The following is a 60,948-nucleotide window of genomic DNA, read 5'->3' as shown; positions in this document are numbered from 1 at the left end:
CAAAGGTTTATGAACTACTGCTTTAATCCAATGTGAAAAAGCAAATTGAGGGTGAAAAAAAAAGTATCATTTGTGATTATTTACTTGAGATGGTCTGCTCTTCGAGCTTCAATGGATTTCACAGTTTAAGAAAGGAAGGAAGTAGAATTAGACAACTCATAACTTTGGTCTGGCAGTGCAATCTCTGATGGAGCTGAAATGGTGAGACAATTATTCAATTCGTCAACTGGCAGAAGATGAATAAGCAACTACTCTGACAATTGACTATTTCATTTTTCTTTTTTACAATTCTCTGTTTATTCGTCTAAAAGTAGATTCAACCAAGATTGGACTCTTGGTCGGACAAAAGACGACATTTTAAGACGTCATCTTGGACTCTGGGATAGCGTGAGAAATAATTAATTGATAAATCGAGAAAATCATCACATTCATCAACACTGGAAATAAGTATCAGCTGCACCCACAGTTACGTATGTTCAGCCTAATGTCTCATCTTTATAGTCTTTGACAGATCAAGGGAGTTGTCATTTTAACGTGTACATGCGCATAGGGATACGTCTGTCTGTGTGTGTGTGTGTGTGTGTGTGTGTGTATGTGTGTGTGTGTGTTTACCTAAGGAAGTCGGATATGTAGGTATACACTATTTCGCCTAAGGAAAATTGTCAGAGGATATCAGCATGTGTAGAATTGTAATCCCGTCTGGCAGTGCGATGAATTATTCATTCAACACATTTTATTGACTAAAATCCATCTTTCGCTCTGACTCCTTCAAAGTCAAATTATCTCCGAGTCTCACAGTCGTATTAACATGACACTGATAGCTTGACTCATGCGGAATAATACAGTATTCCCATAAATAAACCTGCAGAAAACATCTGAGTACGGCTTGTTTGTTTGTGTCGTTCCCTCGCTAGCTTGATGAATCAACAGCTTTTCAGAATGTTGAATACTGTTGATTGGTGCCAGTTATTCCAGAGAGTCATATTTTTTACTGAAGCAAAGGTTTTAATGTGTGTTTGTGTGTGTGTATGTGTCTTACTTCCTTACTTCATCAAAATGCCACAGTGTGTGTCAAATTAAGCTTCTTTATATTTTTCCTTTCATTTGCTTTAAGGACGCAACCGTTATGATGTGAATTCAGCCAACCTGTGAGTCCTTGATTTGATGAGTATCTTAACGACTCCTCTTTCCAACATCAATCCTTCATTAGCCTGAAACCCAAGAGGTGAGCGTGCCCTTTTAAGACTTTATATATTTTAACTGCTACTGTGCGCTCGCAGCGAGGCAACGTCCCACCGCTATTTTTTAAAGATGTCCTAAATCGTTTAGACTGTTTGGACTTAGAAATCAACTTGAAACTTTGAGGGCAGGGACCCACTCTGCACTCTGTTCATGGAGAATATTTAAGAGGGAAGCAGTTATGTTTTGTTTGCATACTTTTAGACATTAAGTGACAGCTAAATGGCGCAAATGCCTTCGGACGTTTGAGTATTTTGTGTTCCGAAAGTCAGCCCCTGACTGATTGAAATCACATCATGAGGATTTGCTTTTTACGTGTAAACAACTCAGTTTGTTGTCGTTCTGTCTAATCATATTTCGTAATCATGCCATTATTCATTCGCTATTTAGCCGATCAGCTTGTTTATTAACCGAGTACGACTTCTGGTTGTAGAAAAAGCTAGAACAGCATTGGATCACCTATCCACCGTCTCGTTCGTCATCTATATGTGTGCTCATTAAGGTCATGCTGAAGAGTCGGATCCAGTAAAGCTGGTGTGTGAGGCACATGAGATCTGTGATTCATTCCCAGAGATCTAGTCATGTTTGGAGATCGGTTGCAGATCCATCGATCAGGAGACGAGAAGAAACGTAATGGAGGAGGAGGAGGAGGAGGAAGAAGAAGAGGAAGAGGAGGAGGAGGAAGAAGAGGAGGAGGAGGAGGGCAGCCACAAAGCATTGGTTGACAAAGCTCAACCAACTACAATGCAGAATAAGGAGAGGAAGAGGTCTAAAAGGCATGTAAACGCATGCACCTGCACACAGCACTGGACTAATTGAGTGAGTCAACGTAAGCGGACGAGGACAGATTTAACCAAAGTAACGGAGAATCTTTAAATGGTTCCTGCTGCTATTAAGAAATCGCCCTCGAGTGAGAAGTCTCTGTTGCTCAAAAGCGCTGTTGAGAGACGTGATAATGCGTGAAATCGTGAGATATAATATATATATAGAGAGAAAATGGATAAAGATCAAAGGCATGGTCTGATAAACAACCAATTAGTCACAGCAGGGTGAAGAAAGGTTTAGCAGCACAAGCAAATGTGGTGGAAAATATAAAAAACACTCTTCGCAGAGAAGCTGCTGATTAAAGTTCATGCACAATACATTGCCATCAGTCTCATGCAGACATTCAAATGCACACACACACACACATGCACGCTAGATTAGCTGTACTCTTGTACACACACACACACACACGTTCAGTGCACACACAGCTGTCCATGCATCTGCATACACTCAGTTGCGGAGAAGAAGTGGGTGCTGTATTCATTCACTACTCACCTAATTAACTCTTTTCTGTAACACATAATTTATAGACTGTAGTGGAGATGTTTTACAGAGGAGCAGAGTTGAGACACAAAAGCAAAGACAGAGCAAAATGAGTGGTCCTTCATATTCCTTCAAGTCGACATCCCACTCTCAGAACAACCAAAGAAAGAGGTGTTTATCAAGCCCCCTGGTCAGTCCATAAGAGAGAAGGCGGAAGGAGACTAAAGTGGCTGATGTGAGGCCTATATGCTACTGGGCGAAATGTTTTCACCTTAGTGCACAGGTAGGTGTCCAAGGATATACAGGCTAAAAACGTACAGTCTAGAGAGGGTACCGCTTTCACACAGCGCTCCCAAAAAGGTGTGGCAGTGAGAAGAAGAGACGAGGCATCAAACACAACGTAAAGAAAGCAGGGGGATGTGACAGATGAGAGGAGGGAGGTCTTGATGAGATGGGGATATTAAGTTCTATCTATTTGTATCTGTCGATCAGTCTGTCTCTATCTCACAACCTGCACACCGGCGATTACAACTCGAAATCCACCGAAAGGCGTGTTACCCACTTAATCCACTGTTCAACGTCCAACTAATGCCAATAGGTCTCTCTTGTCCGACAGAGGATGAGAATGGAAACGAGTGGAAAGGGGCAGAGCTTCAGGGATGAAAAACGGACAGTTCTGGGTGAAAAACAATCGATGCGAGGGGATAGAAAATTGAAAAGGTGCAACAACAAGAATACACGAAAAATATTTTGATGATAGTAAGGAGTGTTTTTAAGGTTTTAGCATTGTGTGTGTGTGTGTGTGTGTGTGTGTGTGTGTGTGTGTGTGTGTGTGTGTGTGTGTGTGTGTGTGTGTGTGTGTGTGTGTGTGTGTGTGTGTGTGTGTGTGTGTGTGTGTGTGTGTGTGTGTGTTGGGAGGGTTATATGAGAACTGATAGCTGTTGATGGACTGGCAAAAAAAACATGAAGCGTGTATCATTTAGTTCAGACGAAATGTTCCAAATTCGAGCCAAACACAAAAAGACGGCAAAGTGCCAAGAAATGAATCTCATCCTCCCTCAGGACTGAACTTAATTTTTTCTTCCCTTGTTCATTGACAACAGGTAGCAAAACAAATTGATATGTTTGTCAAATGAAAAAAAATGACACATGGAAAAAAAGATTTGTCACAGACAACGATTAAAAATGGGCGCACTTTGCCACGATGACAAGAACAGATGAGGAGGAGAGTGTGAAGACGGTGCGAGACCAGACCGATGTGGACCCACTGAGCACTGTTGTTTTAGGCATAGTTTAGTGTGCGAGCACATGTGTGTGTTGATGTGTGTTTTATGTATACGTAAAGCACACACAAATACACACAGACAGACAGATGGACAGACACTAAACGATAGTTAACCTACCTAGAGTAACATTTAAGAATCCCGCACGGGTGTGATGCAAAGAAAATGGGTGTGGAGGGACCAAAAGAGAAGGAAAAGGGGGAAAAAAGAGTCATTCATGAGGAGTTTCTTTTTAGTTGTCTTTGAAAAAAAAAATGAAAAAAAATTCATCCAAGTTCATATAACATCAGAGTTCAGAGACAGAAAGAGGCGTAGGATGGGGAATGATGAACTGATGGCGGCAGCTAGAAATGAAATGACAAGAAGGGACTGACAGGTATGGTATGGTTTGGTGAAAAGCAGGGAAAGAGTGGAGAGAAAGGAAGGAAAGGAAGGACAAAAATTCAAACAAAACTCCTCCCTCCTTCCTCTTTTCTCTCACTCATAAATAGAGGAAATTGTACACCAGGTAGATGGAGAAATAGATGAGGAGGCAAGTGACGGAGAGAGAGACTATATGAAAAGATGAAGCACCTCCCAGCACGGCGATGAGGAATAAGAAAAATACAAAACGAAAGAAAAAATTGAATACTCCAAAGCCTTCCGTTTTTGCCCTGTTTAGTGAGGTGAGGGGGGGCGGGGATTGTCAGTTATATATCCCCCCTCTCTCTGCAACTGGTCAGTCTTCTTTTATCTTCTGTCCTCCTCAAAGCAAGGTGCCACCTTCCCCCTTCAGATGAGCTGTAACCCTTTGCCAAGACAGCTGTTAGACATGGCACTCAAGGCTGGCTGCACGGCGGGGTGCTGCTACCCAGAGATACAGAGAGTGGAGCCGAAAACACACCTCTGGCTGGCAAAGAGCGCAGAGCACAACTCAAACTGCACTCACTCGCTCTCCTCCCCCTCTTCTAGAGAGAGAGAGAGAGAGAGAGAGAGAGAGAGAGATGTGGAGGTGGGTCCCTCTATAGGATTGTGAATTAGAGAGATGCTACAGTAAATGACGGCTGTTGCAACAATTGTCAAGAATATTGTTTCTAAGAAAGCAATGGCTCCCTCTGTTGTCACACTGTGCTCACAGATGAAAATAACATAAGTCAACTATGAGGTTTAATTGGAGATTATCAATTAAAGGATAACACTTCTGCAAACAATATTTCTTTTCCTAAAAGGCAATATTAAAAGTGTTGATGACATATTATGTCACTGCAATGAATCCTGCTATGTTTTGTACAGAGAATGGGTGTATTTAAGCTCATATCAGCACAAAAGTGACTCAACTTTAACAACCTGGTTCATATTGTAGATACAGAACACTTAAAGTTCAGAAAAAAATAACAAAAAAGAAATAAAGTACCCGCTAATGGTGGAGAAAATGTAAAGCAAACGTTCAGTGACCTCAAATCTTTGAAATGAACCCCCCACCCGCTAAGAAACATGATCATACACCTCAGGATCAAAGTCCACCAAGCACACGTAGACTGAATCATTGGGTGAATTCCCATGACTCACATATATCCCTGCAAAGTTAAAGAGTTGGTCCACGGTTCCACGAGCAGGACAGAATCTGCATTGCTACTCCTGAATCTAAAGTTCGACCCATAAGCCAGTGCGTCCTTTTACCAGCACCGTGGCATACACTTCCCTTTGATCAGCAGTGCAAAAGCCCAATTGATTGGAGCACACCCTGCATTAACCTATGCCTACCCTTTACAAATCATTTGACGGTTTGTCAGAACCAAACTGAGTTATTGCTTCAAGAAGCAAAAAAAAGCTGTGGTCCGTCTGGACTCCTGTCTCTTGCTTGAAGAGTCCCCAGATCTATCCACACCCAAACGACCTCCTTCGGCTGGATGCCTTCTGTCACATTTTGTGTCCACCAGTAAGTCCTTAGGTTTGGTGTCATTGTAGGGACAGAACGCCTTCTAGGTACAACTCATCGCAGCCTCTTGTGCAACTGACGCTTTGAATAAGACCCACTTGGATTTCGTAACCCCTCCTGGAATGCAAGAAAAATTACCTCCAGAGTTGGAGTTTGAAGACTTAGGGGGTCTGACACCTGACGACTGTCCCGGATTCCTGAACCAGTGTCGGGCATCCTGAACTCCTGCCCTTGTCGTCTTCCAGTGCTGATAACCAGCGGATCCAGGTATGTCTCTCCAACATCAACCACTCCAGAGCATGGTTGCACCTTCAGTCGTCCAGTTGGCCTATCTCCCTCGCTTCCCAGTTGCCGCTGCTTTATTGCAATCAGCTCGATCCGATGTACTTCAACTCTTCAATAACTGGAACTGAACTTCTCTGATTCCTACTAGCTCAGATCCCCCCCGGTCTTCGACAGGTCCCTCAAATTGCCTCGAACCCTGAGAATCTGAGTCTGTCTCTGAATCTGTCTTTCTAGTACAATCTCACCACTTCACAATCTCCCCGAGCCTAATCTTCCCCAAGAATCCCTGAAGCAGGTACAGTTTCTCCTGTGGTTTCAATGGGGCTGCGTGGTTTAGCTTCGTCGACCCCCCCCCTGAGCTAGTCCTGCCTGAGCGGTTCCACCTATTTCTCGTCCCTCCTGGCGATCCGCCTCCCGATATTTAACGCCTTTAAATACTGGGATACAATATTGTTGCTCCAGCACCACCATCACACCAAACGATCAATCGTCAATCTGCGCTTAAAGCTCCCCCAAACAAGGAGGCCCATTGACCCTCTACCAGCGCCACCATCTGGGCTACCTTTGGTTTTTAAAAGGATCACATGACCTGTTGGCCATGAACACATGTATTTGCTGTGCACATTCATGACACTGACACAAATGGTCCTTTGGATTTCGGTGACACAATGACAATATCTGACTGCCCTGTTACACCTATACTTGAATAAATCAGTAGAATGCTGACTGCAGATCTGTTTGTTGAGGTAAATTACAATCAAGTACAATATTGACTATTAAAGTAAAGGGCTATCTGGGTATTTGGCACTAAATCGAGGGCTGCAGGTTTGCTTGAGTTCATGCTTACCGATGTACTTGGATTCTCCTCTGCTTCTGTCGATGAAGCGAATGAGAAATGCACTATTATGCTCGACACCGACGTCCTCTTGTGGTCTGTGTGCGGTACATTTTAAGAGAACTGCAGTTAAAACGGGCAACCTGCAGAGTTTCATTGAAGAACCTCTCACCAAATCATATTGTGTATTGTTGTTGAAACACGTAAAGTGCTCAAAAAACATTTGCAAAGATGATTTTTAAAGTAGTGTAAATGTAGCATTGCATAGAAAAAACGCTCCATGGACCCTTTTACAGCTGACGACATCAAAATATACGTGCTTTTGTAACAGAGGTGGCGTTTTGCCGACTTAGCAAGCTTTTAACATTGAATTCAAACTGTAACCAGCTTCAAGATGTGCGTTTGTTGCACGTTCGGTTGTCAGAATCGATATTTCAATGATTTAAGTTCAACAGAATTCCAACACAAAGCCTGTCCGTGGTTGCTCGTAGTAACTTCAGTAAATGGTTAGATAACAAAGATCATTATCACAGATAATAAACAGACGAGTATGTATTTAAAATCGATTGATGGCTTTTTACAAGGAAGCCTACATGTTCCATTGGTGTTTACAACAGCTGCCGTCAATCGATGTAATGACCACAGATAGCAACTATATAGTGACTTGTATGCACATAATGTCTTGTTGGTGTGATGTTACACACTAGTTATCTCAGCCAAATACAAAGTCAAAGTCTTTAGGTTGCATTTGAGATCTTTGGCGGTTAACGAACAAACTTTAAAAGTGTTGATACCAGATTCCTGAGTAGACCAAAGCTGCAGCAGAGTACAAAGTGCTGTACCTACATTTAGAAACATCAAATATCTGTATGCTGTTATCAAGAGCGCCAATGTGGGCTCTGTGTTATTCAAGGTGCTAGATTGCTAGTGTCTGTACTTGCGGTGAAAAGCTATGAACCATAAAACAGAAGATGAAATTTGTCACAAAATGAATACGCCAAGACTTTAAAATAACCTTTTTATTGTGTTTGACAAAGTCTGGTTGCCAGACAAAACTTACAAAAGTTATCATTCAGTTTCTACCACATATTTATACGTTTCTGTGCAATTCTGATTTTACACCGATGAGCCTGTCCCCTGTTCTGAAGTAAAGCCAAAGACATCCGGGTCAGAGTAACAAGAGACGACCAGATAAATATCTGACTTGGTTGAGGGGCAAAGTAATCCAATTATATACAACAGCTTGAGTCACAAAAAATACAACACGAACATTAACCAGACAGAACCAACCATTTGACGCTCTTCGATTTTCCAACTCATTCAAAAGTCCAGTTGTTATGCAGAAAAATATTTACAGATACTGTAGGAGTTCAATGCACAATACTCGAGTTTCTAACACAAAAAAGTAAAGGTCACAAACTTTCAAATGCAAAAAAATTGGTTGGCCGCTCCTTAGCTGTTCAGCTGGAGCTGGAATTGATGACATTTGTGCACTGTGGTTCACAGAAGGAGCCAAAGCGCCCGTGAATGTCTTTGGCTCGAACGGCGAAATGATACGTGGATCCGGACTGGAACTGGGTCAGCGTACAGGCCATGGGCAGAGGAAGGGCGTTCACCTCCCCGATCTTCTTCCAGTGCTGCTGCGCGGTGCTGCTGTTCGAGTTGTCTTGATGGAAGGCATAGAGGTGATAGCTTTCTACGGCCGCACAGGTGCGGTCGGTCTCTGTGACGCACCAGGACAGCACTATGCCCGTCTGACTCGGCACCAGCTTCAGCTGAGGCTGCTGAGGAGGCGAGGACCGCTCGGCCTCGGGGGGGAGTCGCGACGGTACGGGCGCAGCGGGGAGGGGGGGCAGCACCATGCTGGAGCTCCGGGTCGGCGTACTAGTGGCTATGGGGCGGGGTTTCATCTGAGAATCCTAAAAAAAAAAGGAAAGACAAAAATTGTTGTCATGAGCTGTTCCTCGAGCAAAATTGGCTAAAAATAATTATGATTACTAAACATAAAAAGCCCAGAGATCATGAATATTGAAAAAAGGGTCTGGGACGGCTCATATGCTGAGATAAACAAATTCCAAACAGCTTTGAATTGAAGCTTTTAAAGTAAAAAATAAATAAAAATATCAATCATATGCAAATAACAATCACACAAAACCTACCAGATAAGTTATGGAATTTCAAAATCCCATTTGTGCAGGACATGTAAAATGCAGTTCTTAACCCTCACCTGTGTGGGGCGGTGGTGGACCGTCAACTGAGGATTGCTGGACGCGCTCTGAATGCTTTGCGGGGACGACCTGGGTGCCACACCTGAGGGCAGAGCACATGACAAGAATTACACACACATACACTCTGTGTTTTACATCTGAAATACACACGTTATCACTTTAATTTTGCGATTAAATTTTTTTTTAAATGTAGAACTACTTAACAGTTTGATCATAATAGTGCCCAATAGCCAGAAAGAAGTGTGGAGCGCTGGTTTATGCGTTTGTCACAATATCACATGTAATCATGCCCTCAGTATGATGTGGTCTTACTGTTGGGAATGCTGATGACTGGGGTCGGTCGCTGGGTGGGTGAGGGAGCCGTGACGGTGGCGCTCTTCACTCCCGTCACTGGAGAACATGGAAGTAGAACATAATCAGACTACTTTGCATGACAGTGTGTGAAATAAAAAACTAATTTATTGTAATTTATTGCAAGAGGTGTCCATCACCCTTACCTTGTACGTCATCATCGTCCTCAGTGAGATCGATGACGGAGCCTTTGGGTCGTCCCCCTGGAGCAGCTGCTTTGGATAGAGTGGATCCTGTAGCTTGATTGTCTGAGAAAAAAAAAGGATAAATGTTGAGATAATTTAGAGATAAAAAAAAAAACCCCAGTAACTTTTGACTATTCTTTTGGCAGAACAAAGACAAGAGATGGATCAGGCAACACAAGTTACCGGTGACATGACACACACATGCGGCACAGACAGGCCAACTGCTGTTTAAACAAAAATAAAACACATAAGTGTCTTACATAACAAGGAAAGCCAAGAGTCCTTACATCCCGTCCTGACATGTCTGGGACTCCCCGAATGAACTACAAGTGTTAAATACCACGAAAGAAAACAGCCTTGGTAATCAAAGTACCACCGCACCTGTCTTTGATGTCAGAGACATCCCCTGTGGCGGTCCTGGAGCGGTGGAGCCTGTTGCTGCAGGTCCAGAGGTTGCAGGCGAAGAGGCTGAGGACAGAGCTCCCGCTACAGACACGGACTGAGCCGGCATCCTGGCCGTGGTCACGGATACCCCCGCGTTGGGTGTAGTTATCCCCCCAGCGCCGCCCTGGTACACAGCACGGGCGAGAGAGATCTGGGCGGGGGACATCTGGCAGGCCTGGAGCGCCTGGACGGTGGCGACGACCGGCGCCGAGGTGGTCATGGCGGGGGCAGGCTTGAGTATAAACGTGGCGGTGGAAGTAGTGGTTTTGGCCTTGCAGAGCGAGCCGGCCGCGGACAGCGAGGAGACGGGGAGGTTGACCAGAGTTCCTGCCTGGCCATTGGTCATCGATAGCGGCAGCTGGATGAGGAGCGGCTGGCCCCCCGCCATCAAGCTGCCCCCGCCGGTCGCCTTCAGCAGCAGCGTGCCCATGGGGCTCTGAGTGGTGATGCCGGTGGCCAAGTTGGAGCTGGCGTTAGACGTGGTGGTGATCAGCTGGAGGATGGGGGCATGTGACACCATGGCGGTGGAGGTGGGCATATGGGCCAGACTTGAGACCGGAGCTGACAGGCCTGGATTTACTGAGCAGAGGAAAAGAAAGGAGAAATGTTTCAGGATGTGACACTGAGATTTTGTGCTCCTTTTACTCATCTGCTCCTGATCACTTTAAGTCAACTAAAGGGTGCAAAAACCAGGAGCAGATTACTCGCCATCATATCCTTGCATTGTGGTATTGCTAGCATGCAAACAGCTATTGCAGCACTATAAAGCAGATACATTCAACCACACAATCATGCCCCAAGCACACTTAAAGGATCCGGCTGGCAGATTTTGTCTCTCGGTGTAAATAAGTCCCACACCAAAACAAACAATGCTTTAGTCTATTTTCGAAAAGTTTTCTAAACGTAAACTTTTTGCAACCAATACTAAAACAAGAGTAAACAGTGATGGAGGCTGATTCTGGATGCTAGGGAGTATTTACGGTAGTAGTAGCAACGCTTATGTCGAACTAAGGCCCCTCCGTGTTCGGTTAAAAAGGAAATACTTGCTCGTAGGATCAAGTCATTGTTGGTTTTGGTCTTTTGAAACATTCTTTGCACTGTGGAAGGAAACTACCACATCCAGACTGAACCACATGGAGAACATGCAAAGTCCACGCGAGAAGAATCAGAGCCACGATTCAAATTGTTTTTGAATGAAAACATTTCTGGGAGGTGACACTGCTAACCATTGTGGCTCCGGTTAATCCAATCATAAAAGGAAAATACAAACACAACATCCAGCATAAAGGAAATCCTGCTACTTACCAAGTGTGCTGGACGAAGAAACACTTGCTGCAATCTGCTTTATCTCCATGGAAGTACGGACTGGCCTGTTCAGAAAGATTGCTTATGCTTAGAGATGTTTTCATCCATTTAAAAGGAAGACGAGAGAATGTGGTACGAGGATTTAATTTTATTCAATTTGGTACATCATAGACGTCATATTTGAACAACTTCTGGGGAGATTCCAACTAATAATTGAACTAAATATCTGACTTTCCATTAAAGCATTCATCAGTATGGACTGCAAGTACAGTTTTCAAGTGTGATGCCGAGGAATATGCCTTTTTCAATTTGAAATAAATTTGGATCAACGCTGACGAAAAATCTCAATGCAATGATCATTTCAATGATGCATAATGACAATTGTCCCAGTGTGCTTCTGTTCCTCATAACAACGCAGAATTTCTGCTGCCATGTTCGCAAAAGAATTCCGGCCTCCTCTTCACTCGCAGTATTTCATTGATGACGTCGCGGATCTCTCTCCAGCCTTCACAGGACATCAGAGGGAACCTGCGGTCTATGTACATTCTCATTGTCCTCCTCAGGTTGGCAGGCAGAGCCTCCTTACCCAGTAATCCCACATAATTGACCTTCACCACCCAGTCGCAGTAGACGTCGTATGGGACGAGGTAGCGGAATAAATATGAAGCGTAGCGGTCGGATCTGGGACTCCCTGAGCTCCTCTTGCAGTTGTGGTACAGCCCTTTCTCCAAGTCGGTTGTGATTGGGCGCAGTTTAACGTCCGCCCGGCATTTGCCTTCGTTATATTCGGTCAGCTTTTTCGCCATGGCAATGTGAGGCGACATATCTTTGTCCTCCTCCTCCTTCTTGACAGACAGTGCGGGAGTCTTACTGACAGAGGGCGCCACTCGCTCTCTGTGCACCTCCGGCTGCGGCGCTACCGTCTGCCGACGGAGCACGCTGTTGGGAGGAGAGGTGCAGTTTTAACCTCACTCTGCACTGCCTGAGGAAACGGCTTCACATTGTAGAACGTCACAAGACTCAAGACCTGGACCCGCGCAGGGGGTTACTTTGCAGGTGCGAAACACAGACTGACGCGCGTGTGTGTGTTTGTTTGTTTATTCCAAACCAGTCTTAAGAACTATTTGGAAGGCAAAGAGTTTTTTTTTGTTTTTTTTAAAGTTGATCCCGACAACCCGAACAGGGGACTTGGAATCTTGGGTTCCCAAAACGGTATGGATTTGGAGGATGTAGGGATTCGTTATTGTGAGTTCAGTCTCTGGGGACTACAGATAGCAGCCTGGGACAATGTCAACTACTCTCGCTGTGAACGGCTCCGTGTGGAGTACGGGCTTCAGTCCGGTATTGTCACGTTCATACAAAGGCCAAATTATATTCACACAAAATACCAAAGTGCACAGACTGCTGTAAGATTCAAAGATAACATTTTTCAACACATCTATGCTGGGAATTTTGATTCATCTAAACATTTCGTCAGAGGGATGAAATGGTTATGAGCTGGCACTGAGATTTAAAAATAAAAAAATCACTTCCAATAAAAGAACCTCATTTCTAAATTCACAAGTTAACACATATGTAGTATGGCTGACAATGACTTGGAGGAGAAATAGCTCTGTGCACACTTACCGTTGAACTTGAGGGCTGTTTGGGGGCTTGGCGGCAGCAGCAGCAGCGGCGGCAGCAGTAGCGGCGGCGGCTACGGCAGCAGCAGTAACGGCAGCAAGGGACTGCGGAAATCCAGACAGCTTCAGACACAATCGCTTCCATACCAGGTGCAAAGGATTTTAGCGTGCAACAAAATGAAAAACATCTCTTACCTCCTGTTGCCTTTTGTACTCTGACGCCTGATTGGCCTCTCCAAACTTCTTTGTTAGGCGGTTTATCCTGGCCTAAACAAACGGGCGGAGAGAGAAAGAGAAAGAAGTGAATTCTAGCGGCTCCGTACCTACATAGTACTAATCAGGAACAAAGGGAGCATCTGTGAGTGGGACCGTCTACTTACTTGGAGTGTGAGGATGGCGTTTTGCCGTTTATTGGTACCCTCAAGCTTGTCTACTCTGTCCTTCAGCTCTTGGAAATGTTTGTCAAAATTGGTCAGCTCCAGGGCCCTCAGCCGTTCATCAACCATCTGTTGCACAATCTGAGAAGGAACGTAAAAAAAGGTTAAAGTCATGAAAGACCCATTGGCATCAAAGCAGAGTTGAGTTAGCGCAGACTTTAGCATTGATGCATGTACGAACTTTTTCAAGTTTGTGGGGATCGCCGGCTTTGGCGGTAAATTTAAATTCCAGTTGCGCCTCCAGCTCCTGGCGCTCCACCTTGGGCCTCTTCCCCTCTCTTTTTATGGGTTGTCCGTCTTTTTCGAAACCCTCTGATAAAGTGCGCTTCAGTCCCGACGTGGAGCCCTTCTCCTCCTGCACTACTTGGGAAACAAAAGACAAACGCAGACTAGTACCTTGTATGCATAAAATGCTCGCTGGCACTGTTCTGTGGAGGCTCGGTCTGCGTCACTCTCTGCTGAAGCAGGATAAGAACACAACATGCAAAACAGATTTCATAAACAACACTAAGAGATGTCAAGGATTCCTTGTGTTTTACTACATGTCTCACTATATTACTTGAAAATCTTTGGAGATCCAAGTCCAATTCTGTTTAAACTGAATCATTGGATGTGGAAGCAATGAAAAACCGGGCCTCTATCAGAAACTACGGTCCCGCGAAATAAACTCGACTATGACTATGTTTTGGGTGATTCTTTCACAGCAAAGAGAACAAGTCATGTTAAATATGTTAATATTTTAAGTATGTAATTAAAAGTACTTTCTCAAATGATGAAAATCCCCAACAACCTGCCCTCAGAATATTATAATTTATGAATATTACACACAAATGCATCAATTTTATGTCAAAACGGAATTGAAACTGATTCAGCCTTACAAGTTCTGGTGCCCTGGTCTGTGCGCGGTCTGGCCTGTATTTAAAATAAAACCAAGGTACCGTTTCTGGCTGCAAAGTGCCAGCACCTCTGCCGTCCTTATGTTCTTACACTGCGCAATACTTGCTGTTAAATAGAACATGATGGTGTTTGTAATACCTCTACCATTCGATCGGCTTCCGCTGTAGAATCTTAAAGCGAGGCTCGATATTAAAAGTCACAGGAAGTAAGTCACAAGTCTGTGTGACATCACTGAAGACTACAAATCTATGACAGACAGCCTTTTTTGACAGAGTGTGAGTGTGGAGTTTAAAAGGTCACAGCAGGGAGGCTCTAACAAAGAGACATTGTTTGAGTATGAAATGGCATCTCATGAACATGTAATACACCCTATAATTACAAGCAGAGTCGCTGTAGTAAAATTCCATAGCCTCCCATTTCCGGTCTACGTTGGCTCAACTAGAGAACAGAAACCAAAAGCTCTGCTTCAATATAATATTGAATGACGTATCGAATATCTCTGCTTTTGGTTAATTTCCTTTGGTTCTCACTCTCTCATACCTGTATTAGATGGTGGAGTGGAAGATGGCCGAGATGTCTTTTTTGTTTGTCCAACTAAAGACTTTTTCTTTTTGGTCGAGTCCACCTCCATCTTTTCCTCACCGATTGATCCTTTCTTCACACCCTCTTCTTTTATGTCCTCTTTGATTCCCTTGTCTTGTTTCGCATCCTTAGAAGAGGACGCTGGATGAGACGAGGAAGGAGAAGGAACAGCGGAATCGGAAATGGTAGATTTGAGGCAAAAGGGCTTCCGATCTTTTATTTTGACTGTGGAGGCCGCGGGGTCTTTGGCCTTCGTAGTGCCACTATCAGTATCCATTGGTTCTGTGCAGCCAGACCCCGGAGCGGGGACGGGCGAACATGGAGCCGAACCTTTGACAGAATTCTTGGACAAATCCACATCTGGGTCCTCTTTTGTAGTCTGGTCCTCCTGGGGAAGAACATAATGAACCATTGATTAATTAATCTACACTTCAACATTAACTCAGGATAAAGTCTGGTGTGACAAGCTATTTCCTAAGAAAGTCTGGGCATTCACCTCTTTCTTTTCCGTCTTTCGGGTCACCTCAGAGTCTTTTTCCTGGTTTTCCTTGGATTCTGTTGATGCTGGTGTAACGGACTCCTTTGATGAAGACACCGGTGAGCCTTTCTTCTCCTTCACCTCCTCCTCCTCGCCCTCCATCTTTCTCAGTTCAAAGTTCAGAGAGTGGAATGGCGACGTGGGAGGAGTTTCTTCCTTCGCTTTTGGATTTTCCGAAGAGGCCGGGGACGGGGACAGATTGAGGGACAGGAAAGGAGCCGGGGAGGCGGGGGACGCATCCCCGGAGTTTGAGTCCGAGGCGTTGTTCTGCTCCTTGTCCCCCGCTTTTGGTTCGTCCTCTCTGTGCGTGCCGTTCACTAGAGACGGTGGCGGCGACGGGTCGGACACACCCGAAGCGGCACTCAACAAAGTGCTGTGAAGACACTCCAGTTGCTGTCGGTCGCTGATCTTCATGGTTTTCCTGGCCCGGAAAATCTTCTTCTTCTCCTCGGTCACAACAACTTCCATTGCTGCCTGTGCAGGAGAGATCAGATGTTATCAAAGGGCTGGATGAATGTGGTGAAAAATCAACACAGACCCCTTCGTGTTTGCTGTAAAACCACAGTCTGTCCCACTTATGAGCCTGCCCTGGACTTTACGCACTGCATGGTACAGGAAAGGCTGCAGGGTTTCAGATCAAACACTAGAGGTCACTGTGGAGCCCCGTGGCTTTCCTGTTTGTTCTTTTCCAGAGGGTTCTTCATTCACAGAGATCTGCAAAACCAAACTGGTCGGTTCCCCGACAGCCGGATTCTTGACTAAAATTCGACAAGCTAAAATTAGACAGATCCTCACTGCCCGATCACACATGGATGTATCTGTCCAACAGGGACATCAGTCAAGCTGCAGCTCAGTAAGCCAGGTAGGCTTTTTCCATGTCCCTCAGAAAAACTCTCAACTGCTCGGACAATTTCCACTTTCCTTAATTTCCTGATTAAACTATGGACTTCATGTTTACCAAAGCCCCGATCCCGAGAACAGAAAGGACATTGAAGTTAACAGCAGCAACCAAACCTTCCTCCCATCCCCCGCGATCCTATTGGTTCAGGCCTCCGCGAATCAGAACGGGCAAGTCAATGCTGTGTTGGCAGCAGTAGGGAGGTTATGCAAAACCTGGAGGATTTTTTTAACGTACTTAGCTCTGATTGTTGTAGTGTTTAGGCTAGTTGTCTAATTTCACATGCATTCACCTCATGTGTATTCAATTTGACATGCATACGTGTGTTTGAGGATTTAAACTTCTTTTGATGAGTCAAAAATAATTTGAAACGCATTAAAGCTGTGTGCTGCAGTAAAATTCTCATTTTACATTCAGCAGCAAACAAGAAATGTGCTCTGATATTAAATAACATGCGACGCACACACTTAGATTACACAGATTATCTACGGATAACTCACCTTCAACCCGAGAGGATCTTGCTCATTGATTTACCACAGAATCCTTCGACAACCTGAGGGAGAAAGAGATTAGAAATTTAGCAAACTCTATATTACCGCTTCAAACTAGGAGGACGACATCAACTTTGTATTAAATCCACAGAGCATGGAAGTGGAAGTGTAACCCTAAATGTAGCTCCTCTGAATGAAGTGGTCTGTCTCCTGAAACTGAGCACTCGGCACCAAAAGTAGACATTTATTTGTGGGGTCGCTACGACTTTCATCAAACTGGAGGAACAATTATGTTGAGGACAAGTAAGTACATTCACATTTATTCAAACTTCATGGACCACCCTTGTGGACACAAAAGGCTGGTATATATATATATATATATATATTTTATTTTTTTATACGGTGACGTGATTCCTGAGAATGTTGAGACATCTGAACGTTACTCCAGTTTTACTTTTCTTTGCCAACAAATCTTAAGAACAGGATACTTCCTAATACTAAAGTCGATGCACAAAAGCTGACTCATGAATTATTTGCAGGCTAAGAGAACCAAATTAGAGACGTGACACTGTAACCAATCGCACGAAGAAAATTAAAACCAGGGAGAATGTTTTTGCCAGAACAACGGACAGAGAGGGGAACCACAAGAAAGCGCCTTTCATACACGTTCCCAACCTGCGTCTTAGTGAGGATGAGCTCAAGAATGTGCGGCCACAAGGGATTCCTTTATTCCTGAGATCAATCAGTCTGTCGACTCACCTAATGTCAAAACACAACGCAGACGTACTGAAATGGTAGGTACTGTATGTGGTCGAATCAGTCGGTTTCAGAACGCAAAGCCAGCCATCATTCAAGTAGCTGATCTGCTGGGAGCAACGAGCTGTTTCACTTCTCCACTGTGAGGCTGGTTAGCTTCACCGTTGCTGCATTGCCGGCCTGCTAGACTGCAGCCGACAGAGCCACCTGAACGGCTCCTTTTTTGAATTTAGCTATGTGCATTTTGCCACTTGGCAGGTTGACACATGTGCAGGGAAAAAGTGCACTTCACTAAGGGCACCGATCCCGACTTACTGTGGGCCTACAGCTTAAACTGTACATGCACAACTCCTACTCTGCTTCCATGCCAGCAACCATGCTGCCTGCAATGATAATAAACTCCTGAAGAAGAACTGCTTCCAATGCAGCACAATAAATAAACAAATGATGACAAATAAAAACATAAAGAGCGGTGGAAGTTGCGAGCACGGTGACCAGTACCTCACATTACAATGTTATTGCACACTGCGCAGAGCACGAGATCCCCCTCCCCCACCCTACGGCCTCATTCACTGCGCCTGGATTCAGTCAGCAACTCAAAATGGCCGTCAGCTCTGCTCTTTGCTGCCAGGCTGGGCTCTCGGTAGCTAGCTGATCTAGAGTCTCGATCAGAGATATTCGGTTGCAGCACCACCACCCTGCTGAAGATCACTGTTCTGTTCAGCATGATGCTTCAGAATATATAGAAGTCATTATATGAGCCGCAGTAAAACATTATTCAAATGTTTATTTCTCCATTTGTCCAACTCCTATAACACATGCTATAGCTAATCCTCAGCCGTGACCGTGTTAATGTACAGCCTGTTAGGGTTTATACATTAACCATAAAAGCACTGTGGTAAGTATAAGAACTCCTTTTTTAAGCCCATATTTAGAAATAGGGCTTCTCCCTTAGTGAGTGCACGGCTGAACCGGATTCCTACATGATGCCGTGTGAAGCAAGTCACGCTTGTTTCCTGATACAAAACATTAAATACACTTCTACGGTGACTCTGGATTTTCTTTTCTTTTTAAAAATGATGCAGCTCCGGTCAAATTTATCACACGCAAGGACTGCGTTGAACTGGAGTAAACAATTCAACACGCTCCCATTTCAATGCACAGCAAGAGAGGGCTTGCACAAACTCCAGCACCTTTTAAACATTCATTTCAAAATCTTGATATTGTTATGAGACTAGATTGAGTTTGTTGCTGTGTCTTTGATAACTAGGGTACCAAACATGAGAAGGGATTTTTCAAATATGCCTTCCTGTGAGGCTGGAGGCATCAACAACAGCAGACATGGAGAGATGTCCACCGTCTCTCTCTCTCTCTGGGTTTTGACAGCTGCTGTCCTCTCAACAGAACTTTTCCACTGCAACTCACTGTTGCAACATCAGGTGATGGGCCACCGAGCTGCTGGTCAAACGTCACAAAGTGTTAACCCGGCATTCAAGTCTCTCTTTACTCCAAATAAGCACTCCTCAAAGCTTGAGCCACTGTGACACCAAGCAAACAACAAACATGGCTTTCCTTCCAAACAGTGAACAGGAACATCAAACAACCTCTCAAAATCCCAAGACGGAACCATATGTAAACCGTATGCCATCTTGCTAAACGTGATTCAAAGCTGTATAGAAGAAGATGGGAAAGTCTGGGATACCGAACATGAACACGCATGTGCAACATGCCAAAAAATGTTGGACTCCCCAGAACGGCACCCAGACTCTGATACGTGCCTTTTAATGAGGAATCCTTTATCTCTGATGCCAGTTATTGCTCGGTACATCCCTGGTTGACAAACTTGACTGGTGCACATGAAAGCACTTTTTTCTGACATGCGGCTACCGATCCATTTCCAAACCGTTGTTTATTGTATCCCGCTGGGCTCGGGCTACTCCAGCTTTCAAAAACGCGTCAATGAGCTCCATTAAAAACAGTGGAACCTATTCCTCAACACACTGAACTGTATGCGAGTTAACCGCGTTAAAGCGTCAGCAACAGGAGCCACGAGTAGGGCCGCTTTAGGCTAAAAACGTAATGATTCAAGCACCATTTTTAGCAGACGCACTATGACTCTAACATGAATACTTCAAGGATACAAACACAACATCACATGACCCACCATGGGACCCTATTAAAAAAATGTATATACACTTCTATCTGAACAACTGCGATCTCTTGCTGCGTAAATAAAAAAAATTAATGGTCACCTTAACGATTGTGATTGTTAGCGCTAAATCACACGACTACAAATGTGCCGGCAGTGCTATGAATATATACATGTACAGTCACTTGTGTGACTGGTCACAGCACACGACTCAACTTCCGTTACTGAGGCCAAAGATGTGCACGCAACCAGGAACAAACGGTGTATGCATGGGCCTGGTGTCGCGCACGCTGTGGCAGGGACAAACATGTCTCTCCCGATGTCGGCTATATTAGTGACAATTTACAGCAAACTCCCCGACATCGGAAGAATGTCAGCAAGTCATGTTTCCTGTCAAAAAACAACAACACGACAAACAAACAAACAACAATCCAAAAATTTGACCTTCTTCAACTAGCATAGCACTCTCTACAAGTATCAAGAGCTAACCGCGAGCAGAGTGTGAAGCTGCAATGACAAACACAGAGTTAGATTTAACATGACAGAGAGAAATGTGAAACATGCTTTAAAAACAAAGACATAGCAACCTTTAGCAGCATGTGTGGGATTGAGGCCTTCCACGTATTTGTTGATTGTGGCAGCAGGCTGAGGCCAGCATGAGAACATAAAAGAAAGGAGGGGCTCACTTTGGACTAGACCATCTTGTTACTTGCAGGGGTATGTACTAGAAAGGGTGAGGCCTATATGAGCCTATAATGGATATTCATTGAACCCTTTAAAAAAGGGAAAGTCAGGTCAAAGCTCCTGACACAGCAGTCTGTAATAATGCATCTAATGAATCACAAAAAAAGAAGATATTTTCCCCCTGATGACTAAATCAAGTGCATGGTATATTTGCAGGTACTACAAATACAAATCAGATCTTGTGTCTACAATACTTTAAGGTGCAGCATGGTGATTGTCATTACCAACACTAGCTAGCAGCGCACAGCAGACAGAGGGGAAGTACAGACTGTTGCTTAGCAACACCCATCCCCCAACTCTAGCACAAACTAGTCCACAGTATGGAAATCTACAGCCAGCCCGGACTAAACCATTCTGACAAAGGGCAGGGGGGGGGGGGACTCTCCTTACTAAAATAACACCATAAGCAAAGAAAAGAAAGCCAAGCCCAACAGTGTTACACAGAAAAACTACTGGAGATTAGTACTCTGAGTGTGTAGCAGGTTAAACAATAAAACTGTGTTTAAGATGGCTTCTGGTGCTACAACAGTTTATTTTCACAATAGTCAAACAAAAGACAAAAATAGGAAACCCTGACACAGCGATAAATTTGCCCGTTTCAGTGAAATGCATATTGCCTCTGAATCTTTGATAGATTTTGTCTGAACTGCATTCATATGACGACATAGTCACTCGAGGTAGTACGAGCATGTTCGCCTCAGCCAAATACCATCCCTCCAATGACCCAGAGCTTACACAGGATGTAATGTGATCTCACAGATCCACTCTCTTATAGATCATGCTAAAGGCTACCGAGATTCTGCTGTTAAACAGCAGAGATGAAAAGAAAACTGATGAGCAATCTAAACATCAGTAAATGATGCGTTTCACAGAAGCTGGATTATCAGGCCTTGATGGGATACACTGCACAGTTAGCATTATATTAGTTAAACACTATCGACCAATTATTAGTTGAACCCCGTTTGTTATAAACCCTAGAAATGCTCAGGATAGGTAGATAGATAGATAGCTATATATATATAGATCTAGATCTATATATAGATATATATATAGTAACAATGCTATACCAAACAGTAAAACCTCTCAGTATATGTGCCAAACAATAACCGGTAAAGCACATTCAAAACAATTGAAGCCACTTTTGCATGACAATGCAGCACAACGTGCACTTAAGTCAGGGCCTAGCTAGCCGCGCACAGCCAGCGCTAAATTACACACCCACAGCACTCAACCCAGAGGCAGCTGCACCCACCCTCCCCCATCTCTCTCTCTATCCCACACACACACGCACACACACAGACTCTCTCTCTCTCTCTCTCTCTCTCTCTCTCTCTCTCTCTCTCTCTCTCTCTCTCTCTCTCTCTCTCACTCCTTCTTCTTTCCCTCGCTCTCAGCCTCTCCAAGACAAACATGGACTGAACCATTCTGACGTGAGGGGATGAGTGGGGGTGGGGCATTGAAAAACAAAAGAGGAATAAGGATCAAGTATTCAAGTAATCGAACAAAGTGCAGTTGAAGATTTGCTAAATGAGGCCAAGGAGTTACATTTTCACGCAATTTTGATGCCAAAAAGTGAATCACTACCGCTGTTTTTTTTTTTTTAGCTTATTGTTTTACGTAATGTCTTTAAACAACTTGATATAAGCCAAATAAGTATGTTTCCTCTGAAACATGAATAAAACTACTTCTCATGGTTGACTACAACTACGGCATCGGAGATTGAAAGATCATCTCAGTAATATCTACTGTAGTATTTTTGTTGTAAATCATTTTTCATTTACAAGCAAGAAATATCGCTTTATAGCCACACATATAGCTAGCTGCGCACAGCTAACAAATGAGAGCACAGCTTGACACAGTAAGCAGCCTCTAACTGCCCGGCCTCTCCCACAGCAGGGAGGACTGAACCATTCCAACACGGGGGTGCTTCTTTACTCAAGAGGAACAAAGAACACCTGCCTGAAAAGGGAGAAATTGACTTGGTTGGTTGTCACTTGTTTTTTCTTCACATAATAGTTTTAAAGTAATTTCCAGTTTTGTCTTTGAGACTCAAAACAGAGGAAATGCACTGTTGGAGTAGCAGAAGTAGTAATGTGTCATTCATTCATTACAATGACCTGCCATTTGAAACCTTCTGTCCTACATCAAAAGCCCTGATGTGAGAGCAAACAAAACCTGCGTTCTTCGACCGGGCACCTTTCTGCTACTGCAGAAACACAAAATGGCCACCAGCGCTGCGCTGCGAGCAGCATGCTGAACACAGGCTTCAGCAGGTCCTATTACAAACCCCGCCTCCTAAAAAAAAAAAAAAAAAAAAAAAAGCACAGTATCTGCAGAAATCTCCATACTCATTCATGGCTCTTGAGGGGAAACTGAAGAAAAGAGCAAATGAGATTTAATGACTTTAGTCATTATGATCACCTCTATATCCTGGTTTAGCGTTTCACTGTTATGCAACACCCTAAACCATGGCTGAAGAGCTAAACCGATGAGTTCCCACTTTGTCACCTCTCATAGTTCTGAGTTGTAGTGCTAAATGTTTTATGAACCTGGGTCTAGATAACAGGGTAATAAAATAATTATTTTTCTCCTCCGGGCTGCAGTTGGTGCTTCAACCGATATGCCAGTAAAGCTCACACTTTGCTGTCTCCAACCGTCAGTCACAGAGGATGTAAAAAAATAACAAAATAAGTGTAAACAATACAATTTTACATTTTCTATGGAGGCTAAACACTGAGTAGAAAAAAAAGATGTCAGCCAGTGAGAGCAGAGTCTGCATTCCAACATTACTGCGCGCTGTCTTCCCCTCCCCCCAACCTCGCTGCCTGCATCTGGATTCACTGAAACTCAAAATGGCCACCTGGTCTGCTGTGCGCAGCCACACAGAGCCCTCTGAGCCTGCTGTATCGAGCACAACATCTTGTCCTGTTGCGACAGCAGCACCATGCCATTTTAAAGTCATTCCTGTGTGCAGACCTCTCACTGGCACATAACATTTCAGCTGTGGAATATTTAGATAAATGAAACAAAAAGCTAATTTCGCACCTTTCTACACAAGGTAGCCAGTTAAGAGGCTCTCACACCAATCTGGGCTTCGCTCTATTCCAACTCATACAGTATCACATTCACTTACTGTGTGTGCTGTTAAATTGCTGTTTGCATTGCCTATTTGGAGCATCAAATCCCTTTTATTATTATTTCTGTAACACTGACTTATTGTACATCAACTGTTCAGGCCGTTACTCATAAACCGGTCACACCAGTCTCCATTGATATCCCCTTTATGACTGATTACAACCTGAACCTCCTGGTTACAAGCAGACGCAGTGATTGTGTAATCAAGAAATGGTTCATTTTTTTTCTGGGAAATGTAGTTTACGATCACAGTCGAGACACCCGCGAGTCAGGTGGACACGGCCTCTCAGCCGATGCATGCCCAGGAGAGGCTCCAGGGTGAGGTATAGAAAGTGTGCTGATAGATGGATGCACTCACAGGTGAAGTCCCACAATGAGTATGACTGATTAATTTAAAACCGTTAGCCTAAATGAATGAGTATATACGGTGATGAAATCGTAGTTTTCAGGACTATACATAAAAAGATACTAATAGTTTGATTTCGGAGAGAAACGTGAACCGTTACAGGATTTTAACTGTGATTCTAAATATGCCGAGTGTCAATAATGCAGGCTGGACCTGTAGCATATTCATCAACAATCGCCACACACAAACAAACAAAGTTAACTGCCTGGTAAAAAATAAATATTAATCATACATTTGAATATCCTGGTGAAGTAGAATCGCTTCCATTTCATTAGCTCACAATGCACTTCATATTAATGTCACTCGTGGCCTGCAGAGAAACCTACGATTGCTGCTATTCGACAAGCAGGAAACCAGAGTACATTCCTTCATGTATGCTTACCGTATTTGTTTCCCGTTTTCAATCCATCCAAAGAGGGGCATCTTTCCTTCAAATGTTAAACTAGTTTCAAATACTGTTTCCTGCATATCGGTGACAATTTTGATTCCAATAAAAGACGCACCAATTAATCCTAGAAGCTAAATAAATCGGTTGCATATACGTAAGACTCTGTGACATCTCTCAGTGTTTTAGGTTCAGAAATGACAAATGGACAGAATGTAAACATTCCAAACGATTACGACCAAAGGACAGGTATTTATGAAACAAGATTAACCTGTTCAGCAAAAATGCAACAGCACTGCTCTTTAGACCTCAACATTGTATGCGTGATTTAGTTTTTTTTTCTTTTTTTTTCAATAAGTGGAGACTAGCAAGAGCTGTGGAAGAAGGAAAAGAGGGAAGAAAAATAGGATGGGGGAGGGGCAAACCAGGTGAATCGAGAAAGCACATGGTGATTATTCTGTAGCGCTGCTGAGGAAGGCTCCTGTCATGGCTACACTAAAGAGCCAATACATGTTAATGGGCTTACCACAGAATAAACAAAAAAAACACCAGGCTCAAAATAAAAGTAACCCAGGTTCCCTGAAGACATAATAATAAAAATACTTTTGGTGAATTGCAGATCTGAAGTATATGCATGCAGTTTCTCCCTCTCTTTTTCTGGTAAAACTCTGAAGACCTAAAGACAATCTGTAGAGTAACTACAAGTAAAATGACATCCCATAAGCTATAGCTAGCGCCACGCAGTCAGAGCTGAAGTCCACAGCCTTTACACAGAGCGCCAACTCCCCTCCCCCACACCAGCAGTCGGCTCCAGTCTGGAGTGTTACAGCAAAGCACGGACTAAACCATTGCAGCAGAAGGGTGTTCTCACCAACGAGGGAGGGAGCTGGAGAGGTGAATGACAAATGCAAAGCTCCCCAAACGATTCAAATATAGTGTTTAGACGTCTAGGACTAAATTAGCCGATGTGGAACAGGAAAGCACTCTTGGTGAAGTCTAGTTCTAACAGTCACTGAGCCAAGTGATTTGAATCAGTCAACAAGCTAGCTACTCCCCACTTTCCCCATCCCCACTCTTTTCCCTTTGATAGATAGCTTGCGGTGAATGCTACAACACAAAATGGCTGCTGCTGCTGCTGTGTACCCAGCCACAGCAAAAACAAATCCCTTTAATCACAAACACTGCTGACTTTGTCTGGACCATGTTACTCTGTTTAGTTGTTTTTTTAAATAATAATACTGCTGCTGCTTGTCTCCCTGCTGTTTTGAGCTGTTGAGGAGTAACAAACTGTGTTCTTGTATTTTATATTTAACCTGTAATGTTAATTTTTACCGACTTATCTTACATCTCTGTGTATTGTGGAATTACTGTGTTCTACATAATAACAAACAATAATCATGAGTTATTTAAACAAATATGAAGTTTTAGACATTCATAAAAACAACTTCAATGTGACCGTTCAGTTACATTTGTGATCTTTCTTGTGGCCGCTACGTTAACATTTGTACACTAGTTAGCTTCAAGTCGGCAATCATTTTAGACTCCACTGACAAACCCAATCCAAAACATTGGAATTCGTTTAACTGTATTTGCTCTCCTCTTGCTCCGCGCATCACGTTTTTCCAGTGCGTTTTCTTTCAGACGCCCATAAAACATTTCAGGGTCAGGCGCGGAGTCGCAGCGCTCGTCAATGTCACACTTGGCCCAGTCAGCCATTCCAATCGAGCAAGAGGCGGGCTTTACTACTTTCCCACGACTTCCTGTTTTGATGCCAATATATGTGGTAGGAATGGACAAAGGTTGATGTAGGCTGTTTTTAATTACAACGCACGATATAATGTTCCCCATCTTCCTCATTCAACAGCAGAGCAACCACAGCAGCTCTATGTCTGCATTGTATCGATTTTTCCTGGTTAATTACATTTAGTCGCGTGGCTGCTCACGCACCCCTGCTCCACGAGCTCATCAGCCGTTTCACCCGACTCGCTTTGCCAAGTAAGGTTAGTGTATGATCGGCTAGAGCTACACATTTTAAAAGTGGCTTGCAACACATGTAAAAGCAATGCTATTGGCCATTATTTGTTATGACCGACAGTCAAAGTTCCCCAAATTATGACCAATAACCATCAATAAAAAGTAACGTACACACATATGCGGCCACGTGCCAACGTTGCTAGCTGGCGATTTTTAAATGCATTTTTGAAGTACATTTTTGCACGTAAGGCGGGTGCATTCATTCATTGATATGTGCAATGTGTAGAGTAGGGCTGGACCCGACTAGTCGACTATTCGGATATTCGTCCGTTAGCATTCGCTAATTCGAGTGAGTGGAGTGCAGCAGTCACACACCACCGTAGTACCGCTGGAGGGGCACCAAGGCCCGAGGCTGAGCAGAGTCTACATCCACTCCCCGACAGCGTTCTTCCGCTACCAGTCCGCTAGTTAATCGATCACAGATGACGTCGCTCTCTCGGATTAGTGCCTTGCTTGTAGTTCTCTAGGAGTTGATGCTGAGGCACCGCCTGAACAAAATGGAGCTTGTGTTCCTCCTAGGGATGTGCGCGATTAGTAAAACTAGTCGATTAAATGTTGCTTCCCTTGCTAGTCGGCACCAGAAATAATACTCGGTTGAACATTTACATATACCGTACTTTTCGGAATATAAGCCGATACTTTTTACCCCACGCTTTGAGGCGTCAGCTTATAGTCCGGTGCGATTTATATACGGATTTTTCCGTAGCTTTCCTCCGCCAACACATTTAACATGAATATTGTAATGTTCCACTTACGAGTCGGAGACAGGGTCCTTGCAAGGGGTTTATTCACAGAAACCGTCGCTCTTATTGCCGAGCAACTCCCTCGAACATTATCCGTAAAGTGTGTTTTCCACAACAACAACCACAACTTCCGGTTCCGGTCTAACACAACATTTACTAGCTCCCGACACAAAACAGTTGCTACCAGCAACTACCAGCAACCCCTCTGCTACCAGCTGTTACTGACAGGGTCGCTACAATATGGATGAAGTACCTTTGACCTACCTCTCACTAGGACTGTTAACAAAAAAGGTTGAACGGAAAGATGCTTTTAACAGTACATGTCCGACTCGCTAGCTTCTAAGCTAATTTTAACATTACCGCCAATGGGGAAATGCTAACCGCGATTAGCATTAGCGAATATATAATATATCTTCGTACATCTTTTCATGCAGACATACATTACAGACTAAGGTCTCTCAAGGCTACCAAACGAAAAGCAATGAGGCAATAACTGTTGTTGCTCATAGCTCTGAATAGCTGTTGTGCTAGCAGCAACTGGCCAAGCCAGTTAGCCGTAAATGCTATTCAGAGCTACGAGCAACGTAGACACGCTGCATGAGAAGAGCAACTTTTTCTCAAGTCTGCCAGTGGATCCTAACAGCGTGGAGCTGTGTGAAAGAATCCACCATCACCAACGGGTTCCGAAAGGCTGGACTGCTGCGAGATGAGGACAGCGCAAGCTCAGGGGCGGGAGCAAAGTGACACTGAGGGTGCAGACGTAAGACTGACTGAGTGCAACGAAACAATTCTGAGGCTGTTTAATTCCGACACTGAAGAAGAGGACTTCAATGGTTTTAGTGCACAGGAGGACGATGGCGACAGCGATCAATAGCGATCCTGTGTCGATCCAGCCACTTTCCGGCTCGGATCAGAGGGATTACCGGTACCGTAAGCCACTTCCCGGCTTGGACCTGTGCGGAGCACGTGAAGACGCCTCAAAGTTGACTTATTACTGTTTTTTTCCAGTTTTTCACAGTTCTACAAAACTTGTTCAAGAGTTTTTTTGTGTGCGTGTTTTTGAGAGAGAGAAAAATATCATCTTGGTTTGCAATATAACTCTGCTGTCCTGAGGCTGCATTTGGGTCCTTGAACACACCACATCATGAACCGGTAGGTATGTCTGTATGAAGCATGAAAAGATATATGTTACAAAGGTGGATACAAAGATATATTATATTCTCTAATGCTAATCGCTAATGCTAATCGCGGGTCGCATTTCGGCTTATAGTCCGATGTGGCTTATATAAGGAACTAGAAAATGCATTTCCTGCTGAAAATGCATTGGAATGCTGAAATGAATCTCAAAAACATTGCTGAAAATAGATATCCAATTTTAAAAAAATTGCAAAAAGCTGAATAATTCAAAACGTTGAAAGATTACAAATATGAAGTTATATCACCCCTCTCCTGAAAGAGCTGAACATTTTGATATTCGAACAGTTTCTGTAGCTTAAAAGAATTCCAGCAGTAGTGATATTTGTTGTAGTAGTAGTAGAAGTATTATTCGCAGTATAAGTATGAGTAGCATTTGAATAAGTACTAGTTGTAGCAGGAGTGATATTTGTAGTAGCAGTAGTAGTAGAAGTTGTCGTCGAAGTATTTGTAATTAGAAGAAGTAGTAGAAGTAGTAGTATCAGCAGTCGTACTAACAGCTGTAGTAGTATTAGTACTGGTTATTAGTACTGGTAGTAGCAGGAATAGCAGTATTAGCAGTTGTGGTATCAGTAATAATAGTAGTGGTAGTGGTAGTAATAGCAGTAGTGGTAGTAATAATATTTATGGTAGCAGTAATAGCAGTAACAGTAATAGTAGCAACAGCAAAAGTTGTAGTAGTAGTGGTAATACTAGAAATATTAGCAGTAGTAGTAGTTGTCGCAGTATTAGTAAGAGCATTCATTATTTCAACAAAAAAGCCTAATTTTGAGCGAAACGTTTAAATACAGTTAATCCATGAGGCTTTTATTTTGAAAGGGTGGGACTGGGTGGGGGAGGGAGGGGGAGAGGATACATAATCATCATGTTTGACACATAAACAGAGGTTATTAAATGACAGGCTTCATCACAAGCAGTTCAGTTAGAATTCATTCTCTGGGGCTTTTATTTTGAAATGGGGGGTGGGGGAGAAGGGGAGAGGAGACAGAATCATAATGTTAGATAAACACAAACCGGTTATTAAATGACAGGCTCATGACAAGCATTTCAGTTAGGGTTCACTCTCTGGGGCTTTTATTTTAAAATGGCGTGTGTGTATGTGTGTGTGTGTGTGTGGAGGAGGGGGGAAAGACCTCTAAAGATCCCTAAGACCTGAATGACTGTATGAGAGACACAGAGAGAGAGAGGGAGAGGAGTGTATGTGCACGTGTGTCTGTGAGGCTGTGTGTTTATCAACATCACTAATTGGCTCAATCTCGAACACCTGTGTGCCTGAAGCCATTTGAAAATATTCTCCATAGAGATCCCATTGAAAATAAAAAGCTTAATCATTCAAAAAGTTTAAAGGTTAGAAATATGAAAAGTCATAGCACCCCTCTGGTGAAAGAGCTGAACATTTTAATAGTTGAACGGTTTCTGTAGCTTAAAAAATGAAGGAGGAGAAGCGGTGCGACGGAAGAAATAGAAGTTGAATAAAGAAACAGGATAACAATAGTTGGAATGCTTAACCACATTCCAACAATAAGGAAACAGGATAACAATAGTTGGAATGCTTAACAGCATTCCAACAAATATTCAGTTTTCTTCTCAAAATTAGCGGGTGGGGCCTATATACCGGTGCGACTTATAGTCCGGAAAGTACGGTATGTAAACTACATATTGACATAATGATGTTACTGCGGAGGGCCGCCACAACTGCAGGCTCTATGGTCTGATCTGAAATCCTGACTCACTTTCGTGCTGCTGTGTTCTCCCGGCCCCCGCCTCCTATTTCCAAAATAGCAGCTGGCTTCTGCAGTGTGCTTGCCTGCAGAGACCTCTCTATCGCCATCGGTGACACCGACTTGGACAATAAACTGTGTTTGACCCTATCACAAATGACAATGGTTTTGCTTTGTATTGATTTTAAACTATCTTGTAAACTGGCTACTTTTGAAACAATCCGGTGGTATATGTCGTCTCAACTCAACGCATCTCAAATAGCTAATTGGACTGTTCACATAAAGCAGCGCACGGAAAAGTCTTAGCCCGGATGTCCGATGGTTCCGCGGTTGGTCGACCCCAAATGGGCGTCTGCAACTCCCTCCTTACGCTGCTGGTTCTGGTCCAAGCTATCACTTGCGGAAAGTCCAGATTTCTGCCGCCCATCTTGACTTCAACCTCCCAAAGTTTGCCCACACCACTCCACTTCTCTGTTTGCAACACTGGCTCCCTGTTGCAACGCACATACAGTTTAATCCTCTGGTGCTAACCTACAAGGAAATGAAGGGAACTGCTCCTTCCTACCTGCGAACCACGTTGAAACCCTCCACTCCAGCATGACAATTGTGAGTGAAGACAGCAGAGTGTTCCTGTCCTCAATAGCAGTTTATTCTGCTTTGCTAAAAGAGTGCATCTTTCTACTGGTCTCGCCGAGTTGTAACTTTAAGCGAGAGACAGCAACAATTTTATGGGGCCGACAATGAAGACACTTGCTGCCTCAAGATCAAGCTTATTACATTGTAATGCTGCGTTCACACCGATCGCGTTGATTTTTTGACGCACTGCAAAAAAGCGTCCAACGCACTGCACAATCGCGTCCAACGCGCCGCCGGTCGTGTTCACACCAAACGCCGCAAAATCTCGTAGCGTCCTGGAAGCCGTTCACCTGGCCGCCATTTCTTTCCGCTGTCAACCGTGAAAGGAATAAGGACAATTGCTGCTTTGTACGTGTTGTGGAAGTCCCTCAAACGTCGGAATGCCAAACGCTGTCATGTCTGGTTCATAATATTGTTCAGAGGAGCTCCGTGGATTGTATCGAGCTGTATTCACTGTGTCTAGCAAGCCACCGGTCGCTGTTTACTACAGCTGTAGGAACACAAAATAAACTGATTTGGCTGTGATTCAACGGCAATAAACCGACAAAAAGGGACTCCGAAATAACTACATAATGATGCCGATTTGTACTTGTCTTCTCCGACAAAAAGGGACTCCGAAATAACTACGTAATGATACCGATTTGTAGGTTACTGGTCTTCTCAATGGAGCTCTGATGGATCGGTGCTAGGCTATGCTAACATCGTAGCAGCTCCACCAGCACTCAATAACATCACGTAGACGTAAATACGGCAGCGTCTATTCATTGTTTGTACCGTATGGTTTACACACACACATGCATACACATAGTTTGGTCCGGTCTCTGTTGATATGAGGTATCGTAGAGCTCTGGGTGAACATAGACGGCTACAGGATTTATTTCCTGATTCAACAACGGCAGGAAGCCAGTGATGACAGGGGGAGCAACTCAACGCTGATAGGCTATCGCGCCACAGCGTCACGCGATTATGTCGCTGAAGTTGAAAAATTTCAACTCGCGCGTTGCCGATTTTGCAGCGTCCAACGCGTCCACCGCACTGCAATAACGCGTCCAACGCGCCATCGCAAAATCGCGGCGCGCCAGTCTCATCGCGTCTGTGCATAGACTTTGTATGTAATCTCGACGCGCGTCAAAAAATCAACGCGACCGGTGTGAACGCAGCATTACTCATGAGTCAGCTTCAGTCTGTTAGAAAGGCTCGTCGGTTGGTATAATATCTTCGGAAACCCACTCCTCCCACACCTATCCGAGTACTGGGAGCTGTGTTCGACCATTTCTGTTTCTTTCAGAAACCAACATTTACATCCTGATTCGGGAGGCAGTGTGCTGCAGCCTGGAAGAGCCCATAACAGCAGCTGTTTTGCATAAGCCTCAAGAGCATCACCACAAACACAAGTCGCAAAGGTAGAGAAATCTGCATACTGAAGATGGAAAACAAAGCAAATTTTAGAGACAATGGCAAAGTATTTACTATACATACATCCAAACTTCACACACACACACACAGGGCCGTGCGTTGCTAGCTAGCTTACAGCTGATATCTGAACTGTCTGTACAGCTGGTGTTTGGGACAAAAAAAACTCAGACTCACTGCACAAACAGTACAGTAAAAATAATTTGACCAAACAATGCAGACATACTTTATACAAGGTTCTGTTGTATTAGGTTATTCTTGATTCAAATACTGAAGACTGTAAATCTATAAACAATTATTCATATATGAATGAATGATTAGCTGGGAAGATGCGACTTCTAATATTTACATTGACGTGATCAGCTATATCGTTTAAATAGAGACGATACCCCTCTGTTGGAGTTGTTGGAACTATAAATCACTTGTGAATGTAGATTGTAGTTGTTAGAGTAGGGTTGTTAGCATACCAGAAATTTAGTGGTCGACAGGTAACATTAACTGATCTCGTACTGCCGATTTCAACGTGGATTTGTTGTTCACAATGTAGCATTACTCGGGGAAAATATACTTGACGTAAACATGTCAATAGTGAGATCACTGTGTCCCAAACACATTTCGATGGGACACCGTGAGTCTTGAGCCCTGACGATACCTACGATACCTGTGGTACTGTAGAAAAGCAATTACCGTCACGTTAGCAGAATTTTGGCATTGACTCGTTAACGAAGTATCAGTTCTCTCAATGTTTTTAGAGTTCTTCCCTCACAAATAACCTTTGGTCAAAAACAAACTGTCTACAGAGAGCACAAAAACCCAACCCATCATTGTAATTTGTGAAAGTGCCACTTAGCGCCACTTAAAAATGAGAGACTTCGACCTGAATTTTTTGTATACTGCTCTTTGCTAAGCAACCTCACTACATCCACACAAATACGTTTCAAAATGTATAACTTTTGGTATGTTTTTGCCGAGCATCAATACTACTCTGGCATGTAAGAAACCCTAAAACAGAGACGTTTGCAAAAGCAGCTAACGCCTCCTTAGTGATTGGAATTGGATTTTTTGTCTGGACGGGCAGAAACGGAGACCGTTGAAAACAACTGGGAAGAAATCCCCGTTCGCTTCTTGATTGGGTCTTATCTGTAACGAGTCCTTCCCTGATCCGGCTACCAGGGGTTAATTCAACATGTATAACAAACTACAGACGCTGCGGACCTTGTTGTCTATGGGAGCAGCTCTTGTGCAGTTACATTTTGCATTTTACAATGCTACTGCTGCCTAGCAGTGCAAGAGCCAAGCTATTATTTGAGTGATTTGCAAGCGGCGAGTCCAGAGGCATTAACTAGGCAATCAGCCGTTGAGTAGACAAATCTGCTTCATGCCCAGTGTTTGTGAATAGACATGTGATTGCGTTTTCAGTCATGTTAGCAGGGACCTAGATTATTTCTAGAAGGCTTGTGCCTAGCTATTGTTTTCCTTTTAAAACGAAAATGTATTCACCTAAGGCTGCATCAATGGCATAATTCAAATGTTATTTAGTTGAAGTCATAATCACCATTGTGAGCATGAAGCACGCCCCTTCTCTTCTCACAGTGAATCCTGAACATTTTCATCATCTATTATATACACAAATCAACTACTTATTATATAAAGACCAACAGCACACATGCATAGAATGACAAGATGCTAACTTGTTAAATTCGTATTCGCTCAAATGCAGTAATAAAAATGACCGATACTCATTTAATCAGTTTGCATTAGTAGAAACTGAAATGACGAGGAGGGAGTCTCCTGATTAATGCTGTGGTTGTATGTGGATGTTTTTTTTCCTTCTTTTCCCCACACTGCAAGAGGGAAACAAATTCCATTTAAAGACTTAAAAGGGGTTAATTTGCTGTGGTTTATGAAACAGATTGTATTCCATTTATGTAAAAAGGAGACAATGACTGAATAGTAGTTTATAGCGTGCTCTTGGTAAGGCAAACAATAAGATGCGCGTTTCTTTCTCTGCATGTTTTACCTTGCCCTGCTGTGGTCTATACGTCAATACAATGTCAATTGAGACATGTTTCAGACATGAGATAGCTGCCAGGACTTGGGCCCTGATTCAGACATGTGAGCCACATGTTAAGTTTCCATTTACATGGCAAGGTGCATGTTCGAAAGGGACTAACCGGGGCCATTTTGCGCAGAAGGTATTGGTTTAGCGCTACGAAATTCAGGCAGTGGGCTCCCACAGCGAAAGCAGACAGCCAGACACACAATACACAAGGCAATGAGAGTGGGAGGAGACACAGCCTAGGTGTATGTACGTGCAAGCCTGAACATGTATGTGAGCCATCTACAGCTGTACGAAGCACTCAATGAACTTTTATACACTAAAAAAATAAATAAAAGACGTCTTTCAAAATGGCAAATGAGTGTAACATTTTTGATTGGGGTTTTATTGAAGCAAATCCTTTTTAAACATTATGATGACATGATTGAATTGTCAGTGTGTTGCATGTATATAGTATGCACCATTGTACTCTATAGAAATCACAAACATGGATAACATTTTATAATAGGGCTTTTCTAAAATAGGAACACAAGTTCCTGACTAATTTATTATGGCTTATGATTGAAAATCAAAGTAGTCATTTTAAACAAGCCATTCATTTTAATTATCAGCATGGCAACATATAAATGAATAACAAACACCGGAGTATTTTGAGACTGAACCAAGATCATATTTCTTATCACTCTCATTTACAGCCTGAAGCAAAGAACCGTCTGTAACTGGTTGAAACTGGTTCCAATTGACTTGGCACGGTTTGAAAAATGTAAAAACAAGAGACATTTTAGGTATGGTCTTTTCCACCAACAAAATAAAAAATGCATGATTGAAACCTTCTATCACTCCTGAACTGTAAAAATGTCATTGAAATTAAGCAGAAAGGCTGCAGTTTTTTTTAAGATGGGACACACAAACTGCAGATATTTTTACAGTACAGAAATCTAACGCAATTAATTATGTATGTAAATTTGGGTCACATCTATATCGTCACAAAAAAAGATTGGACTGTGTTGACATTTTAATCACATGCTGATGGAAGACTTTCTGTTTGTGCATTTATTACATTGAACGTCTACTTGCATTCACACATTATCATCTTGAAAGAAAACTGCTGAATAGGTGTTTAAGTTGCATTTTATATACACTTTGGAATTCATGAATAATTAATATTACAGAATAACCCTTAATACCAGCAGTGGCATGTTCACAGATGTTAGCTCTCCTCTAGTAATATGAATTGGCCGATTTCTCAAATGTGACGTGGGAACATTTTTGAATAGTAGAAGTTAGGGAACATCTGGCAAGATAACCAATTGCTCTCTAACGTCTACCAATGATCTAATGTAACAGTAACAGACCTCAGCCGAAATGAAAGGTGTTACTCTCCCCTGTTTAATACTGCCTAATGTGAGCAAATGTTAACATTCACATCCATCTTATTTGTGTGGTTGAATTCACTGACATGTATTGCCGATAATACAGAGACAAATATATGTAGCTTTTCCGTGGACCTATGGTGGCTCATGAGCCAGCAGCTGCACATCACTCACTTTCATTTGGCCCCAGACCTGAATAAACCCGGACTAAGAAACGTGCCACTGCAAGGCACATAAAGTCCTCTTTTTTTCTCCACATGAAGGACATTTGGAGTTCTTATTTTTTAACTAAAGCCAGAAAGAACCTGAAATGTTCCTCCATTCCAATGTAGTATCAATTTCAATCTAGCTAGCCCTGCAAAATTGCTGCAGTAGTTGTGCAATTAATAGGAAATTTCCATTGGTTGTTTTAAACGAATGGTGATCATATTTAGCCTTCTAACGGCTACAAGAAAGCTTCTTTAAAAAATGTAGGAGGAGCCTTTCAAGGCTGCTTCCTCTTCAGCAGAAGAAAACAGACAATGAATTACAAGTGCACCATGTGAGCACTGCCACTGGGTGATGTGGGGGAGGGGAAACCAGAGACAGGGATGTATCATGTTCCCAAAAGGTAAAAGCAAACCTGAAAAAAAGCTTACTTTCAGGACAAAACTGGGTCATTTAAAAAAAACATGAATATTATGAAACAGTCTGCAGACTGACAAATTCCCCAAACTGTGGATGACTTATGGTTCATACAATCAGTTGGTCACTTATCTGTACATTACTTCACCAAAATAGAAAAAAAGTTGCAGAGGTTTGTCTCTTTTAGAAGCCCACGTGACTGGGCAATGAGGAAAAACTGCCATTGACATTAATCCACACCCACATCCTAGGACAGTGTGGTGCATGGAAAATTACTGGGCTGTACCACTTTAGACAAAGAGGGGGGGGGGGTTAACTGCACCCTTTAGGTAATGCAGCAGTTTCCTCTTCACTTTAGCCCAGTTTGTATATTATGTGCTGTTGAGACCTCAATTTAGTGTTGATTTTATTTGGCGATACACTCTAATATCTATATCAAATTATAGGATTTTTTAAAAGAAGCCATAAACTCTTCATAAGCTCTACAAAGGACAACAATTAGGATGGCAAAGCTAAAACACTATTCTTTTCTAGTACCCACTTATTATCCCGGGGTAGACAACTTCTCTTCCTCATTGCCCATCCTTCAAACTGTCCCCTCTGCAGTGTGCTGCCTGTTTTAGTACCAATAGTAGCTTCAGTTGACTTTAGTGAGGATCAAACACGCAAATGTACATTTTATAGTTGCTAAATAGGGAAGTTACTTCATCAAAAATAATGTTTGATAGCTTGTGTCAGACTATGGGCAACATAAATGGTGTGAGGGTGTGTCATACTGGGTCACATGTTTCTTCTTGTTCATATACTTGAGTATTTGTGTACAAGAGTTCTTCAATCAAGCAACCATGGCTTAGCGGCACGCTTAATGGTAGCCGTGTTAAAGACAGTTCATTTAAAAAATAAAAGACACATTACCCGTGTAATTAGAAAATATAAACTCCCTTAAGTAAAAACAAAAAACTGAACATTTTACTGTTGAAGTAAAAAGAAAAGAACATTGTCAAAATGTCATTGATGTTGCCTTTTATCCATGAAGCTAGTATCTAAGCGAGCGCTCACTAACACAACTTACGCTAACATAACTTACGCTAACACCCGCTACAATCCCAACCTGTAGGGCTCATTGTAAAATACACCCCATGTACCAAAAACAGATACAAATTTGTCATTTAAGACAAAATGTTGATATTCAAAAGCCCAAGTTCCAATCAGCATATTATATATTCTCCTTAAATATGAAAGGCAAGTGAAAGCTGCTTAGCTAGCATGCTAGTTGCAATACCACGACTCACCGACTCTTCGCGTCGCCAAAGCAATGTTCCCGCGATTTTCAGTCTCGAGCTTTCGCAGACCGTCGTCTCCTCCTCCTCTTGCTGCTGCTGCTCCTGCTGCTGCTGCTGCTGCTGCTGTTCAAATCTTCTGCACGCCACAACCCGTTGGGCTCTTGATGTGTTAAAAGTCCACCGGTTTAATCTTTCACCGGAAAACTAGTGAGTTGTGCCACACCGACTCAGTAGTTGTGCCTTCGCGGATTCGACCGACTGCTCTCCCCTTTCGCTTACAGATAAACTCCTCCTCTTTTCGCGCACAACAAAAAAATCCTCACAGAACGATTGGTCGACAGATTCGGTGCGTTGCCCAACCGTTGTTGTGTTGACGTTCGTTTCCGTCGCTCTAACGTTACTCGTGGAGGTGTTGAAGTCGGTAGCTGGAGCCGGTTAAGGAAGGCATGAACAGCTCCGGGACGTGACCGGTCGGTTTGTATGGCTGGTCTCTCTAGGACCGACACAAGTGAGTGTTTAAAGCAGCAGCTCCTCTGCTTGGAGTAACTGCAGTGGGGTTTTAAGAAGCTCACGAAGATGTTGGTTTGATCAAGGGACAACGGGGAGCGGAACATCAACATGGGGGGGGAGGGGTTTGTGATTTGTGCACCACGACGGAAGGGTCGGGCTGAGGGGGGCGGGGTTAAACGGTGGAGGAGGAGTCAGTTGAGCAACAGTCTGAAAAATGGTGTAAACTTAACAGGCCATAGTGTTGATGTAGGTCATACATCATTTAAATGTGGGGGCGTTCTGTTTGGAGGGTGTCCAGGTATGTTACCCGGCATCTGAGTGACCTTGAGTGGTTTGCGCTTTGTTAAACGCTGATGTTTTTTTTGAATGGCACAAATGAGATGAGCAAAAAAGTCAAAACCAAAGTTATAGGAAGAATACTAATCCAACTAGTGACTGGAAATAAAAAAATTTAGCCTGGGCCACAAATAATATACTCGTTTTTTATAATTTCTTTTGCACTATGATTTTATGGATTCATCACAACAATTCAAGAAGACAAGGACCAACCTTTTTATTCTTAGCTTTAAAATTAAAAAAGTCATCACATTAACATGGTCTGTAAATTTGAGCTCCCTTCTGACATTACACAGACCAGTCAGCCATTTTGTTGACTCACTTCTGGAATTTGTAGTTCCCCAGGAGGCCAGCAGAGGGCGAATTACAGTGATGTTTTAATCATAAACGGTGTAGCTGTTCCTGTCCTCACGGAGACAGCTTTGCTCCTACATAGTCTGTTTCACAGCTAATCCCAAAATCCATGTGATGTGGTAGCTGTGCTCCTCCTCACCTCTGGTGCTGCGCTGTCACACACTCTTGCACACCAGGCAAGTGCTAGTATAGCAGAAAGAACCCTTGAGGTTCTTGTGTGTGTAAATCCAGTTAGGCTACACTGTAACATGGTGCCTCTGCATTGACACTGACATTTAGAATGAAGTGACATGTATCAATGAGAGCTCTTGTGTTTAGGGAACACTGTATGCAGATCACAACGCCAGACCCGTAAAGGATGATGAACAAACATGTGAACACAGATGGCGGAAGGAGAATTCGGACATACATTTTTGCGCAAAAAGGAGTGCTCGGATATTTATTGTTGAATCTAATACTTGTGAAAATGCGACATGTACACAGTTCAGTCTTGTTGTTGTGAGTTAAAGCGCATGTGGAGCAGATGAGCTGTACGTAAGCTCCATGCTCCAAGTCATTTTTTTCGATATTTGTGCCTCCTCGATCCTCCGGCTTGTGACCCGGAAATCGGTCTTGGCACTCAATCTTGAATGACGTCCCAATTCCGAAAATGCATCGGAAGGATCGAGAAAGGTTTGCCGGAGGAGCTATAAGCGAGGAAACACCGGTGTATCCTTTGCCGAAGTCTTTTTTTTTGGCACCAGTGACTCCACAAATATAACCGTTCCTTTTTGTGTTCACAAGTTGTAGTTATTTAAGATGATCAAACCTTCTGCCCTTCATTACATCCAACTCAAACACTTTTAATCGTGACAGTATGTCTACGAGTGCAAACCGCTGCTAACGGCAAATTATTACATCAATACCAACATTCTCTCGCATTCGGCACTATTTAGTTGTATTTCATGTTGTCATATCGAGAGACAGGACTGTGTTTGTTTGAATTTAATATTTGGCACTTAATCCGATGCATGTCATTCTTTATTGGTATATTTTTGTACAAACATTTGTCGTACTTCAACCTTCACACAAGACAAGAATATAAAGGATGTAATATATGTACTGTGTGTGTTTGTGTGTTCAATAAGAATGTATGACATCCGTACTTTCTTGTCGCATAATGCCACGTGATAAATTTGATTAAAAGTGAATATGTAAGTTGTAGTGAACACTGTTGTGCTGCTCCCCAGATAAAATACAGCGGTATAACAAAACAATGGACAACTAATGTAGCGGAGCCACACGACGTCGCTTTAAAGATGACATTCAGAGATATTCAGTTAAAAGGCATTGCTAGACCTCCTGTCTGTCCGTGTCTCTCTCTCTCTGTCTGTCTCTCTCTACACACATCCACACATGATATTCAAGGAAAGATCATCAGACCTCCTGTCTCACTCACCCTGTCTCTCTCTCCTCTCTGTCTATCTTTCTGTATGTCTCTCTCTCTCCCTCTCTGTGTCTCTCTATCATACAGTCATTCAGGTCTTAGATATTTTTAGAGGACTTTTCGCCTCTCATCTCCCCCCCCCCACCCCTCCCCCCATTTCAAATTAAAAGCCCCACAGAATGAATTCTAACTGGAATGCTTGTGATGAAGCCTCTCATTACAGTGTCAAACATTATGATTCTGTCTCCTATCCCCCTCTTTCCCCCACCCAGTCCCACCCTTTCAAAATAAAAGCCCCACAAATACAAGTTTCAATCCAAGAGTATGAATCTAAAATGCAGAAAAGAGAGTAGCGCTATCTATTGAACCTGAATGACACGACCGGTAACATTGGCGTGTGTATATATTGCGATTTCTTCGGGCAGTAGAAGCCACACTGTCAAAATGTCTTTAGGAATTTTCTAGTTATGATTAAGCCCGATGGATAATATAGTGTGCTTTGGCACAGGCAGTTTTACTGCCTTGTGCCACAAAGCCACACTGAATGACTAATCCCGAAAGGAAATCGGTAAGAATTGGAGTCAACCTTGGTCGATCATTCAGCAGATGAAGAGAATTTAGAAAGGATTCAAAATCAATCCTGAATTGACCCTCTTTCTCCTAGACTGGTGCGTAATGTGTTTATTATGTTTATAAAACATATTGCTCGTGTTTCCTCCAGGATTTTATTTCAGCAGCGCTGGGAAAGCGTTTCGTCACAGTATGTAACTGTATATATGTAACAATTGTAATAAAGTTTGAGTGTACTTGCTTTAACCTGAAAAGGTAAAGGTAGTGCAGCCTATTGGAAAACAAGACAGTGGCATATCTTGTCATCATTCATACATCAACCTTGTTTGGGAGTACTGATATCTATTGCACCAGGTTCTGCCTTATACCATAAAACGCATCGGATTTCTGTCAGTAACGATTTTTAATAATAATAATCTGCCCAAAGAAAAGCATGTATTTGTAAATGTATAGGACCCATAATGGAACCCTATGACACACCACAAGACAGTTCCGCTCAGACGGACGTAAAACCCAATGCAGGGACCAGAAATACCCCCCCCCCCCCCCCCACACACACACACACACTGCCCGTACTTCTTTGTTAAAATATATGATCAACTGCATTGAAAACCATACTACTGTATAGTCAAGGAGTGGTCACCTGGATTTCCCGCAAAATCCCAATCTATATCACAATGTCATGTCAATGATAAGATACTAAAGGAATTTTCTGGAGTGGCATTCCAGGATGCATGTTCCTTCATCCTAGCGAGTAACCCCGCTGTTTGTGAAGAGCACAAACGAACTAATGTTTGTGCTTTTCACTCTTACAAGCTTCTCATGTGATTTTCTTAAGATTTACTCACCACATAAGCCTCATGTTCATGATATCACTCACATGACACAACAGCCATATTTACAATTGAGAGACCAAATTTATCTCATTGAGGTTGACAAGAGTGGACGAGCATGAATTAAGGAAGTTGTTGAAGGTTCCTGAACATGGCTCAGTGGGCACTGACACACTGGACAGTAAGGTACTTTGTCTTGCAGCTAATTACATTTCAGGTCCCATATGTCACACATTAAATAAATGTCTAACAGATGGTCTATGGCCCAGTATCTGGCAAAAAGGAAAAATGAATTTCCTTAACTAAAGTGGCATATAAACATTTATTGGGCAGAACAGCAGACCCATCACTATCGTCAGAAAACCGATGGAGAGAAAAGCCCATTCGCAAATACAAGATTACCTTGACTGGACTGGTTTGAATACTAGATTTAAACAAGCTTATAGACACAACTACTCTCCTTGTCCGTCCCTTACACAAATGACAGACGACTGGTTAAAGGGGATTGATAATGCTAGGATGACAAGTGCAGTGTTACTGGAATTTAGCGAGGCCTTTGATGTTATAGACCAGCGGTTCCCAAACCTTTTAGGCCGCGCACCCCCTTCTACATCCCGACGCCCATTAATAAAAACAAAAAAGCAACGGAGCCTATTTATAGCCGCATAAAAATCGGACCAATGAGAGAAATGTTTGCTCGCGCGTGGCGTTTGTTTACAAGATTTAGTCCGCTGTTAAATGTTGCAGTGTGAACACAAACTGCAACATTGTATCATATTAATCCCTGAATCGGAACAAAGCAAATTAACTCCAGGTGTGAAAACGCCCTGAAACACTGCAACAAAGTTTCAATAACTTTCAGTTTCACAAGGCGTCACTTTTAAAGAGCAATACGGATGGCGAGCACACACGCACAGGCTCAGAGGCAGATTATCACATTTCATTTACAATTAACCATAGCGGTTACATTAATCTGAATCAAATTACAATACAGTTACACATCACGATTGTACGTTATTAAATCTTACACACTTTGGGAATCCCTGTTATAGACCATGATCTTTTGATTGGTAGTCTAAAATGCTATGGATCTAGATCAAGCGCCATCTCATTTATGTCTTCCATGCAGAACAGTAAGGGCAGGTATTCCCTTGGCAGGATGTCTAACTGTAGAAATGCCTTCTGTCCCAGAACAGAGCACTGCCCCATAAGAAGGAGCATCGTAAACTCTCTTGTTTACCAGCAGAGAAAAGGATTGTCTTAAGCACAGTCGCAATCTTAAGCAATCGCATTTTCTTTCACCAAAAGCAAGTTTTTACACAGTCAACTGACTAAATGTAGTAACTTTCACAGTTCTAGGTAGGGCCATCCTATCAATTTCTGCAAAACATCCCAGTATGATTTAATGCACAAAAATTAAAGTATCAAACACGCATTACTACTTTGCAGTTAAATATTTAACATTTATTCCAACACGAAAACAATCAGTAAATAACACTTATATAATATAATATAACGTGTTTATTTATTGAGATGCCCCTATGGACCTTGTTATAGGAGGTATAGATCAGGAGAAGTAAACATGAAGTGTAATTATGAATACTGATGTTAAATTAAGCTATGATGAGTTTTCACTGTTAATTTAACATCTCTATTACATGTTGATGCCTACATGACCAAGTTAAGCAGATGAGACTGAGGACAACTATGTAGAAGAAAAGATGTTCACTTTGTCTAATATGTAGCTTGACAGAGTTCTCATGTGTGTCCTGGTGTTCTCATGTTTCCTTACCTCCTCATCACTCACTCCCTACCCTGGTGTTTCCATGTTTCCTTACCTCCTCATCCCTCACTCCCGTAACTGTCCGTGCTGGATCTGTACCCGTTGTTTTAAAAAGCTAAATAAATGATTAGCATGACGTCATCCAGCTAGCCAAACCTGTCTGGTGTACAGCTAGTACAGAAGCTTCGCATGTACTGCTTCCCTTTCCCGCGAGTCTGCTGTCTGATTGTGAGGTCAGGCTGATCTGATATCAGCTCTTTGGCTGCAGAATCTCCGCCAAAGTTCTCCTCTCAAACGGGTCTTGGAGGAGGAGTGCTCGCGCTGGCGCGTAGAGACTTCTCCTGACGAGAACTCGCAGCTAGGGGGGCAAAATATTTTTAGCCCCACACTGAATCTATTTGAGGGTGCTGATTGGCTAAATTGTCTGTCACTCATTTATATCTTCAATCAGCAATTGGCTAAACTGCTTCATAGACCCGCCTCTTTTGGGACAAAACGATTTGGCCCCCCAAGCTGCTTGTTCTCAGAGTGTCGTGCACACAGACAGAGAGCACGAGCAGACGAGCACACAGGCGGAGAGGACGAGCAGGAAAAGCATATATTTTGCGCATATATCATATTTTACACATATTACTGGGTACATTCCACAGTTCAAAAACACAAATATTGACAATTTGTATAATTTATGATTATTATAATACATATATATTTTTTTGTGTGGCTCAAGGTGGGGCCATGCCCCATTGCCCTCTATTGACCAGCCGCCACTGGTAATAACTAGAAAAGTGCACTCAGTAGTGTGCAGATCTCTGCCAGGTGTGTCCGCCACAGCTCCTGCTGTATTGTGTATTTAAATGAATATAACCCACAATTAGCTAAGCCCCTGTCTAAACACTAATGGTCCATAAGGCGGCAGACAAAAAAATTCAAACTCAAAAGCAAGCGGCGGCGCCCACACTGTGCCTCCGGGCGCAGAGTAGGGGCTGGGGGGTCGGCGACGCACTCAGCTGGTTTATCACTAGCGGCCCCTAGTGGCTGGTTAAGAGCAGTGAGTGAGTGAGAATCAATGGCGGTATAAAGCATGCTGTAAAAGCTGTTATAAGAAGTCACTGCAACCACAAGAGGGCCTTGGGCATGCAGCCATAACTGGGCACTAAAATTATTATGCAGGTAGCTGCAGTAGCATACGAGATTAGTCGTGGACGGACACTGAGGTGAACAGTCACTCACAGACCCACGCACGCACTAATGTGAGCGACTGCAAGATTGTCCTGGCGGAGGCAATACAAATACACCAAATATTAATTTGGGCACTTTTGAGTGTATGATATAAATATTCATGATGTAAATCGTGTATTCATTGTTGAGACATTAATAAAAACAGCTCTTTCAAAACAAACATGGGAATGTGCTTTTATTAAATAAAGAATAAATTACAGTAATAAGACATTAATGTATAACTCAATATAACACTGAAAATGATTCCTCAATGCGTCACAGCAAAAGTAGTTATCAAATAAATGTACATCGTGAAGTTCTACCAGTTCAAAGGGATGAGTGATATGTGGCTGTCAGTTTAGTTACAGGAGTTAAGACAGCAGCAATTTTACCTCATGAAATAGCAATTTAATGCACACATCACACATTCAGAAGTATTTGATCAGTTGAAGTTGCAGTGACGTGTGAACTGATTGGCTGTAAGCAACCAGGCAGTACGGACACAAGCATGCACACACAAACACCGTTTCAAATGTCTGCTTGAAACCTTTGACTGCACTAAAATCACAGACAACTATTAGCAATTTCTTGCAGACGACATTTCATATCAAAATCGCACAGACGTGGATGATTGTATAAAATGATGAGTCAACTTAAAACAAAAAGGATTGATAGATAGCGAAAGATTGAATTACTTGTAGTTTTGGCATATGTGTGCTTTACTGCAGACACCTGCACGGCAGAGTAGTACAACTGTTGAGTTCCTGAAGAAAACTCGGTAAACATGATTACAACTTTGTAAATCAAATTGATTTGGAATAATTGCACCAACACTTTGAGTGCATACCACTGGGGTAATAGAATTAAAGTTTCTTGTAGACCTGATCTGGAGAGACATATAAGTTATCACTGACAGCAGTGGAGGATCCACACTCTGTAAACTTGATGAGGAAATAACACTGGACTGTGTAAAAACGTACCTAAAACTCTCAGCGGTCGGAATGTCTTGAGGACATGGAGCTGTTCCAAGTGCCTACTGAGTCACTGCTTATACGCGGCAGAGTGCTGCCCCCCAGTGGTGAACAATATGAATGTAATCATAAAAATGGCATCAACACAAATACTGGTCACCACGTCAAGTTCTGTATTGTTCACACAAAAAAAAAAAAAAAAAAACTTTGCACAAGACATCAAACCATTTAAAAGTGTTCTGTCCACCTGTATCATGTCATTGGTGGGATTTCTTTTGGGTAAGAAAATATTCTTTTCCTGAGTGGCCAGTGGGTATGGTGACGAGAAAAATGTCTAAAATCTACCTCGCAAAAAAACAACAAACAATGAGCAAAGGGTAGTGTTTCTTCATTAACTTACATGCTGCAGGCTTTTAGATTAACATTAACACTAACATAGGGGGCACAAGCGTTAATGGCCATTTCTTTCCTCTATACCTACTGTGGTGTAATGAAGCATGCTGAGCTGCATCACCAGGAGGTGTTGACTTTGTGTGCACTGTTACGGTGAATCGTGGACTCACAGAATCCGCAGTATGCCCAGTCAAGCACCCTGTGGATTCTTTACTTACACACACACACACACACACACAGTTGCATTTCATATGTGAAGGATGTTTGCAGCTTTCTCTCATTTTAGAATGCAGGTCTGTGCACGCAAACTATTTTTAAATGGAAAAATCTAACATAAACGGGGAACTTTTCCTTTGTTTTCTTCGTGAGGGTGGGCATAAAAGAAGACGGCACAGCAGTAAAGCCACGGGGATTCTATCCTAGAATGAACTGTTGCTGCTGAACATTTTAAAGAAGCAATTTGCAGCTGTCTCGGGCTGTACAGGAATTATGATTATAATATTTTCAGTTGCTTCACAACACTAAAACTTAAAAGATTTGCCTCTTATACACATAAACATTCTTTCTAATCATACACTAACCGTTTGATGATAAATGATAACTTGTTCATTTTTATAATGGCACTAAGTTATCTGTTTGGTATTTTTCTTTCAAAACTGTCATCGGAACGACTTTGAAAATGAACCAGAGGGGGTTTGATGTGTTTGTGGGGACGAAAGTGTAGAAGACGATGGGTGGAGTTAGGGATAGGAAAAGAAAAAAATCACGTTTAAATGACACAGATTTTCAGATTCAAATGTTTTCCGAGCATGCATCGATGCCGTGGTGACAATGACAACAATATTCTGTAGATTCCTTATTCTCACGCTAACTGAGCAGACTACAGGTTGCTTTCTTGGGTGTCATTGGAGGATATTGGGTGGAGACCGCCGTTCTCGTTCAGTCTCTTGGCACGATAGGTTTCATAGTGAATGTTGTGAGTGACCTCCTTCAAATCCTGGAGGTGAGACCTGAGAAAGAGAGGCACAGGAGCAGAGAGGGGACATGCTGTGAGTTATGTATGCATCTATTTGACTAAGGAAGTATCAGAATTATTAAGTTTTTGTGATTCTAATGTTTTTTGTTTTAATGTGTTTTAGAACCCTGCCCACTGCAGGACTGGACCCAGGAAGCAATCTGAACCAATGGGATTTGCCACAGAGTTACATTTAAAATTTTACAGAATATATACGATTCAAAATGCTTAATATGTGCTTATCGTGCTTATTCTCGCAACATTAATATGCGTCACGCCAAATAGTATGAGTGAATGGATTAGTTGATCATCAGAAAAGTAATCAGCAACTATTTTGGTAATTGATTCATTCGAAGGATTTCTTTCAGCAGAAAAAGCCCAAACTAATCCTGGTTCCAGCCTCTCAAATGTGAATATTTGCTATCTGTGATATATCAATATATTATATAATACTCAATTTGAAGACATCACCTTGAGCTCTGGAAAGTTCAGATTTTTCACCATTTCCTGACATTTTACATACCGAACGTTTATTTAATAAATTAAGAAGATAATCAGCAGATTATTCCATAATTAAAATAATCACTAGCTGCAGCCCTATTATGTTTACCCACGATCTAGTTGTTACAATTTTGTGGCGCAGAAAAAGTTACCCAATATGGCGTCTCTTATTGCTCCTTAAAAGTGCTATGTGTAATACCTAGCCACATGCTCCAAACAAACAGGGGGCAGCATTTCACCGCTACCCATACAATCTACATTTATAGTAATAAGTTATAAAACAAAACAGCAGGGCAAGAATATGCAAAATTCAACCTTCAGTTAGCCGTTAGCTAGTAGCACAAATGTATCCGGCGCAAACCCCAGTGCCAGGGTTCTGATCCCGGGGGGGACTGACCCGGTTCTCCGCCAGCAAACGGTCTGTTGCTGCCAATACACAGGTTGGATCCAGCGCTCCATGAGCCCGCTGTGACTCCCGGTGCTGGGGTTTGCGCTGGCTGAATCAAACTTGCTAAAGTGAAGGTCCGTCTCCGGGAGCTACCACCTGCTCTCATCCCGGCGAAGTAGTACGAAACGAAAAAAATATACGTTTTCTCGTTTCTTCCACTTTGGATTTAATGATCTTACACAGACTGGTCTTACACAGACTGGTCTTACACAGACTGGTCTTACACAGACTGGTCTTACATAGACTGGTCTTACATAGACTGGTCTTACATAGACTGGTCTTACACCTTTAAGCCTTCAAGTCAGTACATTTAAAAGGCTATTTTACCTGATCAGGAAGTCTCTCAGCAGAGCAAACTCACAATGGTTTGGATTTTCAACTGCAAAGAAAACAGAACATCAAATGTCATATCTTGTCCATTACCTGACACCATCAATATTAGCTCCATTTACTATTAAAAACTCATACCTATTAAGATAGGCCATATGACTCACCTTCTACAATGCCCCACGCAGTCTTCCTCCCCAGAACTCGTTTGCCATTCACTTGATATTCTTTGTCGCTGCCCACCACAGCAAAGGGCATCGCCTCCTATTATATGGACAGAGACATTTTAACACGGCTCAGTGCGCAGACGAGAGCCGCACAAGGTTCATGAGACGTAACAAATACACAGCATGCCCCAGTGCCCTGACATGATGTTTGGAGGAGGGGAAGCAGGGAAAGACTCAATGCATACAAAGAAAGAACAAAACCACTTACTCTGATCTTGTCATTGTCGCTCTTGTCCTCCATGTCCTCATCGAACTCTTTCTGTGGGTAAAACTCAATCCCGCCCTTCTCCAGCTCCTTCCTTACCTACAACACAAACCAAAGCCAGTGTACCCAACATTCTGGAGAGGGTATTTAGAAATAGTCCAATCCATATTTGGATCCCTTAAATTACCTGCATTATAATTGCTTGGCCACATGGGGGCAGCAAAAACAAGCAATAAAAACAACATTGACAAATGATCCCCTTATAAATCTGATACACATCCAGTAGACAGAAAACAACACTAGCTTTCATTTGTTATCTGGCTCTTCAGCTGCTAAATGCCCCACTATGTTCACCGGCTGGTTTGATTCTGAGGAGGTGGTGCTGTGAGAGCGGTGTAACTAAACCAAAAAAACTGCGGGAAGTCATACCAAAACAACGAGTTAAAATATGCTAAGTGCTACGTAGGCGTCTCGACCACAGACTGTGTAGAAGAAGTGGACGTAGTCACCGTGACATCACCCATCGGTGTGTGGACTGCTGCTTTTGACATTTTGGCCGTCGCCATCTTGTTTTTTTACAAACAGCAGTGACACGAGAGGGTGGAGCTAAGTACAACTGAAAGCTGAACAAGACATTATTCAGACAGACTACGAAAGGGTCAAAGCTGTGAGACGAAAACACGGACAACTCCCAGACCTGACAACGCCGTGGTAGAGACCTGTCAATCACAAGGTAGCCCCGCCCTAAAGCATCCCCTGCTTTATGGTCTATTTGACTCTAAATGGACCATAAATACCAGATGAGCATCATGCTGTATTGAAGAAGACTTGAAACTAGAGACTGAGACCATACACTCATGTTTACAATGTTTACTGAGGTAATAAATCAAGAGAGAAGTAGAGTAATTTTCTCATAGACTTCTATACAATCTGACTTCTTTTAACAACCAAAGGAGTCGCCCCCTGCTGGCCATCAGAGAGAATGCACTTCCTTATTGGCTTCACTCTTCAGACCCGGAGGTTGCTGCTTGGTCTCCACTTTCTCTCAATGTACAAAAATGAAGCCAGAATATCCCAGAGAGGGCGATCAAGATGTTTCAGCTTCACTTTTGGGGAGATGTCATATCATCTTTATACAGTCTATAGTTGTAACTTTGAGCTTCACCTTTCACATTACACATTTACAGTTATTTAATCCATTGTTGATGTGAAAATATTAACTAGAGCAGCTTTAAATACCACAACACATATTGCGCAGGACATCTTGGAGTTGAAAAATACATTTTGTAGAGGACAAACAATAAAATGGAAGATAACTAAATGAATGAAACTATAAAATGAATAGTGTTGTATCAGAAATAAGCTAATATGGGCTGAACTGTAGGTCTGGGAGATTTGTCAGTTCAGACTCACCCGCTGTTTGAACTCCAGTCTCTCCTCAATGGTCATCGTGTCTGACTTCGCTATGACGGGAATAATGTTGACCGAGTGACTCAAGCGCTTCATGAACTCGATGTCGAGCGGCCGCAGACTGGGACAGACAGACGGGCAGAGGACAGAAAAGAGAGAGGGAGAGTGAGTTAGTGGATTATGGGGCTGTGGTTGTCCCAGAAGACTCGACAGTAAAAAAGGACTCAGGATAACAAATAGCAGAGAGAGGCACAGGGATTGTATTTGTCTTGTTTGGTACGTCTGAATACCTTGACCAAGTCTATCATTGGACAAAGGTTGTGTCCGAGTTCTTATCTGCCTGCACACAAAACATCCTGCCGGTCTCAATTACAACAGCTTAGAAAGGATGGCTGTAATACACGTAAGGCTGAATCCGTTCATCCATTAGAGAGCCATTTCACAGCTGTCAGCAGCAGCTCATTGTGAGGTGCTCAGAGGAGAGAGCGCCATGTGCAATATCAAGTAGCCCCGGCTCGATTAAAGGCTGTGCCGATCTGAAACGAAATGTCTGGAAGAAATCTTTCGTTCTGACAAAGATGAACTCACGAGTGTCCAGTCGGGGTGATGAAGTATATACAGCAGTGCACCCTGGTGTCGGGGATGCGCTTCTTCCTGGTGATGTTGACCTCCTCTTTCAGGAACTTCTCGTACTGCTCGTTGATGTACTTGAAAATGGGCTCCCAGCTGTGGAGGAGAAGAAGACTTTTACGAGAGTGGGAGCGTTTTTTAACTAGACGGGGGGGGGGGGGGGGGGGGGAACTAGACGCATCGACGCATTTTGTGTGGTGAGGAGTGGACAGTTGTTCTCGGTGAGATAAGGCAGTAATGATGACATTCATGAGTCTTTTTTTAGAATACAGGAGGGGGGGACCCACCAGTTGTCATTATTGATTTGGTCTCCAAAGCCCGGGGTGTCGATGACTGTCAGCTTCATCTTCACACCGCCCTCCTCAAGGACTGTAAAAAAAACACACACAAAGAAACGAGCAACATAAACCACAGCTGTTGCTTTGTATGTGGAAACAGGACCGCGTCTACGCAGCCGGTCTGTATTCGACAGAGAAATGGCAGCAAACTAAGTTTAAAAAAATGATCCGGTTGAGATATTTCTTAACACGTCTGCTGTGTCCCTCTGGGAAGAGCGTAATGATGTCGGCTCACTGTCAGCCGCGGGCGACGCGCAACAACTTTGGCGACCACAGAGCTCCGTCCGAGGGTTTGACACATCCCCACTGTTAAATCATCACCGTCGAGATCGGTCGACGCCATAACGTGCACAGCACCGATTTCATAAACAGCATGCAGAGCTGTCTGCTAGTGACTGGTTTGATGCTAACACAGGGTTGGGGGGGGAGGTATTCACAAATGTTACACACGGTGGCTTTACATTGGAGGTTCTCTGCTGTGTATTCTGACTAATTAGGCTTCCTTTCAAACCCGAAAAGGGCGGCGGATCCTTGCTGCTCAGCTCGCCTTATCTCCAGCGTTGTGCACCGTGGAGGAACATCACAACGTGGATGTTTTAGGAGAGAAACCCAGTAATGACGGGAAACAAGTTGGATTCCTCGCGCCGTGACATTGTTAGCGAACCACAGATTGAGCCACGTTCAGTCGCGTCAGCAAGGGGTCGCTCACTGTTACCACGGAAACACCGCTCTTTCAGTTCAGAGACCGTCTGGCGTTTTGGAAGCAAACTTTTTCGGCTTCAAATGAGGTCATATTTTGCTTAATTTCAAGCCAATCCATTTATCAATTTATAGACACGTTGCAAACAGACAGAAGAATGCACAACCCTCCTCCAACTCAGTTTTTTTTAAGTATATCATATAATTATTCCACATTCTATTCTGAGTCATTTTGAGGGGAACACCAGTTATGAACGGTCACAACAAACCATCGAAGCCTCTCACACAAAGTACCTGCAGAAGACACACAAGTTGTTGGCCCGTGTATTTGTAGCTCAGCTGAAACCAATGCACCGACAGACTGAAGCAGGCCATGTGGGACTTTTAGGAACGCGGTCAAAGATCGTTCATTTACGCCGCTGTAAATGTCTGTAGAGAAAGAACGGAAGCTCTCGCTGCTTCACTCACCGTGAGACACGGCTTTGATCTCGACCGTTTTGGGGATCTTCTCGTCGCGGGCCCACCCTGCACTCCTCCTGCTCACCTGGGACTTGAACAGGGTGTTCACCAAAGTTGACTTTCCGAGACCGCTGTTACCTGAGACAAGGGCGGGGGGGGGGGGGGGGGGGAGGTGAACAAGGTCGAAGAAGAGGTAAGAATAAAGAAAAAGAGATTCTTCATCTCAGAATCAGAGACCAGAGAGATCAGACACTGATACTCTGTGACTCACCGACAACCATGACGTTGAAGTCAAAGCCCGCCTTCATGGTCTTCTTCCTCATCTGCTCAATGATGGTGTCGATGCCGATGTACCCCAGCAAAGTGGATCCACCGCCGGACCTGTGGGAGCCTGCATGACCTCCGTTGTGTGCTGCAGGGAGACCCCCGACGTGGCCCACGCCATGACCGACGTTATGACCCACAGCGTGGCTCGCAACGTGACTCCCGATGGGGACTGGAATGGCACTGGGAGGCAGAGCTGAAGCACCGCCGATGCCTCCTCCTCCTCCGATGCCCGGGCCCTGGGGCGGGAAGGGGCTGGAGGGGGAAGGAGCCCCCACATTCGGGGGCTTGGCGGGGACGGCTGGTTTGGGTCTCACCTCTGGAGGAATTACGTCCGACATGTCTGCAGAAGAAAAAGAATGGAAGGTATAAAACATGGGTTTTCATCAGCAGAAAATACTTCCACATGAGTAAGTAGGCCAGTGGAGCAGGCCGAGGCCTCGCCTCCCTGTCACTTGTTCTACTCTGAGGAAATGGGTTACGGTCGTCTTAAAGGGTTAGTTCACCCAAATTAACATTTTATCAGCCAATAATAGCTCAGTGCAGAATATATTGCTGTCAGTGTATATGTTGGCTAATAACAAGAAATTGCAGTACAGAAAGATGTTTGAAATTGTTTAAGAAACAGTGACATCATCAGTGTCACAGTTTAGGTCTCCCTTAATTTTCCCTTTTTATTCATGCAACAATTAGTCGATGGACAGAAAATGTATCAACAAGTGCTTTGACAGTTGACGAATCATTTTGAGTCATTTTCTATTTAAGAGGAAAATGCCAAAACTCTCAGCTTCTCAAATTAGATTTTTTTTCCCTGTTTCCTTAGTCTACTGTGACCGTAAACTGAATAACTTTGCACCAAAACAATACATTTGAGGTCGTTACAATGGCATTTTGACGAACCAAGGAAACAGTAATTAAGTTAATTGATGACGAACCTCGTCGTCAGCAGCCCTGGTGAACACCACATTAACTACATTCACCACTATTGTATCAGAGTTTCAGCATCACATCACAGCATTTGCGTGGCTCGACGCCGCCATGTTTCTGTGAACGGATCCTTCAAGTGACGCAAACAGTGGGGGCAGATGGTGACGGTAACAGGCATGAGCTGGACCACCTCAGGGTGTACATATGGATCAGCCCGCTGCCATGCTTTAAATCCGTGCGTCCGCAAATGCCAGATCCAGATGACCCGGATGATGCGGGTCACTGAGGCAGTGGCTGTCACTTTGATCCATCACACGCTTTGATCCCCATATGCAGTCATAGATAAACCAGATTTACAGAATTATATCAGCATTACATTGCAGGCAAATCGCACTTAACGACTGAAACGGACAGTAACTGCCGACATGAAATCTACGACCTGCTTCCTCACTGAAAAAAGAAGCCCGTTATTTTTGTTCTGGGTGGCGGAGCTTAATTGACGTGAAGGGCCACGCGCACTGTGGCTCCGTATTTCAGCGGAACCCCTTTGTATGTGTTTTAATACAACACACGAGGTTAGCTCCATCACAGCCTGTCGACCCCCATTGTCTCTCTGCAGGCAGTCATGCTGGATAATCACGTTAACAGCTAGCGGACGCTCCGCGTTAGCCGCTAGCTAACGGTGGGCTCGAGCGGCTCCGACGTTTGATGTAGCGCGTGCGTCACACTCACCTACTCCCGTTCAGTTGACCCGCGGAATCTGCTCTCAGGTGACCGGCTGATCAGTTGTCGCTCTCGGTCCGAGAACAAACGACGTGCATCCAAACAGAGAGGTAACGAGAGGAGCGGCGGTCATGTGACTAGTCCGGGTACCTCTCCTCGCCTTCCCTCCAGCCGTGAGCCCCCCCTCTTCCGTTACCGTGGCGACAAGAGGAGAGGGAGTGGGGGAGATGCAGCGCGCACGCGCAGTAGACATTCACCTCAGGGGGACATATTTTTTGGTACAGTGTCTCCTGACAGTGATGCCGACTATTTTTAGGGAACATTTTGGATTGCATTATAATTAGACAAAATGATGAAATACGGTATTGAAAGAAGTATTCAGATCATTTACTGAAATGGATAGTAGCTACAACCCAAAATCAAAAATAAATAGTTCCCTCTTACCTGATCGTGCTATTTTATAATAATTATTTATCTACATTGTTTTGCTGTGAGTTTACCTTTTTTTTCTAAACTGTTCATGTTTTGGTGTTTAACATTTGAAACTGTTAAATAACTGAAATATATCACAACAATGGTTCCCTCTGCTACACAACTTTTTTCTTTTTTCATCGTGCAGCTTTTAAGTTTCCATATCAACAGATCCATCTCCAGGGCAACTCATCAAACCATCCACCGATGAAGAATGTGTCATACAGTTGAGGCTAGGAGAGAGGAGCTGGGTTTGTTTTGTGAAACAAATTCTGGACAGTTTTTACCTTGCAGGGCCTCCAAATGAAACCATTTGGCCCCCACAGAACTGATGAACATACAGTATGCAACTCGTGGCAGCTAGACGTACAGATTCATAATTATAGTGTTTTTAAAACCTCTATCAGGGCTATAACGTAACTTCTACCAGTAGCAGTTACACCTCATTAAGTGTTTTCTGTGATATTGTTTAGTAAAATGAGTCTTGAAAGTGTGACAGGAAGACAAGCTGTGCCTCGCTACTCACACTTTATCTCTTCTTTGCTCTCCTGTCGTCCCTCTTTTCTCTTTCTTTCTGCATGTTTTTCTTGTGTCTAGTCTCTGCGGAGGGCTGTATTGGCATGTCCTCCTGGACTAGTCACTTTGACAGAGTGCTAACTAACGTTGTTGTGTCTCTCCTCAGCACGTCTGTTACTCTACTGATAAGGACTGACCTCTTAAATCCCCCGCTATCGTCTTTGACCACCCCGTTAGACAGAAAATTATCGAACTCTTCAAAGATTAAACCACAAGCGATGAGAGAGTCCCTGTCTGTCATGTGTGCTTTGAGGGATTTCTTGACTTTCTTCAGTTAAAGTCAAGTGGTTTTGATAAGTCTGTACTCACCCACGTACACTGATCCAGGGTAATACATGGTGACGTAATAGGGGTCCTCTGGATCCTCCATGATCAGTGCTCTGTCTGCTGGAGGGTAATTGGGTTGGCGTAGCGGAGGGGAAGCTGCTGTTGTTGTCTCTTCTGGTCTCTGGCTCACTCTGTGCCGCGGCTGCGATGGCCGGCCAAAGACCTCCTTTGAACTGCCGCCAAAACTGTTTGTGTTGAATGGGCAGTATTCCTCTGGGGGGTATTCTGGTAGCTTTGCGGGCGCACGGCGATGATCAGATGGTGCAAAAAGATATGTTTGATTCAGCAGCGTGTCACTGAAGGTCACCTCTTTGTGGCTCATGTTTTGTGTGTGATCGGACTGATGCTTGTGTGAGACAACATCAGGTTTTGAAAGGGTCGTTTTTGACGTGGCGTACTCAACAGAAGCAGGTTGGTAGCCCTCCTGTGTCCGAGGGGCCAACAGGCATGTCCTAGATCGATTTAATCTGTCCGCACACGGAGGAGACTCCGTTTCACGATCGATGTCTCTTGACTGGCGACTGTAATCCTTTGAAACATAGTCGGACTGACTCACTGGGACCGGAGCCTTCGACCAGAATCTGTGTTTCTGAGGAGACTTTGCGTCTTGAGACGCACTGGTTTGTTGAGAGAGTTTGGATGGATTCCCCGTAATCGTCCTTATGTTGTTTTCTTCTTGAGGTCTCCTGAGATTAGATGGAAATTTCTCGTCCACTTTTGTGTCATCGTTGAGGTCAAAACGTCTTCTCCTGCTCTCGAAATTGGGTGACTGATTCACGGGTAGCTCGGCGGAAAAAGACATTTTGGGAGCCGTTGGTGAAGCTGCACTTCTCTCAGAATACATTAGTTCGTATGGGTGATCACTGGAGGTGAGATTCCTCCTCTGAGGGGAGTCTATACGCTTCCTGTGAAGGCTCAGACTCGACCGAGTAGCCGGTATATCAAACGCCGACTCCCTCTGAACAACATGAGCAAACCTAATCCCCTCACACTCTGAGAGGGATGTTTGTGTACCTGTCGCTCCACTTGGCAGAAATTCCTGCTGCTGTTTGATGTTCGACATGGGTTTAGGGATTGAAGTTATGTTTATTTCCCCAGGCGGAGGCTTTAGTTTATCTCTTGCAATATTTTCTTTTTTACTTAAACCAACTTGCGATAAGCAGGAGTTCTGAGACGTGGCTGCTTGTCTCTGGAACTCAGAGTAAGTTTGGTGTCGAGACGCGGGATGAGTAAAATCCAAGAAAGCTTTCTGGTCAAGAATGTCACGCTTTGCCTCATGTGAAGACCTCTGTTTGGCGGACTCAGGCTCAACTTTAGCGTTCGATATGGCAATCGATCTGGCTTGTCTTTCTTTAGCGACAGGAGAAGGCTGCTTGCCTCCTCGGCTATCCAGACTCATCCCTTGGGAAGTCGGAGATGGACTCAGTCTGGGTGTTGGGACGGTCAGAGTCGGAGACACACTTGGCTTCGGCTGGTGCAGCGATGGAGGAGGATCACTGAACTGTGAGGCGGGGACACGGAGAGAATCCCTTGGCTTCGGTGGTTTTAGAGTGGGAAAGGAATTTGTCTTTGGAGTGGGACAAACAGAGATGCTGGGCTTTGCGGAGAGAGCCGGAGAGCTGTGTGTTTTGGGTTTGAGCGTTGAGGCTCTTTCTCCGTGGTTTCCCAGTGAACACAGACTTGATTTACTCCAAGTGGGCTGAATGGATGTCTTGGAGGGACAAATTGGGACAAAAGATCTGAAGCCATAAGAGGGAGGAAAAAAAGTGTAAACCATAAAATGAATTCACCACAATATTTACTATATTACATAAACCTGAGAATAGAATACAAGCTTGGTTTACCTGTCAGCGTTTTGTTTTGTGTTGTGTTTTTCATAGATGAGCCCTTTCTCGTCAAATGATGGGATTTTGATCGCTTTCTTTTTGATGACAGGAGACGATAGGGACAGAGGAGGAGACAAGCCGACTGATGGACGTCTGGAGGATGCTGATACTTGAGGAATCGAAGGTGCCAGGCGGTCAGAAACATTCATTCTGTTGTACGTTGTGCAGGAAGAGATGAAAAGAAAATACTGATTCAATAGATGGGAGTGGTGACATGGAGGAAATTCAGATCAGAATGAAAAGCATTCAGATCCTTTATTTATGTCAAAAAAGTAACAATACCACAATATAGAAGTACTCCATTACAAGTTAGAGCTGCTTTCAAAATCTCACTTGTTAAAGCACAGAAATATCTGCATTATGCAGAAAAACAGCCGCTGTTAGGGTTACATCACCATATTCAATATTTGAGATTATTAATTCTAATGCATTCATGTGTAGCTGGTATTTCACCACTGTAGTTGAGGTAGATACAACTTTATCTACTTTATATACTGTTGAGTAGTTAAAACCAGCAGTGCATTATATTTTACGAGTGCAAAGTAACCAGCAACCACAGCTGTAAATTGGAGTAAAAAGTACAATATTTGCCTCTGAAATGTAACGGAGTAGAAGTATGAAGTACCATGAAATGGAAATACTCAAGTAAAGTATAAGTACCTGAAAATTGTTTTTAAGTACAGCACTTGAATAAATGTACTTTGAAACACTGTGGTCTGAAACCACATGACATAACAAATCTTTGCAATGACAAATGCTAAAGTCACAATCGAGGAAAACTGGCACCAACCTGCTGTCTGAAGCAATGTCTCTGCTGTGGACACACTGAGTGAGTAACGAAGTCACGGAGTGCGAGACGGGGAACTCAGCAGCTGGAAGTGGTGGGCTCTGAAGTGCCATTCTCTCCATTCCTCCACACTGAGGGTGCACTGTTTCACTCCCACGCTGGTCTCTGTTTTCCTTTGGTTCATGGGCCGACGTCTGTGGAGTCTGAATGTGGTCTTGTTTGTAGGATTCTGTCTGATATGTAGTTAGTTTATCTGAACCTATAGGGGTCGGGCCCCGCTCCCCCTCCCCCCCCAAAGGGTCACAAGATTCATCTGAGCAGTGGTGAGATGATTAATGGGGAACCGAAGAATTGAAACAAAATTCTGCCACACAAATCTGTATTTTTTTTATTTTCCATTTTGCTCATTTGTGAGATACTGGACACTTTTACCTCTTCGGGGCCTCAAACGGTTATTTTAAAAATACACATTTAAAGGGGAAATGTCTCCAGCAGTTTTTTTGGAAAGGTTTTTGTATTTTGTGTTTTTTTGGGGGTAAATTCTGAATTTGAAAACTAACTACAGCGTTCAGATGAACCTAGTGGAGTTGAGCTATGAAGTATAAGTAATCAAGTACAGTACAAGAAACTTCAAATTGTACTTGAGCACAGTAGCTACTTGAGTAGATATACTTGCATAAATCTCAGATATGATGAACTTCGTAACAACATGCGGAGAGTAAATCCAAAGTGTTGAGGATTGAACAGTTTTATTTTGTATCAACAAAGGAAGCATATATGATCATCAAAAGAGGGCCGTTACACACACAGCTCCTCACCATGCTGTCAAAAACAATGGAAACAAGCACAAATATCCACCGTTCAGCATTACCAAATACTTGTTTTCTGTAATCTTGGTCCATCTTGGATGATCTTGGTACCTTGAATAAAGTCACTCTGGACACCATTTTTTGGCATTTTGGCACAAACAATCCACAATGCTTCTCAGCCTGAGCTGACATCGCAGAGAGAGCGAGAGCGAGGGCGAGGGGGGAAGAGAGCGAGAGAGGGGGTATTAAACCCCCCCCCCCCCCAACTGTCGACCAACTCGTCGCACTCATGTTGTTCACTTCACTGATTAAATGCACAATATGAGTAAACTTTGTGATGTCTCCAAAGTGATTGTCAGATTACAAAAATGTATGTTCCTCTTCCATTTTTCTTCTCCTTCTTGTTGGCTCCCATCAGCACTCCTGTCCAGATGCCGCCCCCCTCCCCCCCCCCCCCCCCGCCCCGCTCCGCCTCACCCTCTCCATCATATCAGGGCATTGCTGTCGTCGTCTCTGCAGTTCACACTGGCCACCAGCGGATGATGCCGGACCGTTTTGCTGCTCCACTTGTGGGCGTCCTGCAGCCCGGGCTCGAGGAAGTACAGGCACGCTCCGAAGCCCGCGAGCACCAACACGGACACCAGCAGGTAGAGGGGGACGAACCAGTCCAGGAAGAGCCACGACATCGCTGCTGTCGGAACAGAGGGGAAGGGATGGGGAAGGCTGGAGGAGGAGGTGGAGGAGGAGGGGACATGACGGAGAAAGGAAAGGAAAGAGAGGAGAGTTTAAAAAAAAGAAGTGATCCTTCAGGGTGACATATCCCGCGTGACAGACTGCAGCATCCCATTATTTTCAGCCATTTCTTTAAAAAAAACCTTCCTCATTACAATCACAGGCACTGGGGATCCAAGACAATCACAATCAGCTCCCAGCAACGATTGTGAATTGGGAAAAAACACAGACAGGTGTTGCACTCTAAAAATAGAGCCCAGTTGTGTAAAAAAAGAAAGCCACCATGCTTACCTGCGGACGCTGCTGAATCCGTTGGGTGTCCTGGTCTCAGGCGGTCTGTGATGTGCAGCAGGGGCCGCGAGTCCCAATCAAATCACCAGATCGGTTTTCCAGCGCCGCAGCTGCGACTGTTGCATGTGCTCCTCTGAGTGGCACAAAAGCTGCATGCGGCTTCATCCTTCCAAGCTCCTGGCTCTGACGTTTAAAAAAAAGGAAGGGTGGGGGTTGCCATGACAACACCCCCTGCTGCTGGCGGAGAGGATGGAGAGGAGTGGGAGGGACAGTTATATAACCATAATCATTTTTTTTGGAAGGGGGGGGGGGGTTGAGGAGGAGAGGGGCCCCTTCAGATGTCTGGATGCTCGCCGCTTGCGTAAAATCAATTCCATTTAACTGCAAGGCCATCACAGTTTATGTGACATTGAGAGAAAGGGGGGGCAGTTTTGTGAGAGCTGCACCTCGATACATCTGCTCTGACTGACGGCAGCTGCAGTGTTTTATGGAGTCACTCCCCTGAGTAAAAGTGGTGGGGAAAACAAAAATGACATCTTTTTTTTGTCTTGCTGGCTCGACCGAAGCTGAACACAGAGGATGGGGCCTACAGAATGAAAAGTTGTCAGAGGATGTCATCCATTTTTAGCTCGTTCCGCACAAGAGTCAGATTCACAAAAAGCAGCCGAGTCAAACAGATCTGCTTCAAATGAAAATGATGACAAGCTGAACGCACAAGTTATACATAAGTCACATTCCGTCACAAGCTGATTTGAATCAGATCTACATTGAACATATACTTATCACACTTTATGAGGGACAGCATAAGGGAGTCTTGTCTTGTTTATTTATTGCTGGAGTTGGTTTTGATGATTTTTACTTTGCCGCCTTTACTGTCCACCAGTCGTTATCGAGATGCAGACAGGCAATCAACGACATATCAAACATGAGAAAAAATATAA

The 60,948-nt window shown here is 43.5% G+C and overlaps 2 protein-coding genes across 6 annotated transcripts; both read right to left on the bottom strand.

The window, feature by feature from the left end:
• Positions 1 to 7,872: 7,872 nt before the first annotated feature.
• atf7ip (activating transcription factor 7 interacting protein) lies at positions 7,873 to 38,001 on the bottom strand. 4 transcript variants are annotated; one of them, XM_079278098.1, is made up of 14 exons: positions 37,511 to 38,001; positions 16,856 to 16,908; positions 15,416 to 15,931; positions 14,878 to 15,307; positions 13,622 to 13,803; positions 13,384 to 13,521; positions 13,199 to 13,270; positions 13,008 to 13,108; positions 11,382 to 11,446; positions 10,014 to 10,655; positions 9,594 to 9,695; positions 9,409 to 9,486; positions 9,096 to 9,178; positions 7,873 to 8,787 (listed from the first exon to the last, which is right to left on the bottom strand). In XM_079278098.1, exons 3-14 carry the CDS (start codon positions 15,923 to 15,925, stop codon positions 8,329 to 8,331), a joined length of 2,862 nt encoding a protein of 953 aa, XP_079134224.1. In that variant the 5' UTR covers positions 15,926 to 15,931; positions 16,856 to 16,908; positions 37,511 to 38,001; the 3' UTR covers positions 7,873 to 8,328. The 4 variants fall into 4 exon arrangements, with proteins under 4 accessions (XP_079134224.1, XP_079134227.1, XP_079134226.1 ...); XM_079278101.1 differs by having other exon boundaries at positions 13,622 to 13,800; XM_079278100.1 differs by lacking the exon at positions 37,511 to 38,001 and adding an exon at positions 24,419 to 24,671.
• Positions 38,002 to 44,728: 6,727 nt separating this feature from the next.
• Positions 44,729 to 55,241, bottom strand: septin3 (septin 3). Of its 2 annotated transcripts, none has more exons than XM_079279393.1 (10): positions 55,126 to 55,241; positions 52,426 to 52,821; positions 52,164 to 52,292; positions 50,946 to 51,027; positions 50,617 to 50,754; positions 50,032 to 50,149; positions 48,622 to 48,717; positions 48,354 to 48,450; positions 48,187 to 48,238; positions 44,729 to 46,905 (listed from the first exon to the last, which is right to left on the bottom strand). In XM_079279393.1, exons 2-10 carry the CDS (start codon positions 52,817 to 52,819, stop codon positions 46,776 to 46,778), a joined length of 1,236 nt encoding a protein of 411 aa, XP_079135519.1. In that variant the 5' UTR covers positions 52,820 to 52,821; positions 55,126 to 55,241; the 3' UTR covers positions 44,729 to 46,775. The 2 variants fall into 2 exon arrangements, with proteins under 2 accessions (XP_079135519.1, XP_079135518.1); XM_079279392.1 differs by lacking the exon at positions 55,126 to 55,241 and adding an exon at positions 54,138 to 54,294.
• Positions 55,242 to 60,948: the final 5,707 nt, after the last annotated feature.

This window comes from Melanostigma gelatinosum (assembly GCF_949748355.1).
Source record: "Melanostigma gelatinosum genome assembly, chromosome: 11".
Classification (NCBI taxonomy): Eukaryota; Metazoa; Chordata; class Actinopteri; order Perciformes; family Zoarcidae; genus Melanostigma; species Melanostigma gelatinosum.
Note: the sequence above shows the minus strand (reverse complement) of the source record. Positions and strands in the feature narration are given on the sequence as shown.

Bases quoted from the DNA above. Each gene is read 5' to 3' on its own strand.
- atf7ip (XM_079278098.1), bottom strand. From the start codon at position 15,925: ATGGAAGTTGTTGTGACCGAGGAGAAGAAGAAGATTTTCCGGGCCAGG. The intron at 13,109-13,198 runs GTAAGAGATGTT...GGATTTCCGCAG, and splicing joins AGTACAAAAGGCAACAGGAG to TCCCTTGCTGCCGTTACTGC. The intron at 9,487-9,593 runs GTAAGGGTGATG...CATGTTCTCCAG, and splicing joins GGACGATGATGACGTACAAG to TGACGGGAGTGAAGAGCGCC.
- septin3 (XM_079279393.1), bottom strand. From the start codon at position 52,819: ATGTCGGACGTAATTCCTCCAGAGGTGAGACCCAAACCAGCCGTCCCC. The intron at 50,755-50,945 runs GTGGGTCCCCCC...TCTCCTCCACAG, and splicing joins CAAATCAATAATGACAACTG to CTGGGAGCCCATTTTCAAGT. The intron at 48,451-48,621 runs GTAAGTGGTTTT...TCCATATAATAG, and splicing joins GCGACAATGACAAGATCAGA to GAGGCGATGCCCTTTGCTGT.